The sequence below is a fragment of the Pyrus communis genome, chromosome 16, assembly GCF_963583255.1.
Source record: "Pyrus communis chromosome 16, drPyrComm1.1, whole genome shotgun sequence".
NCBI lineage: Eukaryota > Viridiplantae > Streptophyta > Magnoliopsida > Rosales > Rosaceae > Pyrus > Pyrus communis.
The window spans coordinates 14,178,958-14,237,133 of NC_084818.1; the positions used below are offsets into that span (position 1 = coordinate 14,178,958).

Below are 58,176 nucleotides of genomic sequence, written 5' to 3' on the forward strand. Positions count from 1 at the left end.
ATTTGAGTTATAACCCTTCATAAAGTAGAACCACCAACCACCTATGAGATAAAAAGGAAAAAAATATAAAGTTTAGAATCAAACTCGTGTCTCAAGGACACTGTAAACAGAAAAATTCAAAACGACCAAGTCAATTAATCAAAATGCAACCAATCGTAATCCAAGTAATAAAAAAAATTCCAAGTATCGAATATCCAAATAATATATTTATATATTAATTAACAAGTTAATCCTATCATCTCTACAAAAACAAAAACAAAAATTCTTTGATAAATTACTGTAATTGATTAGCCAGAGACGAAAAATAAAAAACTGAAGGAAAATAAAATTCGAAGCAAACAAAATTGCTACCAAATTCCTCCAAGAGTGACACCACTCAAGTTTGGTTTCTGCTCTTAAATGCTTGCAGGGAAAAAGACTTTATCAACCAAATATTGTACAGAACACTTTAAAAGAAAAAAAAAATTGTAAACCCTGAATTTTGGAGAATAAATACCAAAACATAGAGTGAATTTCTAATAAATTAGGGAGCTTGAATAAAAGAAGTTTAGATTTCAAAATTAAAAATTTTGGTTAGTTAAAGAGAGAGAGAGAGAGAGAGAGAGAGAGAGAGACCTTTTTTTTTATATAAATACTTGTTTAGTTTCTCAGAATAACCATGAAAGGAAAGAAGATGAGGTCAATGAGAGGGAGAGGGTGAATGAAAATCTGTAGATGGCTAACTAAGAACGGTTGGGAAGTTTTGAAGTTGGCGTTGGTGGGAGAGAATAAAAAGGAAGTAAAAAAGATTGAGGAATGATTTCACTTAAATTTTGGGAAGTGTGGGAATATTGTGAAAATATAAGGATTTGAAAATTTGGGAAATTTTCTAGTCCCGCCTTCTAAAACTTTTTAAAATAGTGTATAACTGCATCATGTTTAATGTCTGTGGTAGATAAAAAAAATGTTGTATGGCTACTAACAATATTGATCACGGCCAATGTACGTGGTGGTTTAATACTTTCACAACGTGCTGACTAAGACCGTGATAGTAAATTGTTTTATTATAACGGGCTACTACTTGCCCGTTGTAAAATATTGTTATCCACAACATGCTGACTAAGCCCGTGATAAATATTCATTTTTTATAACGGGCACTTAGTGTCCATGATAAAATTGATGTGGCAAATGAACTGATTTCTTGTAGTGGGTGTGAGAGGTAAAAATAGGTGCGTGACTTAAAAGCCAATCATTTAATTTAATTGTGGAATAAATCTAGCAAAGGTATTGTTTGTTATTATTTGTGATAATCAACTATACAAATCCAAGAGCATATAGATCATAATAAATTGGGATTGCAAGCTAATGGATTTATATTGTTTTGACGAATCTTAAATGACATTGTTTGGACCCAATTTTGCACGCATTCAGCTTATATACTCTAAGTTGTTGGATGAGAGAAATATTAAGAATCGGGATTGGTTTCCGGACAAAGGTTGAATCAATCGCATAATCAATCTAGGTTCAGAGTCCTAGTCGAAGATGACGAGACTTGACGGTGATAAAGTTTCAACCAAGAATAATTCAGAGTGTAATCAGAGAATATAACGATTATCATAATTATACCACTCAGCAAGCTTTATGCACCAACAAACTTATCCCTATAAATACAAAAGCATTGGCAACATGAAGGCCCCTCTAACTTAACAAACAACTCAAACACTCTACATAAAAACCCTCAATCTACGACAAACCCTTCTTAAACCCTTGAGCAAAATATTAACTATCATAACCCTCCTACCAACACATCTTCAATTCAAATAAGTCAACAACACTTTTCAACCGACAACTTCATTAGTTCAGATAAGTGAGCAGCACTAAAGCAGTAGAACTAGGGGGTTTAAGAGCACCTTCAGTTCAGACAAGTGAATAACACTGCTTCTGCTTGGTTGGTTATCTATCCAAGTCTCAGTTAGTGAAGAGTTTCTCATCGAAAAGGGTCACTTCATCAACTTCTCAATGAAGTGAAGTGTTTTATGATTAATTACTTTTTGGTGCATTTCGCAGTTCGGCATTCAGGCGGCTAAACAACATTTACCATAAAAACACTCAACTCCTTTGAGTACTTGTGCCTTACAGCTTGAAACCGATTCGGTGCACCTATACACGAATATAGTCGAGGTAGCCGAGCCTGGTGCAGGAGATCCTAAACTTCATAGTGATTTGGGCAACCCCGTCCTTAGGTTCTAGAACTTAAGGCCAGACGTGTTCCTTTTCTGGTCGTAAGCGCTGAAGCACAGAAATCAGCAACGTATTTGATACCACCACCACATCTATTTTACTCGCCCGATCGAGCATAGTTGCGAGTTGGCACACCTGCATTCACAAGAAGGACGTAGTTAGCTCATAATTACTTGGCATGCGTGCCACATAGGTTTTGAAAATTAATCATGTCTCTAGCTGATCACCAAACACAAAACCTTTATTTTCTGTAGTATCGGCTTGTGTAGCCAAAAGTAATTATTGATGTTTAGCGAAACAATAATAAGAACCTTTGCGCTAAACTAACCAACTAGTCCACATGAAACCATACCAACTAAAATGGTGCCATTAAGAAAAAAAAAATTCCTAGCTAGTCATATTGAAAAAAATTTCTAGTGATAGGATTGTCAATTGGTCATTGACTGTTCACTAAGACAAGTATGTACTGTGTCTGTGATGGCTTGTTTCATGTCCTTAGTGACACTAAAACATATATATATATATATATATATATGTGGTCGAATAGAGGTTGATTTCACCAGACACAATCAAACATGAGCTCTTATGTGTGTATAATAGATATCGATGCACATTCATGTCGAGCTTTTGATCGTTTCAATAATGCAAAGCCAGTCCTTGAATTCAAGACATTGCAGCTATCTACTGAATATCAATGACTACTAGATTCTGCAACATAGCCAAGAGACCTAATCATCTCGCGTGCATCATCAGTAAGAAACTAACAGATCCCACGTCCAATTTTAGAATTACGAATTATACAAATGGTGGAATACTTAATGTGAATTATGATGGTGACTTAAATTAATTAAAGGGAACTCTAACTAAAAGCTCCGGTACTGTTCACTTTAACGAAAAATCACATTTTTACACTAAATGATTGATTAATTTTAGGACTTAAACATAATAAATGGGCCTCAAAAAGGTTTTAGGTTCGATTAGACCCATTGAGCCAATTCCCATTGAAAGGACTTAAGTCATCAAGTGGTGTAAAACGAAATGAGGCCCAAAAGAAGGCCCAAAGGCACCATGATGGGTTTTAGAGATAAGGAAAGGCCTAAAACCATCATTATGTTGAATAGAGAGTAGATTATAATTTACGATCAATGCTACATTTACCACTTATTTATACTATCATTTGTACCATCTTTCAAATAGAGGTAGGGTTTGTCAACGTATATGAGTCTCATATTTATTAAAGAGTTGGTACAAATGATAGTACAACTAGGTGGTAAGAGTAACATTATTTTATGCTTGCATGGTTGATTTGCTGGGGCTTTCTGGAGACTTCAAGAGGCCGAAGCACTAGTAAAACTAGTCAAGAATCCAGATGTATTCTTATGGAGAACACAGATAAGTGCATGTAAATTTCACGGAAAGGTCGAGGTGGCAGAAAGAGTTTCTAATAAAATGCTTGAAATTGCATGGCTGGAGATTTGTCGCATCCAAGATCGAGAAAGAGAAATGAAACCCTAGAAAAATTGACTGAGAGTGTAAAAATATAGGGTTATGTTCATGATACAAGATTTGTGTTGCAAGATTTGGATGAGGAGTACAAGAAGCGGTCTTTGTACTATCACAAGCGAGAAGCTAGCAATTTCCTTTGCTGTGTTGACGAGTAGTAATAAGGATGCTGTTATCAGGATATACAAGAACCTTCGAGCCAGCGGGGACTGTCATTCCTGGATAAAATTTGTCACCAAAGTTATCGAGAGAGATAATCGGCAAGTGATTCCATCATTTTAAGGGTGGTGAATACAATTCATATGTACCCAAGGCTCCGTTGTGCAGTTGTAGTGTATTTCACTGTTGGATCGGCAAGGTTATTGATCTAGTCTTCTGATTGACTGGCTGTAATTGATCACTTTTAAGTTCCCTGTGTCGAAAGACGTGATTGATCTTCATCGGGACAGGGCATTAGTTCTTTCTCTTGTTCTTGAATCGATTGGAATGGATGCATATTCTCAGATTTGACACATTCACGTACTTCAACTACAAAATGATTTGTGTTTCCTAGTTGGAATAGCAAAACTGGTAGTAAACTGTAGAAATCTGTTTAATGTAGAGATTAGCCAATTGCTAATTGATTATACCGCTGTAAAGATGAATTTCGGAGAATAATCATGTTGCGCACACCAAATGTGATTAAATTTTCAAACTGAAGAAGCCCATTGATAAGCAAGTAGGGTACATGAGTGAGCATTCTCTACAAGGAAAAACAAATTCTTCTTTTTGGTTTGTTTCAAATTTTGCGCCATGCGTCCTTCATTGTAATACAATTTGTAACAACATAAGCATTAATCACTGATTGTTCATATCGGATCCCTAAATCAATGATGCTTTGATCTTGAGATATGAATTTGATAGGGTCTTGTACCATAATACATGAGCACCCCAAATAAGCTGTGTAGTTTGGTTTTGACATTTGTCTTTTCTTAAATCCAGATTGCCAAAGCTTTATGAACAGCTTCCATGGCAACAAAATCGAGGTCACTTGTGCACTCAGTTGAACTGTAGAGCTTCTTTTGGCCTCCCCAACAGAGATAATACCGTGGCTGAGATATGCCTCGAGGATAGCCCTGCTTCTTCAAGTTGATCCTGTGGTGCTCCATGATCAATGTATGTATCAGGAAGTACCATTGCTCTCAACTGCAAAGAGAACTCACAAATGTTTAGGGCGGAAGAGATTAGTTACGAAAATCAGTAATGTTATGTTAGTGAATGAGAATTATAGTACCTTGAGCGGTCCATCAAGAATACCACTTAAACTTAGGAAGTGGGATACATGAGATCCAAAACCTCCAATTGAACCTTCTTCCACTGTAATAAGGATCTCATGCTCCCTAGCCAATTGCTTGATTAGTTCGGTATCCAGAGGTTTGCAAAATCGTGCATCGGCTACTGTAACATGTATGTCCCTGGTTTTCAGCTTGTTTGCAGCTTCCACGCATTGTTGAACTATGGAACCATATCCCAAAATCGCAACTCTACTGCCTTCCATCAGTATTCTTCCTTTACCAACCTATTCAATAGTTGTCGATGAATTTCAGCCATCTATTTTGTATAATCACTTAATAATTTTGAATTTCATTTATACTAACCTCGAGTGGGGTTCCTTTGTTATTAACAGGAAGAAGCGCTCCGATACCATTGCCTCTTGGAAATCTGAAGCAGCTAGGTCTATCATCTATGGCTGCTGCAGTGGCGACCATGTTCATCAGCTCAGCTTCATCAGACGGGGCCATAACCACCATGTTGGGCAAACAAGCCATGTATGTGATATCAAATGCTCCACAATGGGTTGGCCCATCTGCACCAACCAAGCCAGCTCGATCCATTGCAAAGCGAACAGGAAGTTTTTGAAGATCTACATCGTGAATCACCTGTATACACGTTATAAATCATTAGTGTCATATCAAGCAGTGATTTTGTTGAAAACCTACGTTTGAAAAGCAAACCACTATCCCCTATTCTCTTTTATCAGCTCACCTGATCATATCCTCGTTGCAGGAATGATGAGTAGATAGCGCAGAACGGCTTCAGACCTTCGGCAGCTAAACCAGCTGCAAATGTAACAGCGTGTTGCTCGGCGATTCCCACATCGAAGCAACGATCTGGAAACTTCTTCTGGAAATAATTTAGACCAGTGCCACCACCCATTGCTGCATGGATGGCTACAATCTTGTCATCGATTTCAGCTTCTTTTATAAGAGATTCAGCAAAGTACTGAGTATATGTAAGTGTAGGGGATTTGGTCTTAAATTGCTTGCCGGTTTTTGGATCAAACTTGACCACACCTAAAAATACAGGGAAATAAAATAAGGATCATCATAAGAATTCTTATCCGATTACGGGATTATAAAGTTCGACTCATACCGTGCATTTTGTCCGCTGCTGCCTCAGCTGGGGGATAGCCCTTTCCTTTCTCCGTCATGATGTGGATTAAAACTGGCCCCGGCGCCGGCATGGCTTTCACTCTTTGGAAAATGGTGACTAAGTCTGCAACATTATGCCCATCCACTGGACCGATATAATATAACCCAAGCTCCTCAAAGAGAGTGGATCCAGAAGCGCTTATCATTCCCCTTGCGTACTCGTCTACTTTTGCTGCAACTTCATGTGTTTGGCCTCCAATTTTCTTTGTAATGCTCTATGAAAGATATTTTCAGAGTCAGATTATCTGAAATAAGTTGAACAAGTCAGAATAAGAACCATTATTTGCAAGATTAATGGTTTACTTTTGCAGCCTCGCGAAGTTTGCGGAACTGGGTGCTTGCTTGGAGCTTGGTTAGAGCGCTGCTGAGGGCTCCAACGGGAGTTGCAGGGCCATCAAGAGTGGCAGTGGGTAAGGAGACTTGCTTGTTGTCATTCAATATGACGATCAGGTTAGAATCAAGGTATCCTGCGTTATTCATGGCTTCGTATGCTTGCCCTGCAGTCATGGCTCCATCTCCAATCACTGAAATGATATTGTTATTCTTCCCAAGTAGGTCTCTTGCAACTGCCATGCCTGCCATTAAGTTTTCAAGGAAAAACAAAAGTCGGATGAAATTAGCAAAGTATTCATCTACTATCTTGGACATGTATGTTAAGGTCAAGATTGAAATGGGGTTTTGGGAGTGTTAGGTGGTTAAGGTGAGAATTGTTACCTAAACCAGCAGAAATGCTTGTAGAACTGTGGCCTGCACCGAAAGCATCATAAACGCTCTCATCCCTTTTAGGGAAACCGGCAAGACCTGAAGTTTTCCTAACTGTGTGCATCTTGGACCTCCTTCCTGTAAGAATTTTATGAGGATATGCCTGCACAAGTAATTGCCTCTCAGAACTATTGAGTAGATCAGTACAATTTAACGTCTTTCGATCAATTACTGTAAATTAAAACAGTGTTTTCTTTTCAGTTAAATTAGAAATGAAGGTAAATTTCTTGCACCTGATGACCAACATCCCATATGATCTTGTCGTCAGGCGTGTTGAACACATGATGGAGTGCCACTGCCAGTTCCACCACACCTAAGCTTGAACTGAGATGCCCACCTGACTGTGAAACGCTGTAAACGATATCTACTCTCAGCTCTGCTGCAAGTTGTTCAAGATCCTGAAGAAAATAGCAATCATAATTTATGAGAACATAAAAGGACTAAAAATCCAAAACAGGGCTTTCGCGACGAAATTTTACTACATGTAACTCAATATGTTGTTTTAGAAGTGATTTTACTATTTGTGTTGGTAGCCTACCTCTGTGGAGAGATTCTTCATGTGAGCTGGGTATTTGACTGTGTCCAGCAATGGGGTGCCTGGTTTTTCACCGGAGTAATTGATCTTCCATCCATCTTTCTCTTTTCTGATCAACTTGCAGTCCTCACCATCTGAGTTACCAGCAGATGCCTTAACAGACAGCTGCCACAAATGATAAAAAAAAAAAAAACCATTGAAGCATCAGAACAAAAAATTTTCATCAAGAATATATCCGAAACAAAAGCAAAAACAAAAGAAGAGCTTAATGATATGAAAACATCATGGGAGCTCATTTGCAAGAACACAGCTCAAGAAATATGGACATGAAATATTGTAATTCTACCAAACCTGTTGTCTGCAACTGTGATTCAGTTTTGGAGGTGGAGGAGGAATGAGGCATGAAGACAGGTACTGATTCGGTCTAACGAATACGCTGAAGACCGCCATGGCTGACCGAATCCAGCTTAGAATCAATGAGGAGGAGGAGGACCACGACGACGACGGGAGGAGGTTGTGAGAATTTTAGACAGGGAGGGAGACAAGAAACAGGTTTATACAGTTGGTGATGCCACTTAGTGTGGGAAAATGTATTGTTATTGTTGCATTGTTTTTTCAAAAATAAATTATTATTTATACATGAAAAGTATAAAACATATTTTTGGAATAAAATCTAAAATGGCCATGATACAAATCTCTTGTAAACAAGAAAATAATTTCCTTGAAAAAAAAAAGCAGATAAATAGTTTTCTCTTTTAAGTTTTGACAATTAAGTAGGAGTCCAACCTCTTTTTTACAAGATTACACCCTTGAAGTCTTCACTTTTAGTGTTTCTGTCAAAAAAAATTTGGTCGGCCTAGTTACTCTCTACAACCTTCTCTACGTAATGTGTTTTATTTGGGCGTTCATTCATAATTGGTGCCGAAATTTCAAAATTAGAGACTAGAAGATAAATGGAAATTTTGAGAGGGTGAATGAAAAAATATTTGTCCATAGAAGGGATTTTTAGTAATTTTTTAAAAACAGAAGATGAGTTTTTGCTCCGTCATTAGAAAAAGTCTTCCTCAGAACTTTTTTTTTTTTTTCAAAAAAAAATATTATTCTTAAAGAGAGGGGCATAGTTTGAAACTTATTTTTGTTTCTCTCGTTCTTTTTCATTATTATTATTAGTTTTTTTAGTCAAAATGATCTCTGAGATTTGCATAACTCACCACTTTGGTTCATGAGATTTGAAATCAATAGAAGTGATCTCTGAGTTTGTCTATCATCAATTATTTTGATCATTCCTTGAAAAATTAAGGACCAAATGACAAAAATACCCTCCATTTAATAAATAATGGGCCAAAATGATTTGACAAATATTGATGATGTTTTTGTTATTTTATCTTTATTAATGGAGATTTTTTAAAGAATGACCAAAATGATTGATAATGGACAAACTTAGAAACTACTTTTATTGATTTCAAGTCTCATGGACCAAAGTGAGGATTTATGCAAATTTCATGAACTATTTTAGTTAAAAAGCCTTATTATTATTATTTTACATGCATGTGAAAAACTAATGCGTAACATTAGTAAAAGAAATTAACACACATGAGTACACAAGTCACAATTTTAACAGAAAAAAAAACAAAAGCGATTACATTGATTCCAATTTTATGATTAAATTTATATTTCAGTTAAAATAGTGTCATTGACTGACAAGAACAAATTAACAATACTATTATGGGATGTTGTTTGTTTTAGTAATTCTATATAATCGTAAAGTTCCATATTCATCCTCCATAGATCTGCAACACAATAACCAGGTCTACAATTGCTTGCTATGCTCGATTTGGAAATAATGTTGCCAACAAGAATATAAAAAGAAAAACACAATAAAAATCTCTAAAAAAAAAAAAAAAAAGATATATATGAAATCCAAGCCGTAAGAGGTCAAGGGCCGAGTCCTACCCGACCATGTTTTTGGGCCCTAGAAATTCAATGGGCTTGGCAGGCCCTATGTCAAATACATAAGGCCTTAGCTCAGCCCATATGCCTAGAAAATTCGGCCTATGAGCGGGCCGCCAGCCTGATCCAATTTTATTTGGCCCTTTAATCATTGTATTTTAACCATAAGAATTATTAATGCTGTTAAGAATTGAACTTAAAACTTTTTACTTTTATTAGTTGTCAATTTGGACTACAATATCTGTCTGGTTAATCTTTTACTATAATATTAAAATCAAATAATATGTTATATTAAGTTGGATTGGAATTAGCTTCGATCCATATCCAAATTCATTAATAATCGAATTTGGATTTTATTTGGATAATTGGATTGGAAGTCACGATCCATATTTTATTAATTACATCGGATTTAGATCGGATCCGGGCAAAATTCAATGGTGCCCTTTATAAACAGAACTCCTAATTGATGTCCTAAATATCACATCTCCCATATTCAACCATTGTTGTTCAAATGAGATGGGATACCGTGGGTTCAAAACAACTACTTAGGGAGCATCATGCATGCCCTAACGAGTCATCCTCGAGTTCAGATATGCCACTATATAAAGGCATGCTCATTCCCATAAAAAATGCTAGGGGTGCAACTTAAGTGGATTGGAAGGTCAACCCAATCCTAACACAACTTTTACAGTTCGGGTTGGGTTTCATTCAGGTTCATTTGGGCTTGGGTTTAATTAGGTTAGGGTTTACTTGGATTGGGTTCGGATTGCCCAACTTTTTCAAGTTTAATCTTGTAACAATTTAGTTTCCAAGAAATCCTAAAAAAATTAAGCCAAGTAGCATCAAAGCTAGCTAACTTTAATTTCATAAATCCATCTACTATAAAGCTTTAGGATTTAGAGACTACAAATATAGGCTGACTAATCAAAGCCTCTTATTTCCTAAAAACTTAAGTAATTATAAAGGGTAATTTATTAAAAAAAAAAAATATTAGAAAGCATGTTGGTTTTTGGACTTGGCTCACTTGGGTGTAGTATGAGCATTAATTGGTATGGGTTACAATCTGGATAGATTGGGTTTGGTTAGTTGGGTTGGGTTGGGTTGGGTTGGGGATGGACGGGCAAATGATCAACTCAACTCAACCCAATCAATGAACGGGTTGAAATTGAGTTGGGTTCGAACGGGTTATAACTAAAAGAAAAACTCACTTGTTCGGGTTTAAAGTCAGGTTGGACATGGACGGGTTCGGATTGGCCCAACCTAAGTTGCACCCCTAAAAACTGCAACCGATCCTTAGCCAAGAAAGATTTACCTTGTAATTCATCTTCCTGGGTTAAGCCCCAGTTTGGTATTGTTTTTTTTTCACTAAAAACTGTTTCACTTTAAAGTTAAGTAGTAAAACAGTGTTTGGTAACAATAAAATATACTGCTTATTTTAAAAGCAATGGTTTCCAGATAGCACCTTTTAAAAATTGCTTTAATAAAAAACGGAGTTGAGCGTTTAGAATATTTTTAATTCATGTAATAAGCTTATTAGTTTTAAACAATGACATTATTTATCCTTGTAGACATTGTATTTACACTAGCTTTCATACTCTCAGTATTTTTGATTTTGGATCTTCCAAATCATTCTCTAGGCCTGGCAATTTCTGACACGACCCGATAACCCGACACGACATGACACGAAATTAACAGGTGTTTGGGTCGACACGATAACGAATCGAGTCGTTATCGGGTAACCCGATAAGCACCTGTTAAGATAACGGGTTGGTTCGGGTATACACGTGGGTAACACGATACACGATAAGCAGAATATTATTTTTATAATTTTATAACCCTAAAAAAATAATGTAATAATTATATACATTAATTTTACAATTTTATACCCCTAAAAATTATAATAAATATATATATATATATTAAATTAACTATAAAATTTATAATAATTATACCCCCAAAATATTAAGTCTATCTATAATAATTATATATATATATATATATATTAAATTTTATAAAAACTATAATAATTATTAATTAATAATTTAATATGCATGAATATGATGCATTGCATTGCATCCATTGAAATTTGATGTGATTTGTTTCCATTCAAATTTCAATAATGAATTTCTTGCCGTTGCCAACTTGCCGCCCTTTTTGAAAAAAAAAATGGAGGGAAAATGAAAATGTTAAGAAAAGTTGAAAATAAAACAAAAAAGTGAGGGAATTAGGGAAAGATGTTGGAGGGAAAAGTGAAAATGATAAGAAAAAGTTGAAAAGGAAACAAAAAAGAGAGGGAAAAATGAAAATTAATAGAAGTGGTAAGAAAAAAAAAAAAAATTTTTTAAGTTATTAACTTTTTATCACACACATGACTGTCATGACATATCTCACTATTTTTATAATGACACACGTGACACGTGATGTATGTACTATTCCGTGTACCAGTCAATTATAATTTATACGTACAAAATAAATAGATTTAAATCTACTTAATAAATATATATATACACACACACACACGGAACTTGATTGATGGCATACGAATTCTCCAAAACTAATTTCAACGATCCCAACCGTCAAACTTGTTTGTATATGCTTTGAGATCACATCAGCAAAAAATCATAAAAAATAAACATTCAGAGATCAAGTAACGGGACAAAGCTTTTCAACGGTTATAAACGAAAAATCACGATTTAACGGTTATTTTAACTCCGATTTTGATGATTTTTTATAACTACACTCCTTGACCCTATATGAATACAATGAATGAATTCGATCTTCAATTTAAAATATTTACACAAGTGGATACCACAAAATCTTATGTTATACTTAATGAAAGTATAAATAAACTCTAAGTGTTAGTCAATCTATCGTTTTACGAATTCTCCAAAACTAATTTCAACGATCCAAACCGTCAAAATTGTTTGTATATGCTTGGAGATCACATCAGCAAAAAATCACAAAAAAAAAACATTCAAATATCAAGTAACGGGACAAAGCTTTTCAACGGTTATTTTAACTCCGATTTTGATGATTTTTTATAACTATACTCCTTGACCCTATATGAATACAATGAATGAATTCGATCTTCAATTTAAAATATTTATTCAAGTGGATACCACAAAATCTTATGTTATACTTAATAAAATTATAAATAAACTCAAAGTGTTAATCAATCTATCGTTTTATGAATTCTTCAAAACTAATTTCAACGATCCAAACCGTCAAAATTATTTGTATATGCTTGGAGATCACATCAGCAAAAAATCACAAAAAAAAAAACATTCAGAGATCAAGTAACGGGACAAAACTTTTCAACGGTTATAAACGAAAAATCACGATTTAACGGTTATTTTAACTCCGATTTTGATGATTTTTTATAACTACACTCCTTGACCCTATATGAATACAATGAATGAATTCGATCTTCAATTTAAAATATTTACACAAGTGGATACCACAAAATCTTATGTTATACTTAATGAAAGTATAAATAAACTCTAAGTGTTAGTCAATCTATCGTTTTACGAATTCTCCAAAACTAATTTCAACGATCCAAACTGTCAAAATTGTTTGTATATGCTTGGAGATCACATCAGCAAAAAATCACAAAAAAAAACATTCAAAGATCAAGTAACGAGACAAAGCTTTTCAACGGTTATAAACGAAAAATCACGATTTAACGGTTATTTTAACTCCGATTTTGATGATTTTTTATAACTACACTCCTTGACCCTATATGAATACAATGAATGAATTCGATCTTCAATTTAAAATATTTACACAAGTGGATACCACAAAATCTTATGTTATACTTAATAAAAGTATAAATAAACTCTAAGTGTTAGTCAATCTATCGTTTTACGAATTCTCCAAAACTAATTTCAACGATCCAAACCGTCAAAATTGTTTGTATATGCTTGGAGATCACATCAGCAAAAAATCACAAAAAAAAAAACCATTCATAGATCAAGTAACGGGACAAAGCTTTTCAACGGTTATAAACGAAAAATCACGATTTAACGGTTATTTTAACTCCGATTTTGATGATTTTTTATAATTACACTCCTTGACCCTATATAAATACAATGAATGAATTCGATCTTCAATTTAAAATATTTACACAAGTGGATACCACAAAATCTTATGTTATACTTAATGAAAGTATAAATAAACTCTAAGTGTTAGTCAATCTATCGTTTTACGAATTCTCCAAAACTAATTTCAACGATCCAAACCGTCAAAATTGTTTGTATGTGCTTGGAGATCACATCAGCAAAAAATCACAAAAAAAAAAACATTCAGAGATCAAGTAACGGGACAAAGCTTTTCGACGGTTATAAACGAAAAATCAAGATTTAACGGTTATTTTAACTCTGATTTTGATGAATTTTTACAGCTACACTCCTTGACCCTATATGAATACAAAGAATGAATTTGATCTTCAATTTAAAATATTTACACTAGTGGATGTGGATATCACAAAATCTTATGTTATAATTTATATACTTAATAAAAGTATGAATAAACTATTTGGAAAAGGAGGTAATATATTTTTATATGGTATAGTATTATTATTTTATTTCTTTTCATAATTATTTTGTTTAACTTTTCATAATTGAATGATTTTTAATATTTGCTTTTTCTATACATAGTTTATGCGGAAGAGAGTTCTGATGTGGAAAATCTTACTGAAAACATCTTCAACATAACTCTTGAAGGCAATAGATCAAGCCAAAGTTCCAATACAATTTCATGATGATCGATGTAAATTGAAGGTTTTGTAAATGAAGGTGTAAACTTTTGAGAAAGACTTACAATCTTAAAAACAAAAACTCTTTATCCTTGCACATTTAATATTTGCAATAGATTAGTAGTGTATGTATTATTTTTTTTATTAGGCTTTTATTTTCGAGAGTAGATATAGTACTTGAATGAGAAATGTTTTAATGTTTTGAAGTAATATTTATGTGGCAATGTGTGGTATGTGCAAATTTAAAAAAAAAATATATTTTTCTTAACGGGTCATAACGGGTCGGGTCACTTTACCCGTTGGGTAAAGTGACACGACCTGTTAAGGACCCGTTAAGATAACGGGTGTGACACGACACGACCCGTTAAGATAACAGGTGTTACACGAAAACGATACGAACACGATAGACACGACCCGTTTGCCAGGCCTATCATTCTCGCAGGAGGTCCGAACCTTTTTTTTTTTTTTTTTTCTTCTAATCCTTCGATAAAAAAGATTCATTATCTTCATAAACAATTGGAGGTAGAACCAATAAAGATTTCTTTTTCGATTCATCCCCGGAGTTGAATACCTCATTCAAGAATAACATTTTTAAAATTACAGTTTATTAGACTCTTAACTACTTTATTTTGCCACTAATTATTCTTAAAGCACAACATAATTACAATTTATTTAAAAAGCACAACAATCTCAAACTGGCCCTAAATCTAACTTAAGGCATTAGAGGACTTTTAAATGTAGTGTGACAATGTCTTATCTTTCATTAGATTTCTTGATTGCAAAGGCACCAAAGTAATTCTACGCTTGTGCGGACTGCGTTAGAGAAAAAAAAATTAACAATTTTGCATGTTTTATTGGCAAGACATTATACTCATTTTTTCATAATATTCATTTTTAACATAATTTTGATATGTTTCTTTTTATTCTTTTTTGGTTTTCAACGCGTCCTATTGTACACAAAGAGATGTAAAGCGACATTAATTAATTACTTATTAATTAACCCGTGAACATGCATGATCAGATGTTTAATTCAACATTGTAAACATGAATTTTCCTGAAACACGAACACGTGTACAAAATAATATTTTGTATTAATGATTTTGGGGTTACAATCTCTTTTACAATTTGATCATCTGATTCTATCTTCGTAAGTGTAGATATGTGGATGGGCTGTTGATCCAAAGGGCCATCGGGGCTTGGTCTAGGGATGAACAGTTGTGCGGATTTGTTGATGTTGTTGATCCAAAGGGCCGTCGGGGCTTGATCTTAGGATGAACGGTTGATGAATGGATCTTCAAGGGCTTTTGGGCTTGATCTTGAAGAATGGTTGTGTGGATTTGTTGATCCAAAGGGCCGTTGGGGCTTGATCTTAAGATGAACGGATGATGAACGATGAACACTTTCTTCAAGGGCCGTTGGGGCTTGATCTTGAAGGTTGAGGGAAGTTTCTTCAAGGGCCATCGGGACTTAATCTTGGAGGAGGATTTGACGAAGAGCGAATAGGGCTTTCTTGATCCTTCAAGATTTGCTTGAGAGCTTTAGAGTTTCAAAGCTTCAACGTTTTGGTGTGATGTGAATTGGTGAAGTGAAATGAATGAAATTGGCTTCTATTTATAGACTTTTTAAAGGCCTAATTTTGAATATGATATTCAGATGAAATAAAAGAGTCTACCAGAGTTAGATCTTCTTTCATGATCAATTTTTCGAATAGTGGGTGGTCTGCTAGAAGTCCTTTTTGGAAGGCTGCTCTAACTATCGAGTCGTTGCATCCGACTATCTTTGCCTTCTCTTCTTTAAACCTCTTCACATAGTCATGAAGCGACTCCTTTGGGTTCTTTTTGATGTTGAACAAGTGGTCGGACTTCTTATTGATCGAGTGCTAGGATGAATATTCTTTGGTGAAAACCAAAGAAAGTTTGTCGAAACTCCAGGTAGATTGTGGCGGCAGGGTGTAGAACCAATCTTGCGCTTCGCCTTGTAGAATGATGGCGAATATTTTGCACATGAGATCATCGTTGTTTCGATAGAGGATCATTGTGCTTCGATAGTGTTTTAAGTGTCTCTTCGGGTCTCTATCCCCTTTGAAAGATGTGAAATGTGGCATGCTGAACTTGCATGAAGGCTCTGCCTACTCGATCTCGTCTGTGAAGGGTGACCTGCTTATGTTGGTCATGTCTCATCATAGTGCCTTTTCAATGACCTCGTTGCGTTGGAAATCGCACAATCACTTGGTCAGGAACCTTTCTAATTCTTCTTGAATTTGCCTTTATTGGGGTAGCAGAACTTTCGGCTGCCCCCAATCGTGACCTGCTGGTCTAGGTTGCTCTTCTATTTGTTTGGCTCATCTATGTTGCGGTTGCGGTGTATATGGTGCGTTCCTAGCAGGCGAACGAGTTCTTCATAGGCCACTAGTTGAACTTGAACCGGATTAAGTGACTGCTTCTCTTCGTCCGTCATACTACTGATTCCGATGTGAGATAAAGGATGCTCTTTACGGGCTTAGCCACAAATGAACACTTCGCTTGGAAGGTTGCTCATGTTGATTATCAGAGTGTGACCCCAACTGTGAGTATATGCTCGTCCGTGGGCTTAGCCGAGAGTGCACACTCCTCTGCGCGTTAAGACGGGAGTATACGTTATCTCGGGGGACCAATCGGGAATGTGCACTGCCCGAACGCTCGGTTCGTGGTTGGTCGAGTGGCTGCTTGCCAGGACGCTGCTGGAGAGGTTTTTCGTCTACCCTTGTCCTACTTCGGGACACATCGTCTGGGGCACATTGCATCTTGGTGCGCTGCAAGAGCTAGTTCACCAAGGTCGTCTGTTGTATGAGGATGCTCGTCAACTCTATGACTTGTCGAGACAAGTGTTGTTCTCCATTTGGGTTAGAAGAGTTTGGAATGAATGTATCTCCTTAAGCACTGGAAGTGTGGTAAACTCCGAGCGCGAGATTTGAGTTGGAAAATGTCAAATCAGTAAAAAAATGTGGTGAAAATGCTCCCAATTCAATCGTCGGTCCGAAAATTTGGAGCCGAGATGGTTGAATTATTCTTTGACAAATTTAGGCTTCTTGGAAGGCCACAAGAGCAAGCTAGGCCATAGGAATGGGCTGCTCAGCGGGAACAGGCTGGGCCATGAGAGCAAGCTGGGCCGCGGAAGCAGGCTGGGCCGTGAGAGTAGGCTTCTCGACCGGAACAAGCTGGGCCTCGAGAGTGGGCTGCTTGGCGGAAGCAAGCTGGGCCACGGGAGTGGGTTACTCGGTGTGGCGCACGTGGGTACGAGGCTAGGGCTCGGCTTGGCAACGCGTTGGGTTCGTGTTGGGTTTGAGTGGCTCAAGTCCTCTTGCCTTGGGCTTGGGCCCATGTGGGCTTGAATGGCACGGCTTGGGTCGTGGTTATGGCGCCGTGGGATTTGCCAAAGGTGGCTGTCATGGTGGTCACCATGGTGGTTGCCACGGTGGTGCCTCGTTGGGGCGCCTCTCGACTCACAGCTATGTTAAGCCTTGTAGATCGTCGCGGTCCTAATCCTTGAACGTTGGAATTTCTGTTCGTCGAGGCTTTCGAATCTCTTGCCATTGTACATTTCTTTTACGTTTTATCAAAGGATTTTTGGAAATAAAAATTCCTAGAATATGAATATACGAAAAATCTACAAATAGGCAAAGAAACAAGAAACCTTAGATGTGAGAGTCTTTTACGAGCGTGTGACTCAACTCTCAATGAAAGCACCAATTTGTGGATACAAATTTCTTCCTCCTTTCTCTTGGACAAAATTGCACCTACAAAACAAATAACACCTTAGGTCAAGGCCAAGAGCCTCACGCACCCATGATGAATGGGGGGGGGGCTTTGGCCGAAGAACCTCCGATGCTAAAGTTAGAATTTTGAGGGAAAAGTGTTTGGAGAAGTTAGAGAGTTTTGCAAGAGAATTGGAATTGAGTTTTTGAGCGAATGAGAGGGCTTATGTAGGAGAAAAACTTGTGTGGGGCTTGGCATGCCACTGGACTTTGCTAAGTGGCATTACAATCCACTCAAAAATCACCATGTGACAAGTCTTAAATATAATTTTTTTCTCATTCTTTTATATTTATAATTCTCATAATTATTTTTTTCACTAATGAATATGCATCAATTTAATGGCTTATATTTTGTTCTCCCCCCCCCCCCCCCTTTTTTTTCTTTTCCCAAACATTCCCTCCAGTTTATGTTGCAGGGCATGCCTGCTTTCTTTAACTTCCCAAACAATCTCATTGTGTAATATTATTTGATTTATCTCTTCAAATATGCTCTTTACGAAGATTGAACCCTTTCCTCATAGCATAAGCATTGCGTACTTGAAAGGCTTCAATGTCAAAATTCACCACCATTCTAATTTTTACATCTTAAAACTCCATTGTCTCAGCAGCAACCTACCAATTAAAAAAAAAAAAAAAAGTACTACCACATTAATAAAATACTCATAGTAAAGAACGGAAAAAACTATTGTACAAATATGTGGGTAATTCGTATCAACATATTAACCATAACATTGATTAACATTTGAGCCCAAATATTAGATTAACATGTTAACGAAAACAAATAAAAAATTAGGCTAACCCTAATACACCTATATATATGGGTTATTCATGTCAAGTTCACATGATCAAATCAAGTATTGTATAAATAACGAAAAAACTTAAAGATTATTGATTGATTTCCATGACAAAAGTTGGAGAAAGTGATTTTGTTTAGGGTACATAATTTTTTCTGAAGAACAGTGAGAGAAAAAAGTCGGAGAGACAAAGAAGTGGGAGAGAGAAGAAAGTGAAAGAGTCCTGCAACATAAATTGGAGGGAATATTTGGGATGGATAATCGTATCTTGCCATCAATTGTCCTTTTTTTTTTAAAAAAAAAAGAAAGAAAACAAAAAAAATATCCATTAGATTGATGTATATTAATTAGTGAGAAATATAATTATGAGAATCCTAAATATAAAAGAATGGGAAAAAAAATTACATTTAAGACTTGTTACGTGGCGATTTTTTAGTGGCTTGTAGTGCCACTTAGCAAAGTCCAGTGGTAAGCCAAGCCCCACACAAGTTTTTCTCCTTATGTAGGGATGTGGCTAGCCACCTTGGGAGATGGATTGGCCACTTGGATGGTTTTGTGGGTTAGGTTCTTGATTTGCGATTAATTAGCTAATTAATGGAATAATTATTTAATTAATTAGCTAATTATTATAATAAAGGAGGAAGGATTTGGGGGTTATCTTGTGGAGAAGATATGATAAGGATGGATGAAATAGGTTGTAAATAAATACCTATTTGGGCACTTTTGACTTGATTGAGGGATGATTGTCCACTGCTCGCGCATAAGAGTTCCGGTGTGCCTCGAGGGTAATTTTGTCTTTTTGTACCCAAAAATCCACGTGTCGCCTATTGGTTATTTTTGGCTCCACAATGTGTAAATAAAGATTAAGAAATTGAACGATTCTGATTATAAAATTCTTACAATGAATACATGTTATCCTTAAGGAATGCAAGTATTTTCCATATAATTGTACCCATTAAATCTGTAACCGAGATAAAGGAGACTTAATTTGGAATAAGTTTATTCGCATTTTTATGACTGTTATAGATTGTTGGTCAATTTTGGTGTAACGAATCTTGTTAGGTTTAAAGTAGAAATATTTTTGTCTATCACTGGTTAGCACTTAGTAAGAAGATAAGTAGAGAAATTTTTCTGTGACAGGGATGTTAAGTCGATTATGTAGCATCATGCGTTTTAATGATTTTTTATATATCGATGTGTAATCAACCCGTCGGCAGTGTTGCATGTAGGTTTTCCTTTCCTCCACGTGAAAACGAAAGTATTTTCTTGACAAGAGCATCAACTAGCCGGTCTTGTGGACAGATGCCAACAAGTATGGCTTGTCTCCTTCTGCAATAACCCACCATGAAATTCTCTCCATGAAGCAAACTCACTGAAGTTTTCAGTTATGGGCATCATTTTCACTTCCCTGTATAATATTCTTCGCCACGGACTTATGCTGCAATCGATAATGTAATATACTATATATGCTTTCTAGCCATATTCATTATTTGCATATTGTATGCATCATGTAATATCTGATAGACTTAGTCGTTTAAATATTAAAATGTTTGGTAACGAGATGATTTTTAAATGAGTTGTATATATACGAAGGTGTGTGTGCGTGTATGTAAACCCTAGCTAGTTATAACCTGTAATTGAGACTCCATGACATATAGTGCTGCCCTATTTGAGCAGAGCAACTTATATTCTATTATTGTCACTTTCGGTCATGAAATTATTTTATTGGAATGTCATGTGGCAGTAGACTCATTTCATGTAAGTCCCATCTATTTGGAAGAGAGATTTTCTTACTATGTAATGGTAAATGTCTATTGGATGTATGAAACCCTTTTTTTTTTTCTTGTCAAAGGTATGAAACCCTTTTTGAACGCATGAAAAACATTTATTGGGCAGCTGACACTATTGAAACTATCTCTTCATTACAAAGACTTACGTAGAACGAGTTCATCGCTATAGTAACTTCTAGTTCCAATTAAACAATGACATGCGTAAATTTTTAACACATAACATTATATTATTAGATTCTAACATCATATAATTATGAATCTGTTCCATGTAAATTGCTATCGGATAGAATCTCTTCCTATTTCGATCCTAATGAGATATTACTTCCAAGTGGTAAACCGGCTGACTACAATGTTTTGAGAAATACAAAGAAGACAGACTTCCCTACTTGGCAATTGCTTGCTAAACTGCCACCGTCACCGGTTCACCCCTTTATTGTTTTACACAAAAAGTGGATAATATATTCGCTTTTCGTGGACAGTTGGGCCAACCAATGGTTCCAGAATATTTTTTTATGCTTGCGACAAGGGACGCATTAAGAGAATATGGAACAACAGGAATACAACCAAGAGAATATGAGAGAAAAGGTGTGTACAAGGCTTATGTTTTTTTTTTTTTTTCCTTTTTTGGGGAAACTTACAAGGCTTATGTTCTTTTCGAGAGAAATTTGAGATTAAAATTTTACTTTTATTTATAGTCATTGTCATTTGCTTAATTTTATCTAATCTCATTGGTTTACATTTCTCGTTCTACGTACTCTCATTTTGTCTTCATCTTTGATCTGATAATTGAATCCGTGTATTTTCTTAGCCATTGTTTATAAATCATATACGCAAAAAGATCAACTAAATTGAAAATTTTTAATCATCTTACATTACTAATAGATGAACAAACAAAGTGTTTTATAAAAACAATGGATTATCACATTATGGCATTTACAAAGAGATTGATATTGTATTCTCCACTAAAATAAACGCGTCAAAATTTATAGGTTAAATATGCGAAAAGGCAGCTGTCGACGTGTCGTCCGATTGCCCCGAATTGACATCAGCCTTTTGTCAAGAAGTGCACAGGGCACTAGAGCCAGCACTTTCAAGTTTCGAAGTACTTGGCCATACTTTGGTGTCCGAGTTAATGTCAGGGATTTAATTTCAAATTTCTAATGATTCATATCAAAATATAGGAATTTTTATTTTATTTTATTATTACAAGCGATATTACTACTTTACGTGGCATTAAAATCTTCTCCGTTAAGAGAATCCACAACTTACTGATAAGAGTGTTTAAGTTGTACATGTTAGCAAGCTAATGCAACACTAATCACTTGTTTTATCAATCTCACAACATGATCTCATAATTCGTACTATTAATAATTTTATTTCGTCATTCAAACTTCGTGCTTGCAAAAGATTAGCCAACTCAAACAATATTTAGTCATCTAGATATGATCAAGGAATACAACATAAGCATTGAGTTGGGAGGAATCTTGGAGTTCATGGAAGGGAGATGCACAAGACAGAGCAGACAAAAAGGGGATTTCGTCACGAAATTTTCGTGGAATAAGCCAGATGCTGCTCTTAGCCTTGTTTTTCAAGTATTATACAATAAACACAAAACCTTGGACTCAAATTCTCAACAGTCAAAACCTAGTGACGTTCGTACAATTCCAAATTCACGTTAGAGGTATCTTCCTCGGGAAGAAAACGATAACTAAGGCTCCTTTTGTGCTAGAGATTGTAACAAAGCAGCGCATACCGCGGCTGGTCTTGTGCTTAAAGAGGAGGGCCGTTGCTTGTGGGATGCTGTGATTAGGGGTGATTTTCGTCCGAGTCAAATTGGAAACAAGCATTTCAACACCAATCCAAGAGAGTTTCGGAATCAAATAATAGTTCCAATTTCAGAATTGAATTATTGAATTTTCAGTACATAATTTGGATATCCTACATTTTGTAAGACAAAAAAATTTCAGACTTTTATGTATTAACCATACAATATTTTTTTCTGAATTTTTGCAATATTTGTAGGTTTATGTATTAACCATACAATATTTTTTCCGAATTTTTGCTATATTTGTAGGTTGTTCCAATTGTCATCCTAATCTAAAAAAAAAATTCGTTCAAAAATGTTAGGACTCGGAACAGAAATTTTCAGCTCGGATTGAAATTTCCAATCCAACTTGCACCCATAGCGTTGATCCATGTTGACTCTTTGACCTCTAAGTGCAGACGTTAATGTTTACACTAAAGAATGAGGAAAATAAATTGGTATCAAATTCGTCATCTAGGAACTTCGAACCTAAGATTTTTAGTGAAGAATAATACTGTTGGATCATAATACTGAGTGACATTTAATCATATCATTAATCATCAACTTTGTGTCTATTATTCCCTCTAACATTTCGTGTGTTGATCAATTAGTATTCATCAATGTAGTCGAGTTAACTAAAGCAATATGCTTCCATTTTTACTTAAGTTCGAATATTTCTTATTTTGGTTAAATTAGATTATAATATTGCTCTAAAACAAGGAAATAAATAAAATCAGAATTCAACGGTCTAATATATGAGACTGGGCTTTTAAAATTTGAGAAAGGCCCAATAGGAAAATGAGATACATTTGAAACTCTAATAATGGCCTCAAATTGGACAAATGTAACACCCAATTTATCGCTCGCATTTCTTTTTCTTCCGTTTTTCTTCATATGGTCGGAAGTTCCTTCCGCAGCTATCTTCTTGTTTCTGTCCGTTGATTCTCCTTTAATTATTCAATGAAAGTCTTATGGGAAAAGCAAGGAATGCGGAAGAGAAGAAAATCGAAGTGGAAAAATTAATTTTCATTTCGTATCACAAACTCAGTTAAGGTCGGATTGCAGTTAGAGCAAACGTTGCGAGAGGGCTTGAGACAGAGAGACACAATGGACACCATTGTAGACGAGCTGCGTACTCGAATCATGGACCTTTTTTCATTCAGGAGTGGTATGAGGAATGTACAGCAATTAGAGGGTTCAAATGTTGAGTTTTTGGCTCGAGAAATATGAATCAACTCAGACATGACACAGATGATAAATTGGTTGGGTCATTGTGAAGACATCCATACGGTTAACTTAATTGATCGGATTAACCACTTAATACAACGGTCTACTAGTATTTCCTTTTACTTGTAATTAAGAAATCTTAAGTTCAATTCTCGTCAAAGGATAATTTGAACCAAATTATTGCTGATCCATTGTGAAACTTAATCCACTCCCCACCCTCTCTCTCTCTCTCTTTCTCTCAATATAGATAACATCGTTTGTTCAAAAAAAAAACATTAAATAAATAAATTGATCGGATTAAGGTTCACTAATACTTGGTACGAACTTGAATGGTACATTACCTAATCACGCAATGGCACCGCGCGGTTCAGTTGTCATGCATAAAAATGGCCTGGAAAAGGGGTAGCAAATGACATACTTTACTTCTTTCGTTCACCATGAATAAATAAATGGAAACAAAGAAAACTAAGATCTCAATAACGTGTTTTAATTCACCTTGTCGGCTATCTTTCCACTTGTAAAAGTGAAATTTCTTGTTCAGTAACACTATCATGTCAAAGATGATGCATCTGTCGTTATGAATCACACGCAGGTTTGGTCAAGTCATGAAAAATGTAACAAGAAATGCAACTTCTCGGACCCTAATTGCGACATTCAAGCTGCAATTCATGAATCAAATAACGCTAAAAATACTAAATACCTTGTCCAATAGCAAAGAATAATGCTCCTCTTGTCTCTCTTTTAACTAAAAGAATTACAGAATCAAACGAGGTGGGTACAAAAGTGGGAATACTCCCCATATAAAGAACGAACAAATAGTAAGATCTTTCGATTACCTGTACCTCTAATTCCTTCCTCCCTCAAGATCACGGAGGAAGAGCGAGACTACTGTATCTGATGATTTACAACCTTTTGATTTGCTGGCCAGAAAGTGTACAAAAAGCTAACTGGCAAAATCAGTATTTGATCACATGGTGGCGCAACCAAAGATCGTACATGACCATGTGAAATGCATCATATTTGACAGGAGGTGAATTCCACTGGAAGTGCTGCTGGACCTGAAAGAAGAATCATGACACGAAAAGAAATTTTTAGTTACCTACAATTAAAAACAAGTGTTCCCAACACACACGCACGACATCAAAGGAAATATATTCATCACATAATATTGAAGAGTGTAAGATCAACATACAATGACATTTTCTAGTTCTAAATGAAAGCATTTACCTTAACCAAGTTTTTGTGAAGCGTAAGAAACTCTGAATAGGGTATGTCCTTAAGAATTTGTTTAAGTTGATATACATCCTTCTCCGTAAGTATAACAGCAAATTTTCGCCAATCGAGAATGTCATTGAATGGAAGGTCATAGTAATTTGATAATATCACTGCAAGAAATCAAACCAAACAGTGGACAAACAATTAAGAGGACTTTTAATCGTATACATTACATTCAAGCTAAAAGAAAAAGGATAAATTAAGATAGGGAATTGCAATTTAATATTTCAAAAAGCTAATCACCATCGCCTCAAGTTTCTGTCCATATGTACATCCCTAAGAAAAAAAAAAAGTGTAGCTGCATTCGAGAACCACATTTACTTGTCATCATGTTCGAAGAACAATGACTGATGAGTGAAATTAAAGAAAATATAGACACGCGGCACACACCCATTTGATAAGCAAACAACATCAGTCAAGTGGCACAGTCAACACAGATTTGAGGATGCATCCATTGAATAAAAATGAAAACAATTCGAAAGTTATAGGCACAAAAAAGAAAGAGAAATTGTAGAGAGAGACTGATTAGCTTGAAATCTCTGTTCAAAATTAAAAATATTTTCAAGAAGAAACACCGCAAAGAGATTAAAATTTCTTACGTGAAGGCAAACTTTCTGATCCCCCTAGCATGGATAAAGGTGTCTGTTTGCTTTCAATTCGCCTCTACTCCTCTTTTTTCTTAAATAATATGGCTATATGATTCGACCATTGACATTCCCAATTCAAGCCAAGAATAGATGATAAACACCATTACATAAATCTCACTGCAATTTTCAAGAAACAATAATATCTGAATTCTTACCAGGAATACATCCATAATGGATTGAGTCAGTTGGGCGAGCACTGTTAACCTGCGAGCCACCAGGGCATATGCAGAACTTGGTTTCATAAAACTTCCTTTGATATAACAAATTCCCTTCTGCCCTGTTTATTCTGTTGTTCAATATATAAAGCTCTGTGTCATTCTCCCATACTCGTGCCAGTATAACTCTAATTTTGGAGTTCCGATGACCGGCCCAAAAACCGAGGGTTGTCCTGCAAAGCATGCCTCCTACTAATTAATGAACTTGTGTTAATAGGCTCAATCTAGTGGCAATAAAATTATAATTACCCTCCCGTCTGCACAGGTGTCAACTTATGAAACATATCATATGATAGGTAGGCCAACACCCATGAGTATGGAAATTAATCCAAAAAGAAGTAATAACATATTGTTTGTGCAAGTCAATAAGTGCATAACAGAGCATATATATACATTAAACGCATATCCTTCTATATTACCTGTTCTCCACATCGTTTCCTCCGGCTGGAAGAGCAAATGGCTGAAGTACTTGAGGAAGGGCAACATCTTTGTGCGGAATGAAACCAACATCATAGCTAGGGGAACACACAACTCGAATTGAGTTTTTCACAAGAAGTGGAAGCCCTTCGGTTGCCCTCACCCCAACATCATGACATGTGACAAAGAAGTGGTCAGCGCCCAAGGTTCGGTTCCAGTAAGGATACTTGGATATCAAGCTCTCCACATAGTCCCGAACAATTATGGTCATGTTTTCATAAGATGTACCCTGCATAATCATTATAAACCAACATATGAAGATCAAATTCAGAGTAGGAGATTGGTCAATCATATCCAATCACGTAGTGTTTCAGTGAGTAACCATTTATCAGTATCTATCTCCTGTATGCTACAATCAGACATTACCACGCCCATTTGAGATGCATCAACCCTAGACTAAAACATAACGCAACTCTTCGAATAAGTTCGCATTTGCAAATACGTCTAGTAAGTCGTTAGTACATAGCCCAAAACAACCAAATACTTGAATGCAATAACGATATCCTAAACCCAAAAATAATAAGATGAAACAAATCGAAATCCACAACAAATAAAGGCATGACCACTACAATGTAAAAAACTAGAGTTTCACTTCCCCTGACAAACACAAATCACAACTAGAACTGAAAGCAAAATCGCGGCATCCATAATTTCAATGGCTGTAGTACCATGTCCCTTTTAGCATTGTAAAACTTACAACTCATCCAAAATCATGCCAAACAACGAAAATATGAGATTTCTCCGATTCACAGCAACAAGGAAAATCACAATCTCTATCAGCTCTACTTTCCCCGCAATTTTCTCAGCAGCCAAGCAGTCCAAAACAAAAACAAAGTGAATCCGGATCGGAATGAGTTAGAGTGAAACAATACCTTGCCTCGCATTTTGTGGGAGGAGATAGGGATGAAGAAGAGGTGAGCCTGATCCGGATCGTCGGTTCGGAAGTGACTTTCTCTGATATTCTGAAAGAAATAGCCCTCGCTGGCGTACTTACCGGTGAGCTTCCTCGGCGTCTGGTAAAACGTGTTCGGATCGCCGTCCGGGTAGATGTAGACCTTGAATTTGGCTTCCATCTCGGCGAAATTCAACCGGAACACCTCCGGCGAGTGGTAGATGTCGGAGAACTGCTCATTGTCTGCGTCGTCGTCGTCGGAGGAGATGTAAGTGGTGGTGGCGGTGGTGGGGGAGGCGTAGGCGGAGGGATGGAGGGAATTGAGGGAGAAATAGATGAAGGAGAGCAAGGTAAGGATGGCGAGAGTCAAAAGAGATCCTTGTAAAGAGCACAACATTGGAGACGACGACGACGACGACGGCGACTGCAACAGCGACGGCGACTTGAATTGCTTTTGCTTGCCCACACTCATCTGGGCTTGCTAACTTGCACTGGGGGCTCAGTGTCGAAGCACAGTAAGGTATGTACGCTTCGCTCTCTCGCCGCTGGCTTTGATATGGAATTTTGGAGCTGTAAAAATCAGGTCTTGATTCTGATTAAAATACAAAATTGGAGAAACTTTGATCTGTCTTTTTATTTTTATTTTTTTGCTTTTCTCATGGGGAATGAATGAATTCCCTTCAACTTTAACAGAGAAAATCCGTGAATTTCGTTTGTATTACACCGTAGATGCGTTCAGAATCAACACCTTGCAAAAAATTATTTTAAATTATATCTTTGGATATTTTTAAATCTAACCGTTGAATTTAAATCAATCATTGCAACTGACGAGACGAGTTAGACTTCGAAAAAAGACTAAGAGAGGGGCTACATTTGACCAGGCTAATGCCTCTTTGGCTAAATAATTGTATGGTGGGCTTCACACAATTAGCCTGGCTCTTTGGCCAAATAATTGTATGGTGGGCTTCACACAATTATAGTCTAGTCATAAATCAGGCCATTTTTTTGCTTTTGGATCTTTAACCATTTCCATTGGAGATCGCTTAAGTATCCATATGTTTAAGCTTCTTGGATTGTCTATATTCAGTGAACTTGTTCAACAAACAAGTACCCGTACATTCCCCACGTATTCAATGTCTAGTCGACATTCCAAACGACTAGGAACTTAGTTTAAGGTCTAAGTGACTATGGAATAGTCTCCCTGCCCTAACCTCATTTAGGACATTGCTTTCATACCTTAAGTCCTATAAACTCATTCACAGTATATTATCTCTATAGTATAATGCCAAACCCATGAATGAAAAGTCAGCATAACAAGGCAGGCATCATTTTGAGGATCAAGAGGGGTCAGATCTGCTAGAGATGCATTGGGATAAGCCCAAATTTGTAGTACACCAATTCAATGGATGCATGTAGGCGCAGTGCTACATCTTTACTAATAGATCAACAACGAAGGATATATCTTTTCTAATTGCAATGAGCCAAGTACAAGCGCAAAGTTGAACTCAGATATAGAATTTTCGGATTCCATAACCTTTTCAAGGGTCTCATTTGCATATAGCATATGGAAGATTATAGATATACTCAAAGGGTAACACCTTCGGGATATATTTCGACTAGTAGACCAAAGCACTGTCAGAACAATGCCTGAACTTCAGGCTAAGGCATAAACGAGTTTCCCAAGATCCTGCATCTCAAATTCCGTCTTCAAGTGCGAGGCAATTTTCTCAAGCTCTTCTAGAGTCTTAGTGAGATTCATGTCAACGACATAAACTGTAACTCTAGCAATTCAAAATGAGACTTCATAGTTTAACACTCAAAGGTGTAATTCATATCCCTAATTGAACAAATAATCACTTAGATGGGTACACCACATTCGTCGGATTGCTTCAATCCATAAAATGAACGCCTTAAACGAGTTGAGAGGGTGTTTTATGGTTTGGAACTATTTAAACCAGTCCATGTAATTCTTCGGGTACTTACATGTAAATCTCCATATTAATATCCCCATGGAGAAACACTAACCACATTCGTAATGCTGCAATCACTCACAGGGCGTTTAAGAGAAACCTTGCGCCATAAGGTATGCATCATATCACATTGTTTCATTCATCTTATTATGCTTCCTTTCCCACTTGTAACGCAACAGGGTTACCTTGGGTAGCGTAGGAACTACGAGTCCAAACACATTTTGGTAAGGAATTAAACCTGAATTTTAATTTCAGTTGTCCAATTAGTTCTACGTTGTCACTAATCAATGGAACACAGTTCGATATCGTCCCTTTTCATTTATGTCGGTAGCTACCATTTAAGTGAAAACATCATCGATGATAATCTCATTCCAATTCCATTATCTCGTACAAACTAGTATACTGGACCAAGAACTTCAAGCCTCAAGAGTAATCCGAATTAATCTCATGAGATGGAAATGACTTGAGACAACGATCAAGTATAAATTCATTTTGTGTCGTGACCTTTCTCTTCTAAGGAAGTGAATCCTATGAACTGAGTGATTTGTCGTGCTTTAGGCCGAGACAGATTGATTGGCTATCTACCGATGTATTCGACCATCCAACAGGAGTGGCCAAACATTCCAATAGGAACGGCACACCCGTCGGGGATGTTGACTCGACCTTTGTTAAGTACTTATATCCTTGCAGGCACGTTTGCAGCTGGTATATGATCTCATCATTTTAGCTAAATCAAAGGAATGTGTTTGGAGCAACATTCTGAAAGTTAGAATACATCGCACTTGCTTATTACACTTATGCGGTACGGGAATCGAGATGACACATAGTGGGAAACGTTCACGCAAATTCATGCCATTCTATAGGAACATTGACGTTCTTATCTCCCCTTAAGAAAGGGAAGACTGTCTCATTGAAGTGACAATCCGCAAATGAGCAGTAAAGAGATCGCATGCAATGGCTCTAAGAGAGCTATTATGAAGGAGAATCATAATCGACAAAGATTCACAACCTTATATTGGTATGTTGCAACGTCGCAACTTGGCACATTGAATGCACCCCAAAAAGCGTAAGTACAAAACGTCAGGTTCGTACCCAGTAACCAACTGTAACATCGAATAGTTTAGGTGGCAATAGGCCTCAAGGTGGACCAACATAGCTGCGTACAAAATTGCATAGCCCTAGGCAGAAACTGAAATCATGGTGTGTTCACCAAGGTTCATGGGATCAATTAAATTGTGCTTTATGATCACTCTGCGAGGCTATTTTGGGGTGAACATGGGAATTCGATGTCCAATTATAAACCTCAAAGACATACAATACTTATCGAAGAATCTTCAATATAAACTCTCCAGAATTATCCAGTCTTCCAGACTTTATAGGATAATTAGGGTGGTGAACCCTTAAAGTCGGCCAAGAGGTTTAGCAGCAATGTGTATGGACAAACATGTGACTAGTTTGTTGATTCATCAACCAAAATCATAAGTATTTATATGGTCCACATTTTGGTTGGATTAGTCCACATATATTCCCTTAAATCCACTATGAAAGAAGGGTAATTTCATATCTTTGCGAGAGATGATTTAAAAATCAAATTTCCCAACTGAGCAGTGATGAGTCAATATTATACCATATATTTTACCCTAGTCTTAGTTATAGTTTATTGATTATTTTGATAGAATTTTGATACTTTGTTATATATTTTCAATGTAGGACATTTGATTTCCTCAGGAGAAAAAAGTAATCAAATGGATGAATTTTAGAGTGATTCCAAATGGAGGATGTTCATGACCCTTTCAAGATGATTGTATCAAAATTTCAGATTTTTCTACCAAGCCGTTTGACTGTGGCGATGAAATAAAGGTCCAGCGCCCAGCTTTCCCAAATTGACGTTTCTGGACGTTTTGGGTATTTTGGAGGTCAAGATGGCATAGTTTGAGGAAGATTCCTTCTGAGGATTTATTAGGGACGTCTCAAAATTTAAAAAGAGACCTTTTGGGACCAAATTGAAGTTGATTTGGTCAGTCAAAAGTCTAATTTTCTAAGAAGTCCGAATTCCAGTTCAAATAGGAAACCTTTTATTTCCTATTTATCTTATTTTATTTTGTTTCCTAGTTTTATTCTAAGACCTTTTAGGGTTTTATTTTGTAATAGTATAAATAAGGCTATTTAGCCATTAGAGGAGGACAACGCACGCATCAATTTGGAGAATTTAGCTGGGCATTGAAGTTTTGTATTTCAATGTGTTTTCTATCCTTTTTCTATTTCAATAAAATTCCTTTTATTTTATAGTTGTTCATAACTAATTTTCATTTGTTAGGGTGAAGTCATGATCCTTAGCATGAATATGTGATTTTATTAATTTGCTTATGAATGGATGCATACTTGCTTTGAATTATTAATCACCGCAATTAAACTATCTAATTGTCTTAGTGATTCACGACCATTAGGATTTTTAGACAAGTAATTTGATGCAATTTTTGTTGGAACATCACCCTGAAATTGAGGAAGGCTACTTGTGATTAGTAATTGTAAGTTCACTTAAGGCGAACATCACGCTCTTAAGGGTTGCATGGTTTTTCAAAGAGTTTTCACAAAGCTTAATGAGTCTTGCATGTTTATATTTGATCTGAACATCACAGACGGGTTGCATGTTAGATATACGTTTTCACTTGAACATCACGAGGAAAATATATATTAGGAAAACCTAACCTTCAAAGCATGTATGTAGAAATTCATAAGTAATTGGTAAAATTGCATAGGATTGTTAAGGGGACGGCGGAACCCTAGACTTTTACAATTTGGTTTTCAAAATGTTTTCCTTTGTTTTCTTTATTTTGCTAGTTTCTTTAACCTTTTTAATTAAATTCGTTTTTATTATTTTTAAATTCAAAATCAACCTTTTCCAATCTTTGTTTTCAAGTAATTAATTAAGATTTGGCTTGAGCTGCTATACCACTACAACCTTGTACTCTTGCAAGTATTTTTAAGTGTTTTTATCCCTACTTTTGTAAGTGGTAAAAATCTTATCGAGCAGGCTTGGCAAAGTGTGCTTGTAGGCACAAGATCCTTACTTCGATTAAGGAGATGCGTCGTGCCAAAGCAAATAAACTGCTCAATCCCTAGGCTCCAAGCTAGCCACATGTGGCGTGTTCCCAGTTGGGAGATAGCCCATTGGCCCCAAAACAAAGCCTCTGGCTCATTTTTGGAGGTGATGCAAAGATATTCCACTCTATTTTCTTCAATGGTTTCATTTATGATCAGTGTTCTCTTGAATATCCTTAAAACTCAACGACGTTCTTCCGGAACGGGGAAAATATAAGGTCTCTTAAATGGTAATGTAGTACCATTCATACAACGAGGAGCGTGCCAATGCTCTTAATCAGGTTGGATAGACCTGAAGTTGTTGCTAGAGATGTGATTTAGGTGTAAAATTAGTATGCGTGATATCACATTTATCCAAAAAACTAACTTTCCCACATTCGTACCTAATCACGTGTTTAATTGAATTTGGTCACATGTATACAAGAAACATGATTCAATTAACTCATTTTCGAGGACAATATTGATAACATAATCCATAACTAAAACAAATCCAAGAACATAGAAAAATGTTCACAAAGTAAACCAAAGTTACGAAGGGGATTCAGCCAACAAGGTCATTCATGTCAAAATTTTGTTTTTCCAACGGTGTTCAGTGGAGCAAAATCAGCCTCACATATTGACTACTAGAATGGTATTCCTCAACAACATTGGTAAGAGCACAAACAGGTGAATAACCAATGATCTATTCCATTAAGATGGAAGTAGAGGTTTGAGAACAATATCCCTTATTCTTGAAGTTTTAGGTTTTAGGTGCCAAGGATCATACTTTGAGCGTGATGCCACACCTTGGCAGGCCTTGATTCTACCATATGTTGTAAAAACAAACTCGAAGGACGAGAAAAGTATTCTCCAGTCAAAATTCTTTTGGATCTATAAACTTCATAATCGTACTAATTCATGGACGTAATCATGGTGTGCTTCAGGCAATATTTTTCATGATTAAACAGTTCGTAGAAGCGAGCTAAAGAGCCATGGAATCCTTGTTCGGGAGGTATTTCCCTTTGTAATGCTTCAAGCATAAGTCTTCGAATGAAGATCATAGCAGAGGCTTATTCAGCTCTTCCATGACATTGTTGGCTTCAATGGTTTCTCAGTTTCTTGATAGTCAAGTGGAGATTCACGTCTTGTACCCACATAAAGTGGTTTAAGTTAGAAACGTCCAAATAAGGGAAATTGAACTTGTGACGGTCTGACAATCACTAAATGGAGGGAACAGGATTGGGAATAATGCTATAGGCAATAAAACATCCATAAGCATCAAAGGTAGAACATTTGGATTCTAAGACATGGTTTACATGAAAAATGTCGGGTGTTCATGGGTGTATTTTTTTATGAAAACTTTATGTTTCAAAGGCACTAAATTCGAAACTACAAGTTCAATTTAGTTTATGAACATTTAGTTCATAAAAGAAAGGTTCCCGCAAGAACACAGAATGTTATATGTTGATTTAAGTGTAGTGGATTTGAGTTGCTTTGGGAACTCAAGTGTGAGAGCTTCGGGACTACGAAATGATGTCAACGGTTCAAAATAGAAAAATAAAATTTTGAATCGTTAATGTCCAAAAGTGATCTTCAGGTCAATAATTTTGGATTAATTATCAAATTAATGGACTGCTGGTCACTTTAATTAATTCAATAGATCAAGATCAAACAGGGTCAATCGTGGAAGCAAAAATAATGATAGGTGGGTCATATTAGCTTCAGTTGGCGATAGGCCAAGTGATAATTAAATTAGAATTAATCAACGTAAACCAAAGAGTCCCAAAAAGAAATAATTGGGTATGATTTATAATGTGGGCATGCCAAAAATTGGCATTGGGTTGAAAAAATAATGCAGCCTAGCCTTATTGGGCTGGCTACAGTGTGGGGACAGGCCCTGCAGCATGGCTACAAGTCATTGGGCCTCAGGGAAAGCTGCAAGTGCAGCCCAATTATGGTTGCAGGCTATTGGGCCAACCCTAAGATGAAGCCCAGCAGCAAAAGCTGCTAGTTTGGGCCAAAACGAGGCGCAGAAGCAAGCCCAACTGAAGGATGGCTTACAGGTTGACACTAAAAGCCCAGTAGAAGCTGGCTTTCAAGTTTGGGTCGGGGCAAGGCAAATCCAGCAGAGTAAACTGCTGGTGAGTTGGGCTAAGACGTGGGCGAAGCCCAGTAAGCAACGCGGGCCTGCTGCAGGGTAGCCAAGGGCACGGGACAAAGCCCAGCAGCATAGGGCTGTTGGTTTTGGGCCAGGGACACGGTAGGACATAATCCAAGAGAGCTGCATGCCTCTAGGAATTGGGCTAGGGCTGTGTGCCCATGTAACCCTACTAGGCTGAGGGCCTAGGTTGTTGTGCATGCACAGCAAAACCTAAAGGGTTGCTGCCGTGTGGTCTAAGGTGTCAAACAACGTTGTTCCCATGTGTGCTCCACGCAGCTGGGCTGCAGGTTGGAGACGGGGCTTGGTGGTGGTGCTAACGGCAGCGCGGCGAAGAGCCGCAGGTTATGCTGCAAAAAATCCCACGTTAAAATTATTTTTATTTTTTTTTCTTTTTCGACTTTTCTAGGGTTTGGAAAACTCTAAATTGCTTCTAATTTTGTTCGATGCTTTGACTCACAAATTCCACATAGCGATTTATAATTGAGTAATGCATGAACATGTGTGTGTATGTATGTGTGTGTGTATATATATATATTGACAAATATATGAACATATACAATATATATCGGAAGGTAAATATAAATGTAAGGGATTCATGCATCATGTGGAATGTTTTTATGTTTCATGATTGTTTCAAATATCTTCCTTTATTTTAAAAGAATCTAATTGGCAAAAAATAATTGAGCCTTTGAATTTGTAGAACATTCTTCCCTAAAAGCTGGAATTGCATCTCCATTGCATTGTATCATGTTCAACAAACAAAAATTAAACTGAGTCAATAGCATGTAGATCAATTCAATAAAATAATAAATTAATTATAAAAGAACGATTAAAACGTAATGCTCCCCTGATTAAAGAATAAACTTTGTTTAGCACAACATCAAGAGCGTGCTGATAATGTGTTGTAGGCATAATTTACTCAACAATATGGAGACCATAGAGAGAGGGGTGCATCAAAGTACAGATAAAGAGAGAGATGTGTAATTGTGAGGTGTGGTCATCTTACCCCATTGTGCCTTTATTATAGTAGTAAGGAAGGTAAATTCCTTACCCCAATAGGATTACAACTCTAATAGAAAAATATCTAGTCTAAGAGATATAGTAGAATCCCACAAGGATATCCCTAGATATGATAGGATTTACATAATCACATTCCTAATCTAATAGGACTGCCACAATAGTTATGGTTATTTTTGTAATAATCTTTTTCTTCTGTCGTACGGAGTTATCAACATATATAAAGCAAAATAGTCTTTTGGTTAACTTTTACAAGCATGACAAATGACGTTGCTTCACTAAAATGGTTGTTCCAGACATTAGCTTAGTCAAGTTAGCTAGAGCTGTGCTCTCACTTCCGCACACTCCAATATGGTGCCTGTTTCAACATATCATCTATTGGTGGGTTGGCCTATGGGTGTTGATCAAGTAAATTGAAAACCGCAGGCAGCTCTATATACAGAACCTTCACAAAGAGAGACGTGCACAGATATTGACCATCATGAAGTTTATGGAATCACAAAGTTGTATGGTTTTTAGGCTGTAACACATACAAGAAAATTCCGCCGGCAACTGAAACATTGAGCGACTCAAATTCCCCTGCCATTGGAATGCTTACAAGCTCACAGAGCCGACGAGATTTCTCAGACAGCCCACGTCCTTTACTGCCCAAAATCAAGCTCACTGGCATATTTGCGAATGAATCTGCAAGCTTTTGAGAAAGGTGCGACACTGGCTTCGATTTTTCTTCAGTTCCCGGATGGCCAGCTAGCAGCTTTAGTTGGAATTCGTTTTTCAAGGATTGAAGATGATTCCATGTACCAGAAACAATAGGGAGCTGAAATGAGGCTCCTCGGCTGGCTCGAAGTGCCTTCTCATTGAATGGATCACAACATCCAGGAAGTAGAAAAGCACCATTCTGTTAAACATCGGCCCCAGAAACATACATCTTTTAAACATTAATTAATACGGAACAATCAAACCACATAGGAAAATGCAATAGAAGCATTATAAGATAGCACCATAAAAAAGGGAACACAGAGAAGTATGAAGATACATCCCTAGTCCAGCTGTTTTGCCAATCGATCTAGTTAAACATGTTAAGAATATTTGAAGAGAAACTCTAAAGGCCATCAACGTACCACAGTCCTCCACAATGTACTAAACACGGCACTGGCAAACTTATTGGAATTAATTGTATACAAATAAGAACAACATTGGGAACACCAATCAAGCTCAGTCTATTCTTTGATGAGTGATGGAGATAACAGTTTTAATAAAACCTTGAAAGGATATGAAAGACTAGGAAAACCAAGAGAATAGCTTTTCAAAATAAAGAATAAATAAAAACTTGTACCAAGTAAAATATGAAGAGGAAAGAGGAGAGAAAAAATAAATAAAAATCTGAGGTTTACGACTTATTCCTTACCCATCCAAAGGCCATAGCTGATCTGAGCAGCGTACCAAGGTTACCCGGATCCTGCAGTGAATAACTTTTTAATTTTTATTGATTGTTGATGCAGATGCCCATAAAGTTAATGAAATCAAATGCCTGAAATTACAACCAGCAGATTAAACTACATTTTGGAACTAAGACATCAAATTTACATTTTTCTAAACGAAAAGATAAAGAAGCAGGGGAAACCAAATTTTATCACAATCTTTGCAATAAATAATAGATGAGTTACAGAGATGAGGAGAACTTAAAATGAAATCCATTGTTTCTTGTAAAAAGTAGGTCAAAGTATAGTATCGTTAATCTTTATTTTCTGCAGAATTGAAAGCATGTCATTTATTTGTGACATAAGGAAAACTTATGTAATTGATTTGCAGAATTTGAGACAAGAAAAAGGCCGCGCCATCAGAATATCCATTACTAAATGCTGGGATTCTATTTATAAAGCCAAATAGAAATGCGATGTTGTGCCTTTCCTTTATGAACAAGAACATACAAGAAATTGCAGAAGGCGCCAAACTAATCAGGAAATTTCCACTGAATGACTAAGCATTGAAATCTCAATATTTGATTTCTAGTAGACACTTCAAAGATTTTAGAGGAAAACCAGGCTGAATTTGTTTCCGTATTTATTTTTTGGGCAAAGCATTAAAAACTCTCTGAAAAATTCATAGTTGACGATACAATTGCTTCACATGACAGAAGACTAATCAGTGACCATACAGCCAAGAGGTACATGGTGACATCTTTAAACACGAAGGTGCAAGAATACAATACTTGAAAAAATTAACATGATCTAGTGTCAAGTCAGTGGAAGAGTCACCTGGACACCATCAAGGACTACAACTCGATGGGGAGATGGGAACCACGTCTTACAGTTTACCTCCTTTTGTTCAGCATCTATGTCTGAGAAACTAGTAGGAATTCTCATTAGAGCAATTGCTTCAATGGATTCAGTTGATTGCATCCCTGAAAGTTTTTTCATCACGACAGAACTCACTTGCACAATACGAAGAGAGAATTCATTAATCCATTCAGGGACCTCAGCTTTATCAAGTAGAAGCAAACAATCTATTATAACAGTTTTCTCTTGCGATGACTTTTGAAACCTGCATATTTCCCTGAAAACGAAATCTTCAGAATACATGACCACGTATTTTGCATATGAGACACCAATTATAGTAGAAATTGAATGTTATTATATAAATTTAAATTAAACCTTCTCTTCAGCTCCATACAAAATGACCAAAAAATGCAAAAACATACATCCAACAATACAATTATGCAAAAATCAAATCAAATAAACGAAAATAATAACAGGAGATGACATGCTACACGTACTGTGAATGGTTAATGAAAAAAACAACAAATTTCCTTCGAGTCTTTGACACAACAGCATTGACATTGGACAGAGAGATCCTAATAAATCCTATAAACAGTTACGGAGGAGTAGCCAAGATTAAGTATAAAAAGGATGTGAAGGTTGTTGTTTATGACAATAAAATATACATTACATGTGGAACAGGGTACAACATTGATTAATGAATAAAACAGACAAAAGAAAACAGAAAAAAGCATCATAATTGTGAGGAGCGTCAAAGCAAGTACGTTCTTAGCTGGTATAAGACTTCTAGCAAAGAAGGGAAGATCAACCCAAAGGCACCCTCCTCGTCACAATGTTCTGGACGCTTTATCACGTCCAGTCCAGGCCAGGCTCGAGCTTGGTTTCTAAAATTGTTTTCTGAATTTGTTCACTTCCAAAGCATTCCAAAATGACTTAGAACTTCTATGTTATGGTTTTTCTTTTTCAGTTGATTAAGATCCTAGCACTTCTCGCAACATAAAATACCAAGTTTATCTTTCAAGGGTTATCTTTCTTACGATTATGATTCGGAAACTTTTATTGTAAACTTAGAACCCGTTTGATAACCATTTCAGTTAGTTTTTAGCTTTCAGTTCTCAAAACAATAAGAAGTGAACAAATACTGAAAACTGAAAACTGAAAACGAAATGGTTATCAGGAGATAGTTGCCCATCATACTATGCAAACCAAAGGGGAACAGTAGGTTATGGGATTGATCGTTTGGGCACAGAGCTTTGTACTCTCAAAACCTACTATAAAGAAAAAGATTTCAAGATTGGATTTTTATCCTCTTTATCTTTGTGTCCACTTTCCCAGCAACCAAACAGGACAAGACAGAAATATAGCAGGTACCCAATTGAGATTTGGGCAAGTTAAGCGACAATTACGAAGAACCCAAATAAATTGAAGTGGAAAAGAGAAGGATAAGCATGAAACCTGATAGGTGTGGCACCTACAACGAGAGCTGAACCATGGCTGTGGCGATAAGATGAACTGTGGCGGAGCTTGTGGCAGTGTTTGACGAATGGGTTTGAGGTGCTGGTTATGGAGGTAACGTGGGACGGCAGTGGAAGCTTGAAGTCAGTGTCTGAAAAGTTAGTCGGAGTAAGGGTTTGTCTTTGATCAATTGATAACTGTGAGTACGAGTCCCAAACTTTGAGCTTTCTGGGGGGAATGGCTGCCACTGAGATTATGTTTGAGCATTGCATTTTCTCCTCGCAGTTCTACTGCGAATACATCAATTCCCCAGTAAAGGCCAGCTTTGGAAAGGAAGGGGAAGGGGTAAAGTTATATGAACTTTTGAGTCAAGGTCCACGGACCGCTTCACAAATTTAATAATCACTTTTATTAATTTTAAATTTCAGATATCAAAATGATAAGTTATATAAATTTTATGGATCATTCTGGCTAAAAAATCGAATTAAATAAGTTCTCCTTTGAGATATTCCTTGAACTAGTTCTTCAAGATATTTCCAAAATTTCTCCTTCAGACTCCTATCTAACCCCACATGAGGTTCATACTCACTAATCACATTAATGAGTTCTTGCCCTATCGCAATCTTGATTGCTATCATTCGATCCCTTACCCTTTTAACATCTACAACATCTTTTGTAAGAGTCTTATCCACTTAGTTTCCTGGAGCCCCATCATGAAAATTTAAAACTAGTAATGTTTAATAATAAATTGGTCATTACAAAATTCCATGACAATCGACATAATTATTTTTAAATCCATGATAAAAGTCTCACGAACTTCATTTAAATATCCATGTAGAATTCAATCAAAATCCATGAGGATCTACGACGTTAAGGAAACTTCCTCAAAATCTATGTATAACTTTATGAAAATCCATTGAACTATACAATACACTTCCTGAGTTTTTTGTCTTTGCAAATACCTCTCTCCCTAGCTAATATTTTGATGAATTTCGTCTTGGTTGCAAAATCCAACAAATTCTCTTGCCTATGTGTTAAGGAAATATTTTTGTTCTCCACCTTATTGATTACCGTTGGATGAGTTTGATTTAATCTCTTACTACACAAATATCTAAATTTAAACTCATCTTAGAAAATTTAAAAGGGTGGTGAGCACCACTTCCCTTAACAACTAACAATTTAATTCACTAACGCTATCGTTTGTAAAATGAGACTAATTTAAGGATATTCAATTGTTCTTTTAAATCTGAAGTAATAAATTAAAATTTTAAATGAATCTATAAAATTACAAGCGCATTGAATTAGGATTTGGATTTAAAAGAACTAAAACGCAAAGGATTTTGGTGGATTTTAATGGATTTCATTGTGTATTTTTTTAGGCTTTTAAAAAAATCACCTCCCTTTTGGAGAGAATTTACTCAAAAAATCCTATAGATTTCTTGGAAGTTCATTAAAACTCTATAAATTTATACCTCTTTTAAAATCTTTTGAAATCTCAATTAAATACGTCTGTTCGAGCAAGCCTATAAAGAGTAATGTGAGCTTATCATGAGCTCTAACCCACACCACCATGAGCTCCTTAATTGAACCTAAGAAGCTTCTTCACATAGCCTTATTTCCATGGCTGGTATTAGGTCACATAATACCATTTCTTGAGGTTGCCAAGCACATAGCTCGGAGGGGTCACAAAGTTTCCTTCATATCGACCCCAAGAAACATCCAACGCCTCCCCAAAATCCCACCAGACTTAATTCCTTCGATCACCTTAGTCCAAATCCCGCCACCGTGCATCGAAAGCCTCCCGGAGAATGTAGAGGCCACCATGAACGTGCCATATGACCTAATCCCATTCCTAAAATTGGCTCGTGACAGACTTGAACAAGGTATTTTTGATTTCCTCCAAACTCACTCGCCCGATTGGATTATTCATGATTACACCCCTCACTGGTTACACACTATAGCTTCCAATCTTGGCATTCGTCGAGCTCATCTTAGTCTTTTCAATGCGTTTTCAGTATGTTTTTTTGGACCAACGGTACCAGATGTACTAAATTGATATAGTCCTAGAACAGCACCTGAGCACTTTACTGTCCCACCTGAGTGGGTTCCTTTTCCTTCAAAGTTATATTATAGGCCTTTTGAGACCAAGAAAATGTTCGACAGAAAGCAAGAAAATGCATCTGGAATCACAGATTGGGATCGTATGGCGTCAACAATACAAGGTTGTCAAGTCTATCTTTTTCGAAGTTGTAGAGAGATCGTAGGGGATTGGCTCGATTTGCTTCCAGAGCTTCATGGGAGACCCGTGATTCCACTAGGGTTATTGCCACCAATGGATTTTGTTCAATCCAGTGAAGAGAAAGAAGATAGCAACTGGCCCTTGATTTGTGAGTGATTAGACAACCAAGAGAAACAGAATGTAGTTTACATTGCACTCGGAAGTGAGGTTAATTCAAGTCAACAAGACTTCACTGAGTTGGCTCTTGGACTAGAGCTATCCGGGTTGCCCTTTTTTTTTAGGTTCTTAGAAGGCCCGGTTGGTCAAAAGATGCTGATTCTGTCGAGCTGCCGGAGAGGTTTGAGGACCAGGCCGAGGGTCATGGGATTGTTTGGACAACTTGGGCACCTCAACACAAAATCTTGGCTCACAAGGCAACCGGGGGATTCTTGACACACTGCGGTTGGAGTTCACTCATAGAAGGACTACACTATGGTCAAGCTCTTATCATGTTGCCCTTCTTATATGACCAAGGGTTAAACGCCAGGTTTGGGGACAAGAAAATTGGAATTGAGGTGCCAAGAAACGAAGACGATGGATCGTTTATTAAGGACTGGGTGGCTGAGTCACTAAATTTGGCTGTGGTGGATGAGGAAGGGAAGGCTTACAGGGATGGAGCCAAAGAATACAGTGCATTATTTGGAGATAAGGACCTCCATGACAGATACATGGACAAATGCGTGGACCATTTAGAAAAGCATACTTGAGCTTTGTACGTTTTTGCCCCGGAAAGAGGCCACATTGTTGTGTGATATGTATGCACTTTTATATTTTCTGAAATGAATTTTAGTATTTGTTATGATCTGATATTCTTAATATATCTAAAATCATAAAAACCTTGATAGCAATTTTTTATGGATTGAAAATTTTTTTATAAGTATGTCATTCTAATAAGTCGTAGACATCTAAAAAGAGTAAAAAGTTTTATAGTAAGGTTCACCCTCGCACTTAGGTTGTGCACATGATTTGCACATGATCCGTATTAACAGTATAAATAGTATAATGACAACACACTATCTACATCCTATCAAAATGGTGGGATACATTATCAATAGACTATCTAGCCGAACCATGGGCGAATAACCATGCGCATAACCCAGGTGCCCGAGTGAGCAGCCCTCAAAAGGCATCTAACCTACTAGCAAGTTACTCTTTTCAACCATGTCCTATAAGGATTAGGAGAATGGTGGTTCTACTTTAGCTAAGAAGAAGAGGCAGCGGAAGGGGGAGGGTTTGAACCCAATATGCAATGAGTTGAAAAGAATCTTATTATCATACCTCGGACTCAGGATCAGTTAAAAAAAAAAAAAAAAAAAAACCCAAATCCGGAACATGAGCTAAAAAAGATAAAGGAACTGAAAGGATGAAAAATTAAAATCCTCTCACAAAAACAAATCACAATTCTTTACAAGGCTAAATAAATAACTGAATAAATAATAATTCTAACCACTACTGGATGACTCGTTGACCGGGGACTAGACCACTACTGGATGAGAAACCCTATAGCACACGATAGACTACCTCTTCCAAGCGATCAGCTCTCTGGTGGTTAGTGCTCTAATGATGGGCTCTAGTGCACGTGATAGACTACCTGTCGCAAAAGACCAATGCCTACTTGCTAGGTTTTGGGAAGACAAGAAGGTTGGGGGTGAAGTACCAAGATATGAACAAAGAATGCAGTGCCTTATGTGTTTAGAATCTGGAAAAGCACTTACAAACATAAGAATGTAGGTGGCCTTTGTTTCCTCCTCCTATCTTTCAAATCTATAGGCACGAATAGATTTGTGTGAAACCATTGCTTTCTAAAGGTTCACGCGAATATCCTTCCATTTCTAATCTCCTGTCGTCAATACAAAAAAAATATAAAAAAAATGAGTTCACTAAACTAGTTCCAAATAGGCCTGGTTTTGGCACTTTCAGTTAAGCGTTTGACACTCCAAATGATTATTTTATAATTGTTGTACACTCACAAGAAAATATCACGCGCTAATTTAAGTGTGTCAAAAATCACTATCTTTGTTAGAGATACATATTGTGGAGCCAAAAATAATCAAAAGGTGACACATGGATTTTTGGGTTAAGAACAAAATTACCCTCGAGACACACCAGAATTCCAATTCTCTTGCTAAACTCTCTAAATTCTCCAAATATTTTTCCCTCAAAATTCTAACTTTGGCATTGAAGGTTCTTCGACCAAAGCTCCCCCCCCCCCCCCTAAAAAAAAAAAATCATCATGGGCGTGTGAGACTCTTGGCCTTGACCTATGGTGTTATTTGTTTTGTAGGTGTAATTTTGTCCAAGAGTAAGGAGGAAGAAATTTGCATCCACAAATTGGTGCTTTCATTGAGAGTTAAGTCACACGCTCGTAGAAGACTCTCACATCTAAGGTTTCTTGTTTTTTTGCCTATTTGTAGATTTTTCGTACATTCTTATTCTAGGACTTTTTATTTCTAAAAATCCTTTGATAAAACATAAAAGAAAAGTACAATGGCAAGAGATTCAGAAACCTCGACGAACGAAAATTTCAATGATCAAGGATTAGAACCGCGGTGATCTGCAAGGCTTAACATAGCAGTGAGTGGAGCAGCACCCCCACGAGGCACCACCGTGGCAACCACCATGGTGACCACCACGACAGCCACATTTGGCAAATCCCATGGGGCCACAACCACGGCCCAAGCCGTGCCATTCAAGCCCACACGAGCCCAAGCCCAAGGCAAGACGGCCCGAGCCACTCAAACCTGACGCGAACCCAACGCGTTGCCAAATCGAGCCCTAGCGTCGCACCCACGTGCGCCACACGCCTAGCAACCCACTCCCGTGGACCAGCCTGCTTCCGCCAAGCAGCCCACTATTGTGGCCCAGCCTGCTCTCGTGGCCCAGCTTGCTCCCGTGGCCTTCCAAGATGCCCAAATTGGTCCAAGATTAGTTCAACCATCCTGACTCCAAATTTCCGGACCGATGATCGAATCGGGAGTATTTTCACCACATTTTTATGTGTATTTGACATTTCTCAACTCAAATCTCGCGCCCGGAGTCTACCACACTTCCACTGCTTAAGGAGATACATTTCTTCCAAACTCTTCCAACCTAAATGGAGAACAGCACTTGTCTCGACAAGTCATTGAGTTGACGAGCACCCTTGCACAGCAGACAACCTTGGTGAACCAACTGTTACAATGCACCGAGATGCAACTTCTCCACGAGCGTCTTGGCAAGCAGCCACTTGACGAGCCATGAACCAAGTGTTCGGGCAATGTACACTCCCGACTGGGCCTTTGAGATAACATATACTCCCGTCTTAGCGCGCGGAGGAGCGTTCACTCTCGACTAGGCCCACGGACAAGCATACATTCACGGTTGGGGTCACAATTCGATAGTAAACATGAGCAACCTTCCAGACGAAGTGTTCATTCGCGACTAAGCCCACAAGGAGCATCATCCACCTCACATCAGAGTAGGCAGCACAACGGATGGAGAGAAGCAGTCACTCAATCCGGCTCAAGTTCAATCGGCAACCTACGAGGAATTCGCTCGTTTGTTAGGAACATACCACATGCATCGCAACCAAGGCATAAACAAGCCGAATACATAAAAGAGCAGCCTAGACTAGCAGGTCACGACTACGGGCAGCCGAAAGCTTCTCTACCCCCAACAAAGGCAAATTCAGGAAGAAGTAGAGAGACTTTTGACCAAGCGATTGAGCAATTTCCAACGCAACAAGGTCATCGACGAGGCACTATGACTGGACATGACCAACATAAGTAGATCACCCTTCACAGACGAGATCGAGCAAGTAAAGCAGCCTTCTAAAAATGACTTTTAGCAGACCACCCGTTAATTCAGAAAATTGATCATGAAAAAAAAAATCTAACTCTGGCGGACTCTTTCGCTTTGACAGACAATCATGCACTTTAGGATAAGGCTCGCCAATCAAGATGCAAGGACTTGAAAAAGAACCTAAGATCACCTTCTTACTATCCAAACCGGAAGCAGCGGAGGACCTATTCGCATGTTTGACGGTATCTGAAGCAGCAATAAGCTCTACCATCATACGAGAAGAGTTGGGGGCCCGACTACCTGTAGTTCACAGTTCAAAAGCTCTTATCGATGCTACCAAAAATTCAAAAAGCTAACTTTGGCGATAGTTGATGCAACCCGGAAGCTCAAGTTTTACCTTCAGACACACGCAATCATCCTTATGACGCACTATTTCGTCTAATCAAGATACGCGTCGATAAAGGCGTAGACACTAGCAAATGCAAAATTTTCTAACAAACGCAACAACTCGACCTAAAGGCCTGCCAAGGGCAGACGAACACTAGAATGACACACTCGGAAACAAGTTTAGTCATTGTCGCCCCAAAAGATTCTACATAGGAGCAACATGTACCAGCAGTTGAACAGCACCTCTTGCTACATGTCACACAGCTGTAGCCGACCCTTGCTTCATAATTCAACTCTAGAGTGGCCCAATATCGGTAGTTGAGTATCTCCTGCTACGTGTAGCATGGCCCCAGCTCTACAGCTTCCTACCACACATTCGCGCCACAACAAAACCACCCAACGACGGCTCTATGACTCTCTACTGGACCTTCACGCCTAGCCTAGGTGATGCAACAAAGCAGCCCAACGACGCCCCGGAGGTAGCCGAGCACGCCCTAGCTACGTTTGCTCTACCCGATGGAGACTTCTGACATTTACATGTTGATAGTGCATCCAACTACAAAGGTTCGGGTGCAAGCATAGTCTTTGTCACCCCAGACGATTCAATGCCCGAGCAGGCGATCACTCTAGGCTTCAAAGCATCCAACAACGAAGCAAAGTACGAGGCCCTACTAGGAAGCCTCCGAATGGCAAAAGACTTAGCGGTGAAAAAGCTCGCAATTCATTCTGATTCCCAGCTAATCACTAGCTAGACTACTTGAGGCGTTTCAGACTTACACCTTCACTCAATTCCGCGAGCAGACAACACTCACGCGTACGCACTAGCCGGCCTAGGCTCCGCTCTCAACCACCAACTTAAACGCTCTATTCTGGTGGAGTATCTAAACAAGCCAAGCATAGAAGCGGAGCCAGCAACCAAAATGTCACAGGTTAGTATAACTCCAAATTGGCAAAGTTCTATTATAGACTACCGGGTCAATGGCACATTCCCAACGGAAAGGTTGGAGCCTAGAAAGCTTCAAATAAAGGCAGCACACTACTACATGTGGAACAACATTCTCGTAAAAAGATCCTACACTGTACCATATCTCCGCTGCCTAGCACTTCCTGACAATCAAAAGGTTCTAAGCTAATCCATAAAGGTGTTTGTGGAAATCACTCCGGAGGCTAATCCTTAGCACAGAAAGTTCTAAACGCATGCTATTATTGGCCTACCATGCACCAAGACACTAATGAGTTAGTACAAAAGTACGACCGCTGCCAACGCTACAAGCCGGTACCAGCACTACCTGCCAACAAATCACACCTGCAGACGAGTCATTAGCCGTTCATGCAGTGGGAAATAGACTTAGTCGGGCCAATGTTACCCGCTACTAGGGGCAAAGGCATAACGATCGTGACAACCGATTACTTCACTAAATGGGTAAAAGTATAGCCCATGATTACCAAGACACAGACGGACATAGAGCGCTTTATATGGAAGAACATCATTTGCCGATTTAGCATCCCTCAATCCATTGTCACAAACAACGCCCCGCAATTCGTAGGCAAAGATTTGGCGAAGTTCTTCCAAAATTATGGCATCAAGCAGCAAATGTCTACACCGAGATATCCTCAAGGCAATGGGCAGGTCGAAGCATCCCATAAGACGATCCTCGACTGCCTCAAGAAGTCCTTCTCCGACAAAAAGGGAAAATGGCAGATGAACTCTCTAGATATCTGAGGGCATATCACACCACTAAACGACAACCTATCGGTAAGACTCATTTCTGTTTGATATTTGGTTCAGAAGCGATCATTCCTCCCAATGTTATTGTGCCAAGTATCGACACTCAACTGCCAAACATCGAGCAAAACAGTAAGGAGATGACCACAAACTTAGATTTGGCAGAGGAGAAACGCGAGCAGACCATCACCCGTATAGCAGCTTACCAGCAATTACTACTCTCCAGCTATAACAAAAGGGCCAAGATCCGACAGTTCCAGCCTGGAGATCTAGTCCTAAGGAAAACCTTCATCACTGCTCGCAGAAAGGGCTCCAAAAAGATGAATCCTATCTAGGAAGGTCCGTACAAGATTAGCAGTGTAGGCGGCAAAGGAAATTACACCTTTACCACCATGAACAACAAAAAGATCGAAAAACAGTAGAACGCCTACAATCTAAGGAAGTACCATGTGTAATCTCCAGCTACATCAAAGCCCGAAGACTCAAGCAACTCGACGAGCACTACCTCACAAGCCGAGAACTATCTAGTTGTTATGCAGTTCCTACCTTACAGCTAAGTTCTCGTTCGTTTCACTCGTTTTTCAATGAGGAATTCAAAAGTAATCTGCAACTTGGCTCGGCTATATGCTTACGACAACTGATCACTTTTAAACTTCAAAAGAAAACCACGCCTTTCTTAGAGACTCAATTCAAGAATTGCGCCTTTTAAGGGACAAACCATGCTCTCCTGTGCGAGAGGGTAAACTAATTCCCCGACACCCATATGGGCCTGCTCTCCATTGCGAGAGGATAAAATAATTGCTCTCCAGTGCGAAAGGGTAAACTAATTCCCCAAAACCCACATAGGTCTGCTCTCCAAAGCGAGAAAATAAACTTACACTCTAAACAAACGTGGGTAAGACGGGCTGCCCAAGTATAACTAAGTGTATGACGGCTTGCACCAGGATTCCTAGAAGTAGCCACAATGGCCTTTTTCAAGGCTTAGCTAGTTGAAGGATTTTGGGTCTCTTGGCCTAATCCGCGGGGAACCTGGCCCTAGAGACGGAAGGGGCACATTACGCAGTACGCCCTACAAACGATTGCCCTGAAACCCTAAAGCTGCTACTGAGTGCACTAAGGTAGCCTACGGTTTCTAGAATACTGCCTACGGCTTGACTTTCGAGTAGTAAAGCTATGCTAGATTTATACAACTGCATATTCTTGTGAAAGGTTAAACAAGCTAGTGTGCATATACAAAGCTTTATTCACTGCCGACATGTTACGTAGTTAATAAGCTTCACATCTGCCAAGCGCGGAACAACCTACACCAGGTTTTAAAGTGTTGTGATACCTGTTACGCAACCTATAGAATTGGAGAAAGCCAAGGTTAACAGCCTAGTGGTCACGCGAACTTGTGTGCTTCTGTAAGTAAGGCGTCCGGTTGCCAACCCTATGGCTAACAACTTTGCAAAGTTCTAATCCAACACCTATGGCTGCATAGGTTACGCGGCCTATCTGCTTATAAAAAAGTAGAACGCCTGCCACTGGTCTATAAAGTCTTAAGGTTAGGGCATGAACAAAAGAAGCGAAGATAGAGGAAAGCGAAAGAAACAAGTTTATTAAATTTTCTAGCAAAATTGATAAACGACTAGCAAAGATTGAAGGAGTTCAAGCAAAGCAAAAGCAACAAGGAACACAAAGAAAATCCTAGAGACTACCTAGAAGACTACTCTTCAGCAACTTGGACACTCCACGACTACTCGGTCGCCACACCTTCAGCAGCCGCGACATTCTCAACAATGGCACCATCTGGCGCTTCAACCCTGGCTGCTTCAGCCTGGGCACCAATCTCTTCGAGTACTTCTCCAATAAAAGCCTCAAAAGTAAAGGCAAACAAGCCTTCCGGAGAAATATAGAAGCAAGAGTCCATGTCTTCAAGCAGATCTGGTTTCAAAAACACACATATCTCAACAGCCTCCCCAGAAGCAAGCTTGGTGGATTTCTCATAGCTGCTCACGCGAGCAGTCTCAACCTTCCCAGCAGGCGAATCAATCTCAGTAGGAGAAGAAGTAGGCCTTAGCGCCACTTTAACAGCAGAGTCTACCTTATCGCTTTTCATAATAGTAAGCCTCTTCAAAGGTGAACCGTACTTAGCTCCCAATGGACATCTTGGTACAGACTTCAACATTGGGGGCATAACAAGACCTTTACATTAAGTAATCATATCAGCAATCGTAATAGCCATTCTCGACATGGCAGGTGCCACAGGCTCAAATCTAGCAGCCCAAGCAGTGGTCCTTGCCACAACACCTCATCGGCCCATGACAAGCCGACTCCTGGCCTATGCCAGCCAATGTGCCGCACCACCCCGACGACTGCACCGAGACAACACTATCCAAGAAGAGGATGAGAAAAATTAAATTTTTCTTACCTCGGTACAGTGTGGAGAAGATGAAGCAAGCAACGAAAGACGATCATTTGCACGGGCAAGATGTAGAAGATTGCTAAAGAAAGGGGAACAAATATCCTCTAAGCTCTCTTTCTCTTGTATGGTAGAATAAATCGCTCTCCAAAGTTGATTTAATAACCCACTTAAGGTGGACTTAAATAGGCTTTGAGAGAAATTTATTTCTCTTTCCTAGAAGGATCTAATTTCCTATTAAGGTGGAAATCTACATCAAAATAGGAAACAATCCTACGTTTCTTAAAGCAAGAAGATCTCTACACCTACTGCCCTTTCCTACGAGCAGCCCAACAGGTGTGGGGGCATTTGTGGAGCCAAAAATAATCAAGAGGCGACACGTGGATTTTTGGGTGAAAATGACAAAATTATCCTCGAGGCACACCAGAATTCCAATTCTTTTACTAAACTCTCTAAATTCTCCAAACACTTTTTCCTCAAAATTCTAACTTTGGCATCGGAGATTCTTTAACCAAAGCTCCCCTAATAAGAAGATTGCTAAAGAAGGGGAACAAATATCCTCTACGCTCTCTTTCTCTTGTAGGGTAGAATAAATCGCTCTCTAAAGTTGATTTAATAACCCACTTAAGGTGGACTTAAATAGGTTTTAAGAGAAATTTATTTCCCTTTCCTAGAAGGATCTAATTTCCTATTAAAGTGGGAATCTACATCAAAATAACAATCTTACGTTTCTTGAAGCAAGAAGATCTCTACACCTGCTGCCTTTTCCTACGAGCAGCCCAACATGTGTGGAGGCATTTGTGGAGCCAAAAATAATCAAGAGGCAACACGTGGATTTTTAGGCACACCTGAATTCCAATTCTCTTGCTAAACTCTCTAAATTCTCCAAACACTTTTTCCTCAAAATTCTAACTTTGGCATCGGAGGTTCTCGGCCAAAGGCCCCCCCCCCCCACCCCATTCATCATGGGGCGTGAGGCTCTTAGCCTTGACCTAAGGTGTTATTTGTTTTGTAGGTGCAATTTTGTCCAAGAGCAAGGAGAAAAAAATTTGCATCCACACATATGGTATAGTTTCAATTTCACCACCCCCAGTCCATGTGTGGGATGCAACACCACACTGTGACCTGTAACGCACATACAAAAAGCCTCAATAGCAAACGACTTCCTTCTAAATCATCTGTGCAATCTCTTGCTTATATTCCATGATTTTCCTACAACTATCATGGGTTTGAGTTACCGCAGTTACCCGCTCATTTAAAGCTCACGGTTACGATTATGGATAACCGTTTAGACGAACAAACGGTTATTGGTATAACCGTTTATCCATGAAATTTAAATGAGCGGTTATGGGTATTACCCGCGGTTATAACGGGTATCCATTTACCCATTTAATTTAATATATGTAAAATTAAAAACCCTAAATTTTCAATCTCCCCATTATACTCAAACAAAAGAAGCATTCTTATGGAAATGATATGAAAAAAACATGTAGACGGTTTAAAAAAGGGTAAATGGGTAAAGAAAGAATAAACGGGTTCAAAAACAGGTAAACGGTTATGGTTAAATAGGTAAATGGTTACGGTTAAATGGGTGCACGGTTATGAATATGGTTAACCGTTTATGCAATTACCCAACGAGGAAATGATTATGCGAGTATGAAAATAAACGGTTATAGATAAATAACCGCAGTTACCCGCCCGCCATAACCGTTGCCTACCCCTACAACTGAGAATCCAAGGGAAAAGATCCCCTAAGGCTTTGATATTAACCTGTAATTAGGGACCGAAATTTGTGTTAACCATAGTATTCATGTTGTCGCTTTTGTGTTAACCTACTGAATTCTAGTCGACACTAACTGGACCACACAAATTAATCATTTTTAACGACTTCGAGTTAACCAAAATATCGTGAACTACAACTTTGAAATTGAACTCCCTTTGCTTCTTAACCGAAACTATCACTTATGCGTACGTATAAAACTAAAAAAAATAAGCGATTAAAAGAGAGGAACAATTTTCCAAACAATTGATGACCGAGATAAAAATGACAGAGCTAAAAGAAATTCCTTAGCGTCATCAAACTATATATGCGTCAAGCAACGGTTAGCATACAAAATGAGCTTTTACAACAGATGTAAGAGGGTACTGAGGGTCAGAACAGGTAGCAAGCACATAAGGTAGAAGTTTATACCGACTGTTCAGACGCAGCAAGTTATTTACTTGAGGGAGAGGTCAATCTATTTTCGTCGGAGTCATGCTTTGATGAAGCATCTCCGCCCATCAATTCCTGGAATCCTTCCACCTTCACGGGTGGAGCCCTCAGAACACTCATGTTCCTGCACACATGAGCAAGTTCCAGAATGTCAGTGAAGTATTACTCGTATGGACAATTAATAATTTTATTCTTCAGATTTTCCTTACTGTGCTTGGACTTGAGGAATTTGGGAAGCCATCTGTCTAAATTGATTGCCCGACTGAGCATGGACATTTGACATTGTAAGATTCGACATTGGAGGAATTTGCTGCTGCCTGAACTGCATCTGTGGATGTCTGCTATTCAAACTGTTGAAGGCATTACCATCCATGGGTAACTCTGATGGGGCTTCAATCTTGACCTGTACCATTGGTCTGTCCTTCTCCATATCCATACCCATGCGAGGAGTGGATGGTTGACGTCTTCGCATTCTTTCTAACTGCTGCGGCTGCTGAAAAGGCACATTTTTGGAATGGGCAATTTGTTGCACCTGTGGATGCATTTGTCGGACCTAACAATGTAATAAAAGAAACCATTATTAATAATATCGTACTATGCAAAGATCAACTTTTTCTTTTTCTTTTTTCTGCAAAAGATCAGCATTTCGAAACTAGAAAACCCCTACAACTCCATAAACTTCAGAAGCTATTTGGGAAACTGAGGAAATATGTACAGCATCCCCACAGAAAACCCATGAACGATCCATAAATAACGTATACACAAGGATCAGGTTCAAAATATAAAATTTATAAAGGAAACAATTGAAATTATCAATACTTGTTGGGGTAGTCGAATAAGATTCTGGTGCTGTGGCTGCAACTGAGACTGGATTCCGTGAATTTGCTGAAAATTCTTGGAGCCATCTTTGACTTGCTCCACTAGAGCACTAAAATTACTTGTGGAAAAAACAAAAACACGTAAGTAATGGATACACTAGAAACTTGAATTATTACATGTGACTAATTTGCACAAACATAATACAATGTTGATAATGGAAGGGAAGAGTTTAAATTGAAAGTCCAAACCTAACGTCCTTAGATTTCACTCTGCTAGTCTCAAAGTCACAGACAAGCCCATTCTTAAAATTATGTTAACGGTCATAGCCCTTCTATTGTTAGTTTACTTTAGTGCTAAAAAGATATAATCGCCTTAACATTTACAAGGCATCTTCCATTATGAGATTATTTAGGATTGTTAAGTTCAGTCTCCTAGAGTCTGCTTGACTGTGGCCATGGGCAAGGTGAAATTCCCCATAGCCTAAGAAAAAAGGTTCAGTCTCGTAGATGAGTTCAGTAGTATTTATTAGCTGCTAAGATGAGTGTCTGCAGCAAATTTCAAGTAGAATACTCTTAAAACCGTGATTAACACCCTGGAAGCAGTTCATCTGTATAAAGTGAGAAGGCAAAAAGGGAGCTTTCATGATTACAAAAAATGCCCCTCCCTTCTTTAAATTTTTAAAGAACGCAATTTAATTAAGAACGGACAAACTGTAAAATTCAAATCAAAACTACCTCACATACAGGAGGAGTAGTTACCGACATCTATTTTTGTTTTTATTTTTAATCTTTTAAACACGTCTAAATTCAATTTTTAAAAATAAAATACAAAAGAGCCAATTGCTACACTCATAGGTGTGTGGCTAGAGGCTAGTTTAATCATTAATCCGGAGCCTATAATATCATATTATTTTGAACAATCATTTTCCTCTCTTTTCTAACCCAGGAGAATTCATACCAGCTTAAGTAATAGATCATAAATAAATTAACACATGAACCAACAATGTGACAGTAATTTTTAAGAAAACTACCACAAGATAAGACTAAATCTCAACAAAAAAGAGAAAAGTATAACCTTAGGTCCGTAAACTCACCCATATCCCACAGTTTGAAGGAACATCTTTAGCAGTTCAAGGGCTGAGCACTGCTTTCTGTAACTATCAGCAAGAAGTTTCAAGCTGCCACCCAACTTCTGGATATGGCAGCTTAGTAACTGAGAGAAAACATCAATTGGAACTTCTGTAGTACCTTCAAACCCAATATTTGTCATCATCCTAGCTACTACCTTTTGAGATAACTGTGTTGCTTGCTCTTGACTAAGACATTTTTTGTTCCCTCCAGAAGCATTTTTTCCGCGATGTAAGATTCCTCCTTGTTCCATGCTGAGGTATTCAGGCCTGATGCCAAGCCTCTCAAGCATAACGGGACTCCTAGTCATTATCTGAGGCAATGTATCAAGAACTCCATAACATTCCACTTTTTTGTTGTCATCCACTCTATTCAAAGGTGGAAGTGCACTATCAGGAACACAGTTGAATGTAAACATTGTTTCCGGGAAAAAAGATGTTTCGCTATCAACTGAGTTACTACCATCTAAAAGAGAACTTGGCTTCATGTGTGATGCATCTTGGATGGGATTTCCATATCCCATATATGGATCTTCTTTGAAAGCTACACATCTTTTCTTATGACTCTCCTGAAGCTTAAGGTAAGCAGACATCTCCTCTGGGGTACGTTTCTCTGATTCTCGCTCCACCGAAGACAACCTATACGGTTTGCTCATTCTATATCTCTCAATAAACTGATTATACCATGTTTCAGGCAGCTCTCCATTTTTGAATCTCAATGGTATGTTATCAATTTCAGATTCTCCATATCTTGATCCAGCACCAAAAGCTGCTTTAGATTGAACCTGAAAACAGTCATACACTATAAATATATAACAATTCTCCAGTCTCCACAGGTTCTGTTTCTAACTTTTTGCTTAAGTTTCCTCCCACATTTCTTTTGACTTAAGTTCATTAGTTCAGTTCAATTTATAATTGTATCGCGGTTGGACTAGAATGTGGGCCTGTTTGGTACCCTTCTTGGATCCCATTTTTTGTTTTAAAAAATAATGAATGCAGCTAAATTACTTAACACTTATTCGTCCAGAAACAAACAATTGGATCCAAAAAGGATACCAAACAACCCCTTAGATTCTAGAATTCATATTGTTTTGGATACACCAGGTAATAAACTCCGCCAACTGAATTGGCGCATTTTTAGATTCTAGAGTTCATATTGTTTTGGGTACACCAGGTAATAAACTTCGCCAACTGAATTGGCGCATTTGCTAAATGATGAGGAACTAATCACTTATGCATCCATACGAATTCTGCGAGATGAAATCTGAGGACATTTTTATAACCCATTTCCATCGAATTCTCAGTAGCCAAGTTTTTGAAACACACGAAAGAAAACGTGGAATTCATATGCAAACGAGGTGAGTGAATTCCACATTTTCTTAAAAATGATTCCATACATACTTCACATAAAGAAAATTATAACAAAATTCGAAAATGCATAAATATACAAAATCCATGAACTAATTTCAGATTACTGCACTAACACATTCACGGCACAATCAACGAAAGCTCGAAAATCATACCTTGGACGGCACCGAAGCGTCACGCTGTTGAACTTGCACCCCATCCTGCGACGAATTATCTAGAGTGAAGTAGACGTCGTCCAGGTGGAGCTGCAAATCTGCACACAAAAGCAATGGCAGCCATCAGAAGCCATGAAAGTAAGCCGAAACGAAAGCAACAAGAGACTCAGAAACTCACAATTGGGATTGAGCTTGGAAACGGCGATTGAAGAAGAAGAGGAGGAGGAGGAGGAGGAGGAGGAGGAATTGGGGCGGAGGAAGAGGGAAACGCAAGCCTTGTCGAAAAGAAGAGCTCGAGCACGGAGTTGGAGATGGAGATGAGGCCTAGATTTGGAGTCCATGAAAGCTTCCCAGGTTGAAGTGGAACTGAGGAAGGGGGCGAAGATGGCGTAGGTGGAATCGCCGAGCCATGTGCGCCAGACGTTGCAGGATTCGAGTTTGCAGGCGAGTTCGTAACCACGACCGTCGTCCCCGAGTAGAGCCATTTAGAGAAAGGAGAGAGGGAGGGACGACTTGGATGCTGTGCTGGTGAGTGGTGACTATGGCAATTCAATTTCTGCGTTTTCTGATTTTGGGGTCTGAAAATTGAAAATTCAACCCAAATTAAAAAAGAGAGAGTTACGTAAAACAGTTTATTTCTTTTTATTACATTGTTTCGGTTGAATAATATAATCCCATGTATAAATTTCTGTAAATGTTATTGTGTAATTGAATTGAGACGTTAACGTGGGACCGTGATGTTTTAGAATTTCTTAGACGGATCATATATTTGAAAAGTCCGTCAGGAACTCAACATCTCTGATCATATTAAGCTACTCAGACATGCCAGTGATTCTATCCAGTGGCAGAGTCAAGATTTTGTAATAATGGGGTTATGATAAATAAACTTTTCACAAGGAAAAAAACTTAATTAATTAACCTACTTAAAAGTATAAATACATGTGTCATTTAATACTACTGTCTAGTGATATTCCTCTTCACTTGTAAATGAGAGTTCTTAAGTTCGAATCTCGTGGATGACGAGTTGACAACCAATGCATTCCCCCACCCTTTAGTATAAATATTTCATTGTATTAAAAAGATTATAAAATATATGTAATCTATAATACCCTAGAAAATTTAAAATATATGAAAATGTAGAAGATTTATCGATAAGTGGAAAATGCCCCTCGTTGATTAAACATAATTTTACGATGACGTATTTTATCCTCGTATATTTTATCGTATTTCTTGACATATATGGATGAAGTTTGATCCTACGAGCGTGTAGGCGAAAACCGTTCGTGAAACAAAGTTATAACGAAGAAATTAGAGATGTTTTCGTTATTGGAAAAAAATAAATAAATAAAAGAAATGAGGTTGGAAGCTAGCAGATGGCAGAAAGAGAGAGGGAAAATGAGGGATGCAGGGGATAAAATGAGGGATGCGGGGGATAAAATGAGGAAGGGACAGGACTAATGGGCAGAGGAAGAAGGGAGAGAAAGAAGGGAGGTGAGGGAGCACCGGATCCTTTTGGATCCGTGCAACCGACCCGACCAGGTTCCTTGATCCAATCTTATCTTCTCAATCCGACCTCTATTCGAGGTGGTTCAGGTGTCTATGGAAAGCTCTTGTCGAGCCCAACGTCTCTATGGTGTTAGATTTCTAGATTTCTAACCCAAATTCACAAATTGAAGCCACAAAACCCACGGGTGTCCCGGTGGTTTTATCCTTTTTCCGATGAATCCGACAACGATTGTCATCGATGACCACCACCAAAAGACTCCCCTCAACCCCAGGGACAAGGCCCAAGCCTTAGATGAGGCGTCAGAGTTCGTTTTGGTGGTGAATCGACAACTACCCAAATTGAGGGTTTCGGCGGTTAGAGGGATTTTCCGGCCACTTCCCGACTGAATTGGACTTCAGCCCAGGTATGAAAGTTGTTTCTCTCATTGAACTCTACAACCTTGTAAAATTTGGTAATTTTTAGAGTTCGTCAGCATTTGGAGTTTCCGTTCACCGGAAACCGCCACACGTGGTGGCACGTGGACAGTGAGCTGACGATGCCTTTCTAAGCTAATTTCGATATTTTGAATCTATATTTGATATACAATTTGTGTGACTTGCTTGTTTGAACTTAGTTAGTGATTGTTAGTCACTTGAATGATTTTGGAAATGAGTTAGAAATTGAATTTGTGAACTACGAATGGCTTGATCCCTTCATAGGGTACGTAGGTAGTCTAACGAAGATGTTAGATGCAGCCATAAAATAATCCAAATTTATTATTGTGCTAGATTTCGTCTAAGGAAAGAAATTATTATGGTTAATAGCGTGGGAAATGGTCATGAATGTATTTTGGCCTATTACCGGATTTTAGCTTCCAAATAAGAATTTTTGGATCGTTACAAAGTCAGAGCAAATGATCTTGCTCCATATTATGCAACCTTCTTGAATTCTCGTTGGTGTGAATTATGATATGCATTGTGTTGCATTAATTCATAATTTTTGTGAATGAAGTGGCATTCATGTGATATGAATTGTGGTTGCAATATTTCATAATTTTTGTGATTAAAGTGACATCCATGTGATATACATATGTGAGATACATTTACGATGTGCATTGTGATTTGGAGCAATTTCCATGGAGATTATGGAATTTCGTTAGTGGAAATTATGTTTTGCATTGTGGTTGCAATATCTCATAATTTCTATGAATATGTTATGTATTGTGGATTACTCACCTGTGTGGTTGTGAGTACGGGTTCCTCTGAGTTGTGAATGCAGGTTCCATGGATGATTTGGATGGCCTGAGAGTGAAAGGGACGGTGAGGTTCCCCTGGGTTTCGATTCCCTAAACCTTCAGAGGGTGTTAT

General features: G+C 37.9%; 5 protein-coding genes and 1 pseudogene across 5 annotated transcripts; 2 read left to right on the forward strand and 4 right to left on the reverse strand.

Annotated features, from left to right (window-relative positions):
* Window positions 1-4,394: 4,394 nt before the first annotated feature.
* LOC137720799 (probable 1-deoxy-D-xylulose-5-phosphate synthase 2, chloroplastic) lies at window positions 4,395-8,075 on the reverse strand. Its single transcript, XM_068459907.1, has 10 exons — window positions 7,843-8,075; window positions 7,495-7,656; window positions 7,190-7,354; window positions 6,909-7,059; window positions 6,498-6,769; window positions 6,136-6,409; window positions 5,749-6,056; window positions 5,361-5,642; window positions 4,997-5,281; window positions 4,395-4,908 (listed from the first exon to the last, which is right to left on the reverse strand). The coding sequence occupies exons 1-10, from the start codon at window positions 7,939-7,941 to the stop codon at window positions 4,762-4,764; spliced, it is 2,145 nt and encodes a 714-aa protein (XP_068316008.1). The 5' UTR covers window positions 7,942-8,075; the 3' UTR covers window positions 4,395-4,761.
* Window positions 8,076-24,068: 15,993 nt separating this feature from the next.
* Window positions 24,069-27,798, reverse strand: LOC137720942 (probable glycosyltransferase At5g03795). Its single transcript, XM_068460067.1, has 5 exons — window positions 27,089-27,798; window positions 26,159-26,445; window positions 25,680-25,912; window positions 24,830-24,987; window positions 24,069-24,660 (listed from the first exon to the last, which is right to left on the reverse strand). Exons 1-5 carry the CDS (start codon window positions 27,578-27,580, stop codon window positions 24,559-24,561), a joined length of 1,272 nt encoding a protein of 423 aa, XP_068316168.1. The 5' UTR covers window positions 27,581-27,798; the 3' UTR covers window positions 24,069-24,558.
* Window positions 27,799-35,791: 7,993 nt separating this feature from the next.
* Window positions 35,792-39,420, reverse strand: LOC137720839 (uncharacterized). Its single transcript, XM_068459947.1, has 4 exons — window positions 39,072-39,420; window positions 37,596-37,893; window positions 36,746-36,796; window positions 35,792-36,235 (listed from the first exon to the last, which is right to left on the reverse strand). The coding sequence occupies exons 1-4, from the start codon at window positions 39,341-39,343 to the stop codon at window positions 35,834-35,836; spliced, it is 1,023 nt and encodes a 340-aa protein (XP_068316048.1). The 5' UTR covers window positions 39,344-39,420; the 3' UTR covers window positions 35,792-35,833.
* Window positions 39,421-40,641: 1,221 nt separating this feature from the next.
* On the forward strand, window positions 40,642-42,056 carry LOC137719855 (putative UDP-rhamnose:rhamnosyltransferase 1; annotated as a pseudogene).
* Window positions 42,057-47,211: 5,155 nt separating this feature from the next.
* Window positions 47,212-47,577, forward strand: LOC137719856 (uncharacterized). The gene has a single exon (XM_068458855.1). The coding sequence runs from the start codon at window positions 47,212-47,214 to the stop codon at window positions 47,575-47,577; it is 366 nt and encodes a 121-aa protein (XP_068314956.1).
* Window positions 47,578-51,688: 4,111 nt separating this feature from the next.
* LOC137720650 (uncharacterized) lies at window positions 51,689-55,935 on the reverse strand. The gene is made up of 6 exons (XM_068459738.1): window positions 55,502-55,935; window positions 55,324-55,421; window positions 53,768-54,585; window positions 52,675-52,792; window positions 52,065-52,408; window positions 51,689-51,979 (listed from the first exon to the last, which is right to left on the reverse strand). Exons 1-6 carry the CDS (start codon window positions 55,806-55,808, stop codon window positions 51,856-51,858), a joined length of 1,809 nt encoding a protein of 602 aa, XP_068315839.1. The 5' UTR covers window positions 55,809-55,935; the 3' UTR covers window positions 51,689-51,855.
* Between the last annotated feature and the right edge of the window lie 2,241 nt (window positions 55,936-58,176).

Excerpts from the sequence above, each read along its gene's own strand:
- LOC137720799 (XM_068459907.1), bottom strand. The coding sequence starts at position 7,941 with ATGGCGGTCTTCAGCGTATTCGTTAGACCGAATCAGTACCTGTCTTCA. Across the intron at positions 6,410-6,497 it reads AACTTCGCGAGGCTGCAAAA|AGCATTACAAAGAAAATTGG; the intron begins GTAAACCATTAA and ends TATCTTTCATAG. Across the intron at positions 5,643-5,748 it reads TGCAACGAGGATATGATCAG|GTGATTCACGATGTAGATCT; the intron begins GTGAGCTGATAA and ends ACGTGTATACAG.
- LOC137720942 (XM_068460067.1), bottom strand. The coding sequence starts at position 27,580 with ATGAGTGTGGGCAAGCAAAAGCAATTCAAGTCGCCGTCGCTGTTGCAG. Across the intron at positions 25,913-26,158 it reads GGAAACGATGTGGAGAACAG|GACAACCCTCGGTTTTTGGG; the intron begins GTAATATAGAAG and ends CATGCTTTGCAG. Across the intron at positions 24,988-25,679 it reads CCATTATGGATGTATTCCTG|TGATATTATCAAATTACTAT; the intron begins GTAAGAATTCAG and ends GATTTCTTGCAG.
- LOC137720839 (XM_068459947.1), bottom strand. The coding sequence starts at position 39,343 with ATGCAATGCTCAAACATAATCTCAGTGGCAGCCATTCCCCCCAGAAAG. Across the intron at positions 37,894-39,071 it reads GTAGGTGCCACACCTATCAG|GGAAATATGCAGGTTTCAAA; the intron begins GTTTCATGCTTA and ends TTTCGTTTTCAG. Across the intron at positions 36,236-36,745 it reads CAGCTATGGCCTTTGGATGG|AATGGTGCTTTTCTACTTCC; the intron begins GTAAGGAATAAG and ends GATGTTTAACAG.
- LOC137719856 (XM_068458855.1), top strand. The coding sequence starts at position 47,212 with ATGGCAGATGAACTCTCTAGATATCTGAGGGCATATCACACCACTAAA.
- LOC137720650 (XM_068459738.1), bottom strand. The coding sequence starts at position 55,808 with ATGGCTCTACTCGGGGACGACGGTCGTGGTTACGAACTCGCCTGCAAA. Across the intron at positions 54,586-55,323 it reads ACGCTTCGGTGCCGTCCAAG|GTTCAATCTAAAGCAGCTTT; the intron begins GTATGATTTTCG and ends GACTGTTTTCAG. Across the intron at positions 52,793-53,767 it reads CTTCAAACTGTGGGATATGG|TAATTTTAGTGCTCTAGTGG; the intron begins GTGAGTTTACGG and ends TTTTTCCACAAG.